Genomic DNA, 72089 nt, shown 5'->3' on the forward strand with positions numbered 1-72089 from the left:
ACACCTGTGCAATATAAATACAACTGCATATACATGTAAAATAAATTACATGTATGCAGCATGACAACCATATGCAACAAACATATCTCAAACAAGTGCAATAATCACAATCACATGCATCTAGTATCTACTATGCATATATGCAAATATATCTCCAAAGATGCATCATGCATCATATGCAAAAATACGTATGCATGCTCCATGGTCACCCCCGCCACCTCTCTAGACACCACGAACCTGTATGGCCGAGAGGCTTGGCTCTGTAATAAATCGTACTAGACTCCAGTACATGCACCACTATAGGCGGCCAAAGTGGACGGTCAACTAAGTAGTTATCTAACTACATAGCTAAGGGTCCCTGACCACTCACATCTCTAGCCCTCTGACTACTGTACCCTCAAGACTCACTACTCCAGAGTGGTTGAGGCTGACAGAACACTGAGTGGCTGAGTAAACGCGACAGGACTAGCTCCACTCCAACTACCACTCTCCATCAGTGGTCGAATGGATAGCTATCAATGACTGATGACTCTCTCAACCACAAGGGAGACAATAGTCGTCAGCAATGCAATGAATGATGAACATGATATATATATAATCATGATACGGACAACGTCATCATCCATGCAACCCCCAAATCCACATAAGTACCCCCATAACATGAATATAATCATAATGATATATCCACATATCCCACCAAACACATGTACACCACTACACATGTATAATCACCCAAAAATCTCCAATAATCCCTCTAGACACAAGTACATAGAACATTGGTACAATCAACGTGTATTCTCCAGCAAAAACACATCAATCACGTGTATATACAACAAAAATACAATCAACACAATTCCTCCAAAAGTACATAACCAACACGTGTGTACATACAACATGCAAATGTACGGTCAATATGATGACCCCTATAACACATACCAACCTATGTACAATCCACATCATATGCACAATCAGCATGGTAATACAAACAACCCGACAATCCCTACAATGCATACTCTACACGTGTGAATATAGCAGAGTAGATATCAAGAGTAGAGACTGTATATGATATAACTAGAAAACTCAAAGATCAAGCATAAGTATCAAGCAGAAAAGTAACAAAGGAACACGATATAAGGTATAACAGCCTAATCCATCGAATAATAACTATGCACTAAGCTCAAAGGCAAACTACATAAAGGCCAAGGAAGAAATATCCGCCTTTATTTGTCGATCGTGCTAAAATAAATCCCACGTCGTGATGATCGTCCCATATCAAAGTCCTGCATAAATCAATATATGTACATTTTATTTAGCTAAATTCATATGAATTAAATAGCTAAATAAAATCCCTAACCCAATTAGGATCACTCCAATCAACTCTGATCTCTGATTAATCCTCCAAATAATCTTTAATCACACAATCCAATTAGAATAGGCTAATCATGAATCCATCTTATAAAATTCATCCACCCAAATTAATCCAACTAGGATTAACTAAATCCACAAATGAATCCCAAATCCATAACCGATCATAAACTCCAACATCCCATTATTATCCACTACACATCATAAATCAAACATGCATAATCATCCTCATGATCCACCTCTAACCACCAAATCTGATAATAAATCTCATCATATCTAAAACCCTCCTTCACATTTCACATGCCCAAATGAAGTAACCCTTACATACAATTGCAAACCAATGATAAATATTGAAAGAACAGATTATCAACAAATGAAAAATCAAAGGCGAAGGCACTAAAGAAACTCACCCATGTTATTTGGACAGTGATTAAATACCACAACTTCTGCAATAGCTTCCTTCCGTTGTTGGCAAAAAACCTAGTTAGCCGACCCTTCTCCAATTTGGACCCCCAACAGCAGGAGATATGCCAAAGAGATCAACATTCACAACCCCACAAGACCTCTGTCGATCGCTGCCAAAGAAGCCCTACCCCAAATTCTTTTAGGAATCAGTCCATGAAGCAACTGTACAGCAATGAATTCACTAGAACTCTAACAAACAAGACCACACTTACCTCAATTGAACCTTAATTTCTTCAGTCGAGAGCCCAATCAACTGCAAGGAGGAAGAAGGTCAAGATCTGCTCAAGGGAGATCCATCACTAGGTTGATTTGAAGCTTTCCTCTAACTCAGATCAGAAAGAACCCAACAAAAGAAGCCAATTACACCAGAATCCTTGAATCCAAAGAATTCCCGGCATTGCCTTACCTTAATCAGTTGCCTCCAGATGGTGTCGCGTGATCCATTCCAACTGATGACGATGTGGAATATACTCCATTGAACAGATCGAGGAGGAGAACCGAAAGGGGCTCAATCGGCCGGAACCCCGCCATGCCCTAGCTCCGCCGAATTGTCGTCGATCACATGCAAGAAACTGTCGAGGAAGCGATCGGTCCACTGGAGAAGGCTTGGATAGCTTCAGCTCCTTCAAGATTTCAGTGACAGTCCTCAAGCGGCGCGAGGAGGCCGAGACCATCGGGAAGAGTTGTCCTCTGTCGACGTCGGGTCAACCGCAAGAGAGAGCAATCGGGAGAAAGGAAACCAAGAGGTGAGGAAGAAGAATCGACCACTTGTTTTCCCCTCAAAGCTCCGATGGTTGCCTGCGCAGGCGACGTCGACAGGGGAAGAGTAGGATCGCTAATCACTGGTGTGAGGGGAGGAGATGTGAAGAATAGAGAAGGGAGAAGAATCGGGATACGAACAGGGGAGGGAAAATTCGGGAATTTAGAGATTAGGTTTTTAATTAAATACTTAGGTTAGATTTAATTAAGCCCTAAATTAGTTTCTCAATCAACTTCCAACTTAATTGGGTATCCAAAACAAGCTTCCTTTGTACCCCGAATCCATCCCCTCAAAACGGGTCATACGGACCCCATTTAATTATCAAAAAATTTCTAAAAATTCCTGAAAAATCTAATAAGATTTTTCATTCAATAATATTTATTATTTAAATTTTACAATATCTTACACGTCCTCACAGTCACTCCCCTCTAGTGACTTACCTTCACTTACCTACCAGATATCCGGTCAGCCTTTCGACCTGTTTAGGCTTCGTGCCAGCTATCCGGTCAGCCCGTCGACCTAGCTGGACTTCGTGACAAATGTCCGGTCAGCCCGTCGACCCATTTGGACTTCGTGCCAGCTATCCAATCGGCCCGTCGACCTAGCTGGGCTTCGTGCGAGACATCAGGTCAGCCCATCTACCTATCTGGGTTTCTCCTGCACACTCGGTCAGAGTGTTAGATAACAACGAAACTAACTTAACTTATTTTGTCATTCATCAAAACTTGAGTTAGACCGTTAGTTCTAACCGCACCAACAATCTTCCCTTTTTGATGCAATGACAACCTGATTAAATTAGTGAAAAATATGCAAGTAAAAACAAGCATAGGGTTGTTAAGTTAGCTTTTAAATTTTGTTGTTTTTTGTTGGTTGTTTAACTAACTTAAACCACCTAACCCTCCCCCATTGACATTCATTAAAAAATTAACGTAGAACAATTTGTAATGTAAGGTAAAAGAAAATCTAGAAATGTAAGTCAGATTATCTTGGGGAAGTTTAAAAAAAAACATAGAAAGATAACTTAAGCTTTTAACTTTTATCTTTTCCAAAAAGTAGCTATATTTAACTTTAGAAAGATAATTGTAATTTTAACTTAATCTTTCAAAAAGATTTTTGCAATTTATAAACATAATTTGCAAAGATAGTGTTGGAACCCCCGAGGTGTTTTGATGTGATCAAACAAGTTAAGCTAGGTCCTGCGTAGTTTAACCCTTGTGTCTAAGTGTGCAGGAACTTAGGAACACAGGAAGTCGAGCGGAAGACGCGGCTAGCGAGAAGGACGGCACGGGAGAGAGCCGACGGGCTCGGTGCGTCCGAGGGACGAGGTGCTCCGGAAGAGTACACTGGTGGACGAGAAGAAGCGCAGTGTTTCGAGGGACGAGAAACCGGGAAGGAAGGTTGCTCGAGGAGAAGGCCGGAACATGGGTTCGGGTGAGCCCCATTCCGGATGGCCGAGATCACCCAAGCTAGTGGAGCCGGAACAGAAGACCCGGACCGAGACGAGCTGAACCGAAGCGGAGCGACCGGACGAAAAAAGTCAACCAGAGTTGACTTTTGGGGTCCGGGGCGCCCGGAATGTGGTTTTTGACCAGATCGAGTCAAACTCGATCTGAACGTTGGGGGATAAAGTTTTATCCCCCCAGGGCGCCCGGAACCCTTCCAGGCGCCCCGACCAAGGCTATAAATATAGCCTTGGTCCAGAAGCAAAGCAATTTATTAAGAGAAACTACTTGTAATCCAGTGCTTTCATTTGTTATTTCTTTCTGTGCTTTCAACGCTGTAAGAGGCTACTCCGCCCAGAGGAGAATCAATTAGTGCGCCTTCTTTGCCTTGGATTAGCAATCCTCTGATTGCAAACCAAGTAATTCCTCTGTGTCTATTTTCTGTTTTAATTAGTCTCTGCCCTTTTAATTACAAGTTCTTTTAAATTAGTTGAATATCCGAGAAAGATTTTTTTTTGTTTTATCTTGTAGGGCAATTCACCCCTCCCCTCTTGCCGGCCTCCAAAGGGACCAACAGATAGTATTTAAAAAAAATATTAGGGTTAAGTTCAATTTACAAGTCAAGTTTTTAAACTAAGCAAAATTTTTTGTAAAACTTAACTAAGTAAAATTTATTTTTAAATTTGAGTCTGTAACCTCCAATTTTCAAAATAAATTTTCAAAAATATGTTTTTAAACCTAAGTAGAATATAATTTTCAAAATGAAGAGTGCAATTTTCAAAACCAACTTTAAAAACTAAGTTTAGAAGGTATCATTTTCAAAATTAAATTTGAAAAGTTTAAAGTTTGAAAATAAAGCTAATTTTCAAAAATAATTTTAACTTTCAAAACTAATTTTGAAAAATCCAACGAAATTTTAAAACACTAAGTTTTGACTTGATTTAAAAAGAAGTATTTTTCAAAAGTTAAATTTAAAAATAAGTATATAAAAAAAATTAACCTCCCCCTGAACATGATATTACAAAATCTGTCTAACTAGTTAGATACTCACTGACTATTAGAGGATAGCAGCTTTCACTTAGTTAGTCAAGTTAAGTCTAGGCATCGGTTAGTGTTTGACTAAACTGAATGACTTAACTTGATTAATATTTGTTTGGTATTTAATGTCCAGACTTATGTCGATGCACTAAAATAAGCATCTTAAGTCAAGGCAATTTGTCTATGCATCTCACCCCTTTCTATGTTTGGCAATCACAAACAAGGAAATCCTAGGGTGTTGGTGAGATGCTCAAGTACTATCCCTAGGGGAACATGCTTTCTAAGGGATTATTCTAGTCTAAGGCTAAAACTCATTTAAAATTCTAGAAATGGAAGATTTTAAGAAAATATAAAGATTTTATCCTAGAATTTGAAAATATTATTTTTGAAAACAGTTTTTGTAATCCTAGTCTATCAGAATAAATCATTTTCAAAGTTGAGATATACCAAAGTCAGAGTAGCTCAGAATATCATAAGTCAATGTCAAGGTCAAAATACAATGATCATAATAGAATATACATAATGATCAGGAAGTCTATCGAGATGAGGAGGGGGTGGTTCGGATCCCAAGGAACGTAACATCTCGATCAGCTCAGTGTGACGGATCTGGGCATCCTCTTGGGAACTGGATAGATCACGTCGAAGGTCAGAGATATCTTGTCTCACGTCTCGTCTCAAGTCGGAGATCTCCTGATGGAGACTCGTCATGGATATCTCGAGTCCGACAACTCGATCGCCTAGAGTGCGAGGAGCGGGACGAGGTGCTCGACCTAGAGGTGGAGGTGGTACAGGGGCTGGAGTGTCCTCGTCGAATAATGTGACCATAAACTCATCTTGCTCTGCCTCCTCCTGGGCATCTGGGTTTGGCTGGTGTTGTGCCCCCCTCCGCCAAGATAGGGCACTCTCATCATCTATATGGACACCTCCTAAAGAGAAGCTCCTAGGTCCTAAGACGTCGAACTCAGTCATGGCTCGAACATCACCTCGGGTGACGTCAATATGTAGGTGGGGCAAAATATGTCGTCAAAATATGACAATATGGCATATGAACTCAAGCGCTGGTGGTGACTCCAGCTGAGTGGATAATGGTCTGAAAGATATGTAAACTAATATCTATGACAAAGGGCATACAAGAGAAAGGAATGAAATGAATGCATCATCGCTATGTCGCGAGTGGACAGTGGTAAGATGCAGAAAACTAAAACCCTATAGAGTACATAATCGTGAACTCGAAGGCCTATTGACCTAAACATAGTCACAGTGGGTACTCGCTCCCCTCCAAAAAAATATGAGTAAATCGTATCCAGAGTAACGTATGAGTGGGGATCACCAAATGGTAGATCCCTAGGAGGGTAACACTAAAAAGGGCACGTAGATGGTTGTAACTCTAAGAAGTCCTGAATAGTGGTAGGAGATAATGTGATATCCGTACCAGCTACCCTAGTTATATAAGTAAGATCATCTACCCTAACTAACTTATTATAAAATTCAGCACATAGATTTATGTTTACTGAACTGGTATAGTAAACAAGGTTTCATAAGTTATAGTGGTTAATGACCTCTACAGCTGAAACACAGGAACGTAAGAAAAACTCTCTATCTAAGCACTTATTCCTAATAGGCATATAGATGGTCGACTCAAACTTAATCCTAAGTTCGTCAGTAGGGAACCTAGGATCAATACTAGCAGTAGAGGGCTCAGCACCATATCTAGAACATTTTCTACATTGTATAAAAAGACTATACTAAGAAAAAAGAATCAGTGAAATATTTAAAAGGAAACTTAGGAGGGACAAAGAAATTTACCGAGGCATCGTGAATAAAATTTTAGAAATGACGACCTCGGTTGATTCGCAACAGTGTATAACCGCAGAATGAAATAAAATTTTAATTTTGAGCACTCTCGCGATAAAGCTCGAAAAGAGTCTTGACAAGAGTGAAGAAGATGTGGAGCAAAAGGAGAGGGCGCCCCTGCCCCCTACATATAGGGGGCTCCGGGCGCCAGGGATCAGCTGGGGTGGGGCGCCCGAAGTCCCTTCCGGGCGCCCTGGAAGGGAATACCAGGGGCGCCAGCCCCTGATTTTTGACTTTCTTTTTTAAGTTTTAAGAGACTTTTTAAAATAGTTTTTAAAATTTTGAACGAATTTTTTTTAAAATATTATTTTTTTAAGTTTTTAAAAGACTTTTTAAAATAATTTTTAAAGTTTTTGAAAATAAATTTTTAAGTTTTTTTAAAATAATTTTAAAAATAATTTTCTAAATCTTTAAAAAGTTTTTAAAAGAAAAAGAATTTTTAAAATGATTTTTAAAGTTTTTTAAAAGAGTTTTCAAAATGATTTTTAAAGTTTTTAAAAGAGTTTTTAACATGATTTTTAATGTTTTTTTAAAAGAGTTTTTAAAATGATTTTTAAAGTTTTTTTTAAAAGAGTTTTTAATAATTTTTTTAAAGTTTTTAAAAGAGTTTTTAAAATGTTTTTTAAAGTTTTTAAAGTAATTTTTAAAAGTTTTTAAAGAATTTTTCTAAAATAATTTTTAAAGTTTTTCAAATAATTTTTAAAAGTTTTTAAAGAATTTTTAAAATGATTTTTAAAGTTTTTAAAATAATTTTTAAAATTTTTAAAGAATTTTCAAAATAATTTTTAAAGTTTTTTTAAAATAAATTTTTAAAGTTTTTAAAGAATTTTTAAAATGATTTTTAAGTTTTTATTTTTATTTTTTTTAAAGAATTAAAATAATTTTAAAGTAAATTTAATTTAATTAGATTTTAATTTAATTTAATTTAATTTAATTTTAACTTAATTTTAATTTTAATTTTATATTAATTTAATTTGATTTGATTTAATTAATTTAATAATTAAATTTGATTTAATTGAGTCCTTAGTCATCTCAGCTGATCTACGTTTTCAATCAGGAAATCCTATAATTTTGTGACATAAATTTGGTTCAGTTTTAAGGTTTGGTTTAACTTTGTGTTAGATTCAGATTTAGTTTTGGGCTCAACAAATAGGCATTCTTTGGATAAACTTCTGAGTTATGGTGAGTCACTTAGACATCATTAGAGTAACCATACATTCAAGGTTTTCCAAATAGTCCTATCTACTAAACTTAATACAAAACCTTGGTCTAACTACTTAGGTCCATAAAGCGTAGCTTCAGTTAGTTCCACTTAGCCAAATGCACTAGGTCGAAGCAATATCTTCCTAGACATGCATAGACTAAGCTTCCCTAACATACTATCATCCAAAACTTCACTAGTACTATAAGTCAAGTTAAACTTAGTCTCTTTCTAATTAGTCTTAATTACCTTGCCGGGTAGCTTAGTTTGGGTTACCCTGTTAGGTAGGTTAGTTTCGGATGTGCCAGCTATTCTGGAGCCTCCCCCTGAATTATTGACCTTTATTTAATTTTTGCTTCTTGGTTTATGTCTGTTCTTTTTATAGTTATAATTGACTTGATGATATTCTAAGTCTTGGTGGGTTTTAAAATATTTAGATTTTGAATTTGTTGGTCTAGGTTTGTATTTTATTTTTTGATTTGATTTTATATAATATATTTTTTTCTTTAGGTATGTAGTATTGGTTAAGTCCTACTTGCGTGGTTAAACACGCTTTCGGAACCCAAGCTTTAATTGATTGTTTGTTTTGGGTTATTAATGATTTAAATGTTTTATTCGAACTTGACTTGTAGCCAAGTCCGATTTTGTTGTAGATTGCCTTTTGATTATTTAAAATTAGATCTAAATTCTTAGATCTTGTTGTAAATTTTTCTAAGAGATCTTTTAATTTATTAACTTCTATTTTTAAATTTTCCTCCTCAAGTGTTGGGTCTTCAGTTGGATTTGAATTTTGATTTGTTCCTTGAGGTTTTGATTTTTCTCAAGGAGCAATTTATTTTCTTTTTCTGATTTAATTAATTTACTATTCAGACATGCAATAATTTTAAAAGATTTTCTATTCAAGTTAAAGTTTACCTCTTTGGGACCTTCGGAAATGAGTACGAACTCGTGGCTCGATTCAGGTTCTGACCCGTCTTCCGATTCTTCGTCCGATTCTTCTTCGAGGGCCATCAGCGCGAGGTGGCTTTGGTGCTTCTGATCTTTAGCCTCCGATTCGTCCGAGGAAGAGTCGTCCCAAGTTGCTTTAAGAGCCTTCTTCTTGGATGTCTTTGTCTTGTCGCTCTTCAGTTTCAGGCACTCGTTCATGTAGTGGCCCTTCTTGTTGCATCCGAAACAAGTCACGTTCCTCGGTTCGTTTGGTGAGTTGATCTTTTGCAGGTCCTTTTTGTTGAAGCTTTTCTTTCTCCTGGTGAACATTTTCCTTACCAGGTTCACCAGGTATTTTTCATCTTCAGAGTCCTGGTCAGACTCATCCTCAACCTCAGGCTTGTTTTTCGTCCTTTCCTTGGATGAACTTGCAAACCAAGCTACACTTTTCTCGGTCTCGGCGTTAGTTTGCTCGTGCAATTATAATTCGCAAAATAGCTCATCTAATTTTAATTTTGATAAATTTTTAGAGATTTTGTAGGCATCCACGATAGATGCCCACAAATTATTGCATGGAAAAGCGTTTAAGGCATACCTTATTAAATCCCGGTTCTCCATATGATGTCCTATTACGTGGAGTCCGTTGAGGATATCCTTGATCCTTACGTGAAGCTGACTCGCTGTCTCTCCTTCCTGCATTTTAATGTTAAATAATCTATTTAATAAAAGATCACGCTTCGTTACCTTGGCATCGCTTGTCCTTTCGTGCAGTTCGATCAGTTTGTCCCACAATTCCTTTACGTTCTGGTGCGGTCCAACCCGGTTCAATTCTTCCTTCATCAGTTCGAATTGAAGCATGTTGAGTGCTTTGAAATCCGTTGACGCTTTCTTCTTCATGTCCAGAGTCCACTGTTCTGGTTCCAGTGGGATTCCGGAGTTGTCGACCGGTGCTTTGTAGCCTCTGGTGACGCTGAACCATTGGTCGAAATTTATCTTTAGATAAATCTCCATCCGCTTCTTCTAGTATGGAAAATCATCCCCATTGAACAGGGGAGGGCGTACTGTGCTGAAGCTTTCAATTTGAGACATCCTGCACACAAGTAAAAAAGATAGACAAAAAAGTCCCAAGACTAGGTCTTGGATTAGTAGTGCGGGATAAGATAGAAATAATTTAAGAACTGAAATAGTGTTGCACCGATTTAGATTGATTGTGATGAAAGAAAAGTTTCCAAAAAGGTAATAGTACTAGTTTGAAAAATTACAAAAATCTAAAAATCGAAGAAAAAAAGGGACACTAGTTTCACCCCCTGTCTGATTGGTGGTTACACGAAATCAGAGCGATACCTGCTCTGATACCACTTGTTGGATCGTAAATTCGATAGAGGGAAGTGAATATCGATTAAAAAAACTCTCGAGTAAGCAGCGGAATAATAAATGCGAAAAGAATGACACAAGTAGTTTTACTTAGTTCAAAGCCTGTGTCGACTCCTACTCCAAGGCCCGCATGCAAGGGTGCTTTCAATGGACAATTCACTAGAAATTTGAAATAATTATTTATAATTTAAAGTATAAGAATGCTAATAGAAAAAGACAATACTGACAAAAGGAAAGAAAAAATAGCAGCGCATTGTCAGAGTGTCTTTGCAGCGTCACAGGAGCACAAGAGAGCGAATCGTGAGTTGTTGTGTTGATTCCAGCCTTTACCCTCCTTATATAGGAGGTTTGGGACGCCTGGAACCTCCAGGGCACCCTGAATATGACGTAACAGAGCCAACCAGGGCGCTCCACATGGTGAAATGACGTTGCGGATGAAATTTCACCTCTGGGCACCCGGATCCCTCCCGGGCGCCTGGACCACTCTTCTCCAGAAAATCCTTCTCCTGCAAGAAAGAGTTAGTCCGAGACAAAATGTAAATAATATTATCCTGCAAAACAAAGTGTTAGCACAGTTCAAAATTAACAAACAGAGTATTAGCTAGATTTCGTCTCCTCGAGACTGGAATCTAGTCACGATCTCAACTTAGAGATCCGAAATGGGTCTAAGTTGGATCGACACCTAATGTTCTCTTCCCGCGAATGTATCCTCACAATCACTCCCCTCCAGTGACTTACCTTCACTTACCTGCCAGACGTCCGGTTAGCCCTTCGACCCGTTTAGACTTCGTGCCAGCTATTCGGTCAGCTCATCAACCTAGCTGGACTTCGTGCCAAATGTCTGATCAGCCCGTCGACCCATTTGGACTTCGTGCCAGCTATCTGGTCGACCCGTCGACCTAGTTGGGCTTCGTGCCAGACATCAGGTCAGCCCGTCGACCTGTCTGGGCTTCTCCTGCACACTCGGTCAGAGTGTTAGATAATAACGAAACTAACTTAACCTATTTTGTCATTCATCAAAACTTGAGTTAGACCGTTAGTGCTAACCGCACCAACAACATCCACACCTGACACACATGCACAAAAGATCGACACACATACCCCCACCACATAGGTATAATCAACATGATACTTCCAATATTACACCAAACACATATGATCACCAACACAGGTATTATTGACATGATATCTCCAATAGTTAAACCTGACACGTATGTAGACAACCACATAGATATAATCATCAAGAAACCTTCAATAATCACACTAGACACATGTACACACAACGTAGGTACAATCAACATGATTCCTACAAATAACACACATCAGACATGTGTACACACTAGGCATAGGTTCAATCAACATAAATCCTCCAATAGTAAATACCGGACATGTGTACACTCACAACATATAAATGGATAGTCAACCTGATAAACTCCTACAACACATATCAATTATGTGTACACTCAACATCATATACATAATCAGTATGTTTACTCAATTAACAAGACATCACCTACAATGCATACCCTACATGTGTATACAGAATAGAGTATAGACATTCAAAGTCGAGACTGTATATGAAATAACTAGATCATCTCTAAGGTCAAGCATGTAAGTATCAAGCAGGATAACAAATGAAACAGATTTAAGGTAAAGCAACATAATCCATCAATAAAAAATAACTGTGCACAAAGTTCAAAGAACTAAAGAGGCCAAGGAAGAAATATCTGCCTTTATTTGTCGATCGTACTAAGTAATCCCACTTCGAGACGCTCATTCCGAATCTAAGTCCTATGATCATCTAATGTATTTAGCTAATTACATATGAAGTAAATAACTAAATAACTCCCCCACCTAATTAGAGTAACTCTAATCAAACATGATTATGGATTAATCCCCCAATTAACCTTAATCATATTACAACCTAATTAGATTAGGTTTATACATGATTCATCAATTAACTAATCATTTAATCCATTTAGGTTAAACAATCTCAACCATTTCACCATCTAAATTTGGATTTAAATCTGTGAATAAAATCAATCCAAAACTCACCTAAGCTGAATGTGTCAGCCGATAACTCACTGCTAGAGAAGATCTTTGCCAAAATTAATGGCCAGAGCAAGTGAAACTGTTGTCCCTTCCAACTAAACCCCAATCCACAACTATTACCTTCATAATTGAGAATTAAACCCAAATCCTAATCCACAACTTTCAAATAAGAGGTCTTACCTTAAAGCGATCTACCACTACGTGATGGCAGAAATCTAGATGCAACTATAAGGATATAGAACATTGAACTTGGATCACAAGAAAAGCTCCCTCCTTCTACCCGGCTAGAGAATTAGGATTCAATCGGCAATGACCACGGGAAAGAGATGGATGAGTGAAAGAGCTTCATATTCAAACTCCCTACTACAGAATAATGTGATCTGATGAAGAGAACAAGGTGAAATCCAATGAAGTGATCGGGTCCCTCCTCCCGTCTCAAATCGATCGGGTGCTCCAATGCGCTGGATAATGGCAGTGTCACCAAGCTGAGCTCCAAGCAGGATGCTAATCGTGAGGAATGATGGATGAGAGGATACTAGGGCACAAAATAGAAGTGCGATGGAAAGACCCACTGCTCTCCCTCTCCTAGGGTGATGGCATCAAATGATGGAAGAGGGTGGCAGCGATGACAATGGCGAACCGCGACGGCTGGCACTGATGTCTCACAATTGGAGTGGTCATCTAGGGAGGAACGACTGGTCGAGGAGGTCAGCGAGAGTTCAACTATAAAATACGGCATGCGAATAATAATTAAATAATAAGTTTATTTGAAAAATAATCTTATTAAATTTTTCAGGAAGTTTTAAAAAATTTTCTGGATTTAAACGAAGTCTATATGAAACATTTAAGGGATAGAGTTATTGGACTTGAAGAAAGTCTGTTTGGAATACCCATTTAGTGAGAGTTATTGAGAAATTAACTTACAGTTTAATTAACTAAACCTAAGTTAATAAGCTATGCCCTAACTCCATTTATCTACATTCTGATCCCTACCGTCTTTCCCAATCTCTTCATCGCCGATTGCCATCGTCGACCTCGATGCCACCGATCGCTCAATGTCGCCTCTCTCTTGACTCTCTCCACCATCGGCCATGGGAGATCTATTGTTGTCGAGTCTCTCCCTCTCACACAATCATGTTGTGATGCCCCCGCTCAATCGCTGCTACTTGATCGTTGCTATTCCGTCGTCGCCACTTTGTGTGAGGCTAGCACTGTGACACTGACGCCATCGGTCGTTGCGAGAGGGTTGGTTTCTCTGTGTACCCTCGTTCCTTCTTCGGTGCCAAGTCCAGCCACCGTCGAACCCCTTCTTCCTCTCGATCTCTTCAGCAACGCCATCGCCCACACATCACCCTTGCTTTTGTCGGTGTGGTGTTGCGGCTACAGTCGCCAGTGAGCGATCGCGACCATATTTCAGCCGGCCATGATTGAGGAAGCAACACAGTTATCTTAAAGGTAATATGCTAAACCTAGTAGAAGATTTGGGGGTTGAATCTATACTGGATACTTATTGGGGTTTCTATTTTTGAAGGAAAATGGTTTCATTTGGTACCGGCCACCATCACTGGCAGTGGATTGCTCCGACCATGAGCCAACAAGCCAACAGTAGAGTGCAATGGATTTGGGTAAGCTGTACTCAGAATTAGGTTAAGTGTGGATTGATTCATTTTTGTATTAGATTTGTTAGCTAATTGATTTGGGTTGTTAGGCTAGCAACAGGAGGTGCGGGCAGTAGTAGACCACTGCTTTGGATGCCTTGGATTTGTTGGGCTATCAGAAATTGCTGCTGTGGAGAGAATAAGAAACAGTAAGGTATTGAGACTTGGTTTAGTGGAGTAATGTTTATTACTTCCGATTAGCATTGGTTAATTACATGGTTACTTAATAGCATTGGTTAATTACATGATTACTTAATAAAATGGAGATTTATGATGGGGTAGACTAAGAGAAGTAATAGAATCTGATTTGTATGTATTCGATTGATTAACAATTAGACTCTGTGAGTATGTTAGGTAATCCATTATTAATTGGATATGTTGGATGATATGATAAAACTTTGTTGGTGCAAGTTATACCAGAATCAAACCTAAGTTTTGATGTTGTCAAAAGTTCAAGTTAAGTCTTGTTGTGATCTAACAAATTGACTGAGTGTGTAGGCTGTTTACTCAATTGGAAAGACCTAGTTGGAGGCTAGGTAAGAAAAATCTTAGCAGATCGTGGAACCCAGGTGCAAGTCCAAGTGGGTCGAGGGGACCCGACGCTTGGTGGTGCGATCGAGAGGTATGGAGGACCGAAGATCAAGGAAAAAGTTCTGGCGAGCTGATCAAAGCTAAGTGAAAAGTCCAAACTAGATCTGGAGGATCTAAGTTTGGTAGGTAGGTTGAGGTAAACAACTGGAGGAGTGACAGTGAGGTCGGGTTCCCGTAAGGAACAACCTTATGTCGCTGATCCAACTGAAGAAACTGGGAAGGTTTCAAAAGTTGAGATCAAGACAGTTCTGCTGTCTTTTATATTACTCATGCATTATAATATTATTATTGTGCTAACATCTGTTTTGTAGGATTCTTTTCTGTTTAATACCGTGTTGTAGGTCCGGCTGGATCGGTCAACTGAACTGGAAGATCGGTCGACCGAACAAGAAGAGATCAAAGCAGTGCTCAGATCAGACCAGAATAGACCGAGTCCGATCAAGCCATGATCGGTCGACCGAACAGTAAGATCGGTCAACCGAACCCTGATAACTCACCACAGACAGTAATGATTAGGAGCAAAAGGAAACTACACTGATCAATTGAGCGAACCGGATGATCGGTCGACCGAATGATCAATATTAAATGCACAGTAAATGTGAATCTCAGCAAATTTCGACGAACAGGGAAGGAGCCTGTTCGGTCGACCGAACAAAGGGATCGATCGACCAAACCCTTAATGGACAGTTAATGTAGAAGATTGAATCAGCAATCGGATCTCAGCCAGGAATGAAGGGAGCTGGTTCGGTCGACCGAACATAGGGATCGGTCGACCGAACATCGATGATCTTATAAATTGAAGCTCGAGGTCTGAGGCTGATAAGGGAATCGATTGTGGTTCAATTATGTGCTAGTGCTGCTCGTGTGACTGCTCTACAATTCCTCTACACTCAAACAAGTGCCGACTAAACTTCAACTCCTACACACAGTCGGTATACTTTATTGTATTTGTATCGCACTTAATCTTATATAAGATAGTAGGTTGTTACTATCTTATATCATTGTATTTTGTACACATTACTTCTTTCCGAGGTTTTCGGGAAGAAGAATCTTAGTGGATTGCTCATCGGTGCGATCAAGGACCGCGGGCCTTCGAGTAGGAGTCGACCTAGACTCCGAGCGAAGTAAACAAACTTGTCTATTTACTTTCTGCTGTGCATGACTCTAATTTCAAAGGAAAAGAGAAGTTTTTAAAAAGGTACGATATTCACCCCCCTATCGCACCCATTCGATCTATCAATTAGTATCAGAGCCTCGTAAGCTCTGAAATAACTTAACCGTTTTTCAAAGCATTTTTTTAGAACTTTTTCTTTTCTTTTAGAATATTTTTTCTCATCTCAAATTTTCAAGCACTACTAATCCCAAGACGAAAGTCTTGGAAATATTTTTTCTTTAATTCTTTTCTTGCAAGGATGTCGAACTTGTATCAAGAAGGTTACAATACTGTCCGGCCTCCACTATTCAAAGGAGAAAATTTCAGTTATTAGTAGAATAAAATGGAGTGCTATTTGAAATCCGATATCGAGCTTTGGTTCACGATCTTGAAAAGCTACACTCCTCCAATGAAAGACGGAATACTATTAGAACCACAAGAATGGACTCCCCCAATGATCAAGAAGGCACAACTTGTAGGTGCAGCGGAGGTCGGCAAGAGGGGGTGAATTGCTGAAAATAAAAAATAAATTATACCCTCCTCGTGCTTTCAACTCAATTAGTGCAATAGTAAATAAACCAGTAAAGTAATAAAGCAGTAAACAGAAAGAAACATGAATTTCACCTAGTTACAACCAAGGAGGTTGTTAATCCAGGGCAATGAGAAGCGCACTAAAAAGAATCTCCTTTACTGAAGGTGGAGAAGTCTTTTACACTTTGGAAGCTTAGAACTATTGCTAGGAATGACTACACAATCGATTGCTTGAGTTATTATTGAATTCCTAGCTCCAGGGGCCTTTAAATAGCCTCTGGAAATCTGATCTCGAGGGTCCAAGGTGTCTCCAACAGGGGTCCAAGGCGCCTCCATCGAGTAGGTGGATAAAACTTTATCCGCAGCGCAAACGGTCACTTTTGACCTGTTGAAGGCGCCTTCAACAAGGCTAAAGGCGCCTTCAACAAGGCTGAAGGCGCCTTCAATCTGGAGGCGCCTCCAAGCCTAATGGAGGCACCTCCAAGCTGGTAGCTTGAATTCCAGCTTGCTCCTTTGCTTCGCTTTGACTTCCGACGCTTCGATCTTTTGGGTGATTGCGGCCAACCGGAATAGGGCTCACCCGAACCCAATTCCCGACCTTCTCCTCAAGTAGGCTTCTGTCCGGCTTCTCGTCCCTCGAACGCCGCGCACATTATTTTCGCTCCACCGGAGTACTCTTCCGCAGCTCTCTCGTCCTTCGGACGCACCAAGCCCGTCGGCTCCCTTCCCGTGCTATCCTTCTCGCTAGCTGCATCTTCCGCTCGACTTCCTGCGCTCCTAAGCTCCTGCATACTCAGACACATGGATCAAATAAAGCAGGACCTAACCAACTTGGTTGATCACATCAAAACACCTACGGGGACCAACAATCTCCCCCTTTTTGATGTGCATCAACCCAAGTTCAAGTTAGGGTAAAAATAGACAGAAACATAATTTTAAAAGAAAAATTACTAAACTCACATATTAAGCATTAGTTTGCAATAAATAAAATTGTAACTCCAAAAAGAATAATTTTAATTTTAAAAAAAAAATTCTCCCCCTAACTATGTACTTCTCTAAGCTTGTACCTTTCTCTCCCCCTTTGATCACAGTAAAAACGGGGTAATAACTCAAAAAATATTTTAGAAAAATTTTTAACTTTAGATAAAATTTCTATTTAATAAAAATGATATCTTAGAAAATTGAATTTTTTAAAAAAAATTCTAAATAAGAATGAGGTTTTTGAAAAAAATTTCTAAATCAAATAAATTTTTAAATTTTTTTAAAAAAATTAAGGCAAATGAAATTTTTAATTTTTCAAAAAATTTTAAAGGAAAAATTAATTTTTAAAAATAATACTTAGTAAAAATAACTCAGATTTAAAGAAAATTCTAAGAAAAAAATCTATGATTTTTCATAATAATTTCTAAGTCAAAATCGATTTTTTAGAATTTCTCAAAAATATTTGAAAAACTTTCAAAGCATTATTTAATTCTTGTTTAATGCTTTTTTAGAAAATTAATTAAACATTTTCTTTCAATATTTTAGCTTCCAGGTCGTGGCGAGGCACTAGGCCTTCTTGGTTATTGGAGCAACAACCACTTCCTTAGACAAAGCTTCCATAAAGAATTTGAATATTTAATTTTCTCACTGTAAGCTTTTAACTAAAAGAGAAATTTAAACTAGCAAAAATTTTGGAACCCAATAAAGGTTCCTTCCTACAGGGTTGGTCAAAAACTTAGGGGATACATGATTTGTGGGCACTTTTCTAAGTTGACCCTGGTGTTTGCTAATGTACCAATTTAATTTTTCATAAATTCTTAATTTTGATTTAGGAAATTTATTTAAGCATGCATCATGATATTTCAATTTCTCAATTTCTAATTTTAATTTATCATTTTCTGATTTTATGCTATCGTACATCTCAAATGGACATGCTTTTGCTAATTTCATTTTCAATTCTTTATTTTTTTTTTCTAAATCGAATAAGTCTTTAGAAAGCGATTTAATAAAGCGAAAAGACTGAGTCGGGGTTAGATTTCATACCTAACTTACCTGACTCGGTGAGGCTCCCCCTTCACTGCAGCTTTTCTCTTCTGATGTTTCTACCCCTTTATCGATACTCATCTCTGAGTTTGACTCTTCTTTCAGCTGATGGTTAGCTATTAGAACTATCCCCGAGAATTCTTTGACGTCTGATTCGGAGGATGAGTCTAACCAAGTGGCCTTTAGGTTCTTGTGTTTGGAGGAATCTGATTTCTTGTACTTGGTTTTTGCCTTCTCCTTTTGCTTGCTCTTCAATTTCGAGCAGTCATCCTTGATGTGTTCTTTTTCGTTGCAGTTGTAGCAACGAGTCGTTCTTCTTTTTCTCTCATGCCTCTGCGATCTAAATTTGTTAGATTTAAAACATTTATTGAAGCGTCTTACTAGTAGTGCCGCTTCGGATTCGTCGACTGAGGCTTCTGAGTCAGAACCGTTTATTTTTTGTCTTTAAGGCAATGTTCTGACTGGTCTTCTCCACTCCATTGGGTTCTGTAACTCGAGATTCGTGAAGTTCAAAAGTAGAAAACAATTGTTCTAAAGTACTTACCTCGAAGTCCTTAGAGATGTAGTACGCATCTACTAAGGAGGCCCAATCGGGAGTTCTCGGGAAAACGTTGAGCGCGTACCGGATCGAGTCCCGGTTCGTTACTTCTTCTCCAAGGTTGTTGAGTTAAGTTATCAGCTCTTTGATCATCGCTTGGAGTTGCGCTACCTTCTCACCTTGATTCATCTAGAGGTTTGTCAACTAGGTCCGGAGGATGTCGCGCCTCGCTAGCTTTGCTTCGGAGGTACCTTCGTGAAGCTCCAGGAATTTTTCCTAGAGATCTTTCACGGAGTCGTAGCTTCCGATCCGATTTACGTCCTAAGGCAGCAGAACACTGAGTAGGTGGAACTCAGCCTTTCCGTTGACGACGAAATCTGCTTGCTCCTTTTTCGTCCAGGTGTTTTCCTCCTTATCTTTCAGAACTGCATAGCCATATTCCATTATTAAAAGAATGTCAAATTCAGTTTTAAAAATACCTCAATTTTGCGCTTCCATGTGGCGAAATCTCCGTCGAACTTCGGGGGATGGATATTCGCTCCGGCCATCGTCTTGATCGTAGTGCTTCAGTTGGCGGTTAGTCCTTCTGAGGCGATCAGGCTCTGATACCAATTGTAGGTGCAGTAGAGGCCGGCAAGAGGGGGGTGAATTGCTGAAAACAAAAAATAAACTATACTCTTCTCGTGCTTTCAACTCAAATAGTGCAATAGTAAATAAAGCAGTAAAGTAATAAAGCATAAACAGAAAGAAATAGGAATTTAACCTGGTTACAACCAAGGAGGTTGTTAATCCAGGGCAATGAGAAGCGCACTAAAAAGAATCTCCTTTACTGAAGGCGGAGAAGCCTTTTACACTTTGGAAGCTTATAACTATTGCTAGGAATGACTACACAATCAATTGCTTGAGTTATTATTGAATTCCTAGCTCCAGGGGCCTTTAAATAGCCTCTCGAAATCTGATATTGAGGGTCCAAGGCGCCTCCAACAGGGGACAAGGTGCCTCCATCGAGTAGGCGGATAAAACTTTATCCGCAGTGCAAACGGTCACTTTTGACCTGTTGAATGCGCCTTCAACAAGGCTGAAGGCGCCTTCAATCTGGAGGCGCCTCCAAGCCTGATGGAGGCGCCTCCAAGCTGGCAGCTTGAATTCCAACTTGCTCCTTTGCTTCGCTTTGACTTCCGACGCTTCGATCTTTTGGGTGATTGCGGCCAACCGGAATAAGGCTCACCCGAACTCAATTCCCGACCTTCTCCTCGAGCAGGCTTCCGTCCGGCTTCTCGTCTCTCGAACGCCGTGCACGTTCTTTTCGCTCCACCGGAGTACTCTTCCGTAGCTCTCTCGTCCTTCGGACGCACCGAGTCCGTCTGCTCCCTTCCCGTGTCGTCCTTCTCGCTAGCTGCATCTTCCGCTCGACTTCCTGCGCTCCTAAGCTCCTGCACACTCAGACACAGGGATAAACAAAGCAGGACCTAACCAACTTGGTTGATCACATCAAAACACCCACGGGGACCAACACAACTGAACTATAAGGCGATCAATACCATTCAGTGCGGGCTCACAATGGAGGAGTTGAACCAAGTCGGTCCCTACAACAACGCTCAAGAACTATGGGACTCTCTAGTAAAACTACACGAAGGGATTGACGAATCTAAGGTAAATAAAAGAGATTTACTTTTAAATAACTTGTTTCCCGAATAGACGGTCTCGCAACTACACGCCTGACTGAAGGACATCCTAAATGGCCTACATCTGATCAGACACAACTTGGAAAATCGTGACACAATAAGGTATGTGTTGAACGCCTTTCTAAGGAATACTTTGTGGACATCAATTGTAGATGCTTACAAAGTTTCTAAGGATTTTTCAATTCTAAAGTTAGATGAATTATTTTGTGAATTGGAATATCACGAACAATCTAACGTAAGTCATATCGAGAAAGGAGTTGCTTTGTATGCAGGTTCAAGCAAGGAAACAGAATCAAAAACAAAGATCAAGTTAGAAAGTGAGTCAGACTCTGACTTGACAAATGAAGAAGAACTGGTCAACATGGTCCGGAGACTTATGACGAAGAAGAAATTCAGAAGAACTGGCAAAAAGACACCTCTCAACCAGACCCAAAACAAATCAGAAATGATTTGTTACAGATGCATGATTAAGGTCCAATTTTGTCGTGAATTGAGAATCAAACAATGAAGTACCAAACAATGTAGCATAGGAATGACTCGGGTCGTCCGCCAACGAAAGTAATGATAGGATGGTAAACTTAGGATCATATGTTATTTTTATTTTTTGGGGTTTTCAATACGGAAATGGAGGTTTGTGTTTTGATTCTAAATTCAACAAATAAAAAGCAAAGCAAGTAAGAAACTAATTTAATGCTGGAATGAAATCTAATTAAGTGCGAATAATTAATCCACAGCGCATTGTCACTCTACGCTATAGGTTAATCATCAACACGATTAAACTAAGGATTAAAATAGCGAAGCATCAAATGAAATCTAATCTAAATAGTGAAAGACAATGCAAGTAATAAAGCTAAATCTAACTTAACTACAATTGCAGAAAATAAAAGGGCAACATGAAGTAAAGCATAAAAAAACTAATATGTAACAAAACCTAAAGCATGAAACAAAACCTAAACTAATCTATACTAATTGCATTTAATCAAAACTAAAACTTAACGAAATTGAACGAACAAGACAAAGCAAGAATTAACCAAACTAAAATACATCAAAATAAACCTAACTACTGGTTGAAGCATTTCATCGAACATGTTGTGAGCATTAATCAAATTGAACATAGTACATGCAATTTAAACATGGAAGATCAAGTTAATACAAGCATTCAACCACAATTCAACACAAACATCAACAATGATAAAAGAAACGGAATTAAACCAAGAATTCTAACCACAATTCACCCTTCAACTTCAAATACCAATGACTATCCTCGTCGTCACACGAAGACCCGGCTCGGAACCCACAAAACCGGTGGACATAGCTCACTGCCAGTTGCTGCTAGCTGCGACAACGAAGATGATGCACAATCTTCCAACGAAGAACCCTCCGCTGGAAGTGGCTGGACGGTGATGGACTGTCGGAATGAACCGTCGTCGCTCCTCCTTGCTCCACCGCCTGAACCCCAAGAAGCGGAGCTGCCAGAAAGTAGCCAGACAGTGGAGATCACACCGGAGAACCCCTCCGGTGAGGTGAAGATGATCGAAGCTTGCTGCCCCCTGCCGAGTTTGCCTCTACCGTCGCCGATGGAATCTGAGAAGGAGAAGGAGTGATGGGCTATGGTTGGTCGGTCGACGGCAATGGAAGAGAAGAGAGCCGCCGACCGGTGGTGAGGAAGTAGAAGAGGCAGAAGAGAGGTGAGGTGCGGGAGGCGCAAGCCCTAGCTTGAGGAAGAGAGTCGCGCGGAAGGGGAATCGGGCCTGTTCATCCACGTGTGAGGGAAGAAGAGGTAAGGTTTTCTTAATGAGTTTCGGGTTTGAGGAGTTAGGTTTTGGGTTAAGGGAAAATCTGGATCCAATAAGAGATTGAAATTGGGTTTTTAGAATTAGGCTTAGAAGTGTGGGTTTTAGGAATGGGCTTAAGATTTGGGTTTTAAAAGTGGACTTTTGAATCAAATTTGAATTGGAGCTCTAAATGAACCTGGGATGACTTGAACTCTAAATCAACGGTCCAGATCGCTTTAAATCATGATAAAGGGTTGGATCACTTGATCTAACTGAAGGGCCAGGATCTCACTAGATCTTGATCAACGGTTTATATTAATTCAGCTTGATCTTCCTCATTTGGCCTCCAAATCGAGTCAGATTCGATCCGGTTCGACCCTAATCCATGGCTCTTTGAATTTCCTACAAAATCACATATAATATGAAATTAAATTCAATAATTCGTAAAAAAAATTACAATTAAGTCCAAAATATATTCAACTCACAAAATGTAATATAAACATAAAATTAGCATGTTAGAAGATAAAAATGCTAAGTAATAAGAGCCAAAATAATACACAAAATACATGTTATTAACTCCCCCACACTTATTCTTACTCGTCTCGAGCAAGTAAATAAAACAAGAAAGATAACTAAAATGTATTCTCATAACAATTCTCAATCATACATAGAAAATAGTGAGAAGAGAGTTACCTAGGATTGTCCAATTCAAATGATCAAAGCATTCGCGGATTCAATTCATACATCGACTAACAAACATGATAACTTCAATCCATAATAGATAAACTGAAAATGATAATAAAATAACCTTATAAGGAAAGTAATGGTGGCTCTCCTCTAATATATATGTAATAGTGGAGTTTACTCAAGCTACTCATGGAATATGCACTACTATATGCTTGCTCTTCTTCTATCTCCACCACTATATATATAAGAGTGTACAATAAAATAATGAAGGCATTATTTGAAATATAAGGGAAACATGAATCAAAGCAAACGATAGGATAAGAAAATACAATAAGAAAGATTAAGTAAGGTAATGATGGAAGACATGGATATAATGGAACGTTACATAGATGAGTACAAGAAAATAATGGCCAAAAAGTAGTACATCCAAACTCCCAAGCTAGCTTTCTTATCTCAATGATATACAATAATATCTCAATGTCGCTACAATAAAGATTATCACTCACAAAAAATTCTATCGCCTTTCACCAATACAATAAAAATATAAACAACTCCTACTCTAGCATTTCACACTAAAAATCTACACATGATATGCGATAATATCTCAATATCACTAAAGTAAAAATTACCTCTCATAAAAATTCTACCACAAATGAATAAAACTTGCATAACATGTCAAAAGCATTTTCCTTTTTCTATTTTTTTCTTTTTTTTCATTTCTATTTTTTTTCTTTATTTTTTTAACATGTTGTGCAGCATTATACAACATCATCAATAGCTCAAATACAAAGATAAATAGCATGGTTGACCTATGGTGATCAAGCATGGTTCACCTATGCTTCTCCTAAATTCCACTAAGCTATTTCTCTCCCCCACACTTAAATTTTTGTCCGTCTCGGGCAAAACATTCATTATGTAACATCCAAAAATATTCACATCCCAAGAAAGTAAGAGAGTGAAATAAATGAAAGAGAGAAACAAATGATATGATGGATGATATGCAATTTATTTAAGAAGCATGTGATAACAAAAGGAATAAATAAAAGACAAGTGGGAAAGCCTTCATATAAATCATGCAATCCAATAATAATGTGGTCTTGAAAGAATTAAGCAAGTTCTAGAGTAGCATTAACCACAAGTGCATCACACATCAATAGGAATAATAGGCTTAAAAAATATCCTCACTAAGTATATCAAAAATTATCATCTCAATCTACCAACATGAAATCCATCATCAAGTTGTAATCACATGCAATCCAAGAATCCAAGAATCCAATCATGACAATAAATCATCAAATTCAACAATCAAATTTAACTAACTTTCATAATTTCTAAGATGATAAAAAGAATGCATTGGGAATTTATTATGAAAGCTGACTAAACAAGTTAAAAATGAACTACCCAGCAAAAGAAAATAAAGCAAACAAAGTAAAGACATATATACAAGTAGAAAAGAAAAGAAAAAGTGAGATGGAACCAACTCCCTTGAATTTCTGGTGGTCGGAGTCGATTTAGTTCCAGAAGCTATTCTGGAAGTGGAATGAATGTAGGTGAAGCGAAGAGTGCTCCCTCCACCTTCGTCTCCTTAAAAATTTTCTCCGGTGGCTGAAGACAGTTCGGTTGGAGTGTCCACTCCAAAAGCTTCATTATTGCATATAAAGTTAGTGTTTTCTTTAATCGGTACAATGCATCTTTGCGTGATTGACTGCAAATAAAATATCTAAAAAATTCCTGTGAAATAAAAAGAGGATGCAAATCCTGCACGCATGCTGAGTAAGATGTATCAGAAACAATATCAAAAGTAACAGAGCATGAATCAAAAGATGTATCACATCCACTACAATCAAAATGAACTACCTTCATGGTATTTCCTAAAGATTCAGAAGAAATATCAACCTTACCATCCTGAAAGATACCTGGAGGCTCTAGAAAGTGAATGTGGCATCATCTTGATCATGTAAATGTTGGAGTGTATACTGAAAGCCTAAGCTTTGTAAACATTCATTATGAATAAAGAATCACATTTGGTCAAATTGTCTACATTTAGTTGTAGTTGTTCAATTAATTTATACTGTAGATAACATAGTATGTGGTGCCATATGCAGAAGATGATGTTATCAGTACCTTATAAATTATAAACAGTAGCTCACGATTAAAATGGAAAGGAACAAACCATTAGAAGGTCGTAGTGTAATTAGGTATCAGTTTATCTTGACTGTATAATTACACTAGTACACCATGTGTGTATTGAGTAGGATCGTTTCTTTTATATCGACTTTATAAAGGAACAAAGACCTCAATTATTGTGTGTTTTAATCCTAATATAATAACAAGCATATATTTGATATTTATTTCTTTAATTTATCAATGGGTGAGATTTAGTTCGATGAATCAATAAGCCCGATAAGTTGGGAAATGATATCACTTATAGTGTGTTGTTGATTATAGAAGGAAACCGTGTCCTAGAGATACTAGGTTGATAATGTCCTCAAGAGGAGCTCATAAGGATTGTCATGTTAAACCCTGCAGGTGGACTTAGTCCGACATGATGATAAGGTTGAGTGGTACTACTCTTGGACTAAGATATTAATTAAATGAGTTGTCAGTAATTCACTTAATTAATGGACATTCGATATCTTAAACACAGGAGACTAACACACTCATAATAAGAAGGAGCCCAAAATGTAATTGGGATCGTGTAGTTCAATAATAGTTCTCTAGTGAATGAATTATTATTGATAAAATTAAGTTGTGTGTTTGGGCGAACACGGGATGCTTAATTTTATCGGAGACCAAAATCAATTCCTCCTCTCATCCCTATCGTAGCCTCTTATTTATAGAGTACTATACCCACCTATACCCACCTTCTATACCCACATAAAGGGGGCCGGCCAAGCTAGCTTGGGAACCAAGCTAGGGCCGGCCTAGGTATAAATTGGGGTGGCCGGCCCTAGCTTGAACCCAAGCTAGTGGGGGCCGGCCAAATTAAATTAAAAAAGAATTTTAATTTTAATTTTTATTATGTGGAAGAAATAATTTATTAAAGAGAATTAAAATTAAAATATCTCTCTTGTAAAAGATTTACAAAAGATTAAAGAAAGAGATTAGATCTCTTTCCTTATTTGTAGATTGGTGAGATATTTTATTTTCTCTTTAAAATTATCCACATGTTGATAAAATTAAAATTATAGAAATTTCTTTTTATCAACCATGAAGAGATTTTTAAAGAGAAATTTTATTTTTAAAATTTCTGGAAACAAATTAGGAAGTTTTAATTGTTGATTAAAACTTGTCTAATTTATCTCTTTTGATGTGGCCGGCCATTAGAGATTAATTGGGAAAATTTTATTTTATTTTTCTCAATTAAATCATGTCAAGGGAATTAAGGAAATTTTATTGTAATTAAATTTCCTAATTTGCCTAGGCCAAAGAATATAAAAGAAGGGGTAAGAGTGTCTTCATGAGACACAACCTCTATTATTTTCTCTCCCTCTTTTATTCCTTGGAGTGGCCGACCATCTTCTTCCTCTCTTCCTCTTTGTGGTGGCCGAAACTCTCTCTCTCCCTTGGAGCTCTTGGAGAAGAAGAAGAAGAAGAAGGAGAGAAAGCTAGCATCTCTTGGAGCTTGGTTGGTGTTTTGTTCTTCATCCTTCGTAAAGCTTTTTGTGGCCGAACCTAGCTAGGAGGGGAAGAAGGTGGTTGGTGGTTTCTCATCTCGGAAGATCGTTGCCCACACAACGTCCGAGGTTAGAAGAGGCTTACGATTCTAGTATTTCGAATATGTTTTTCGATGTTGTGTTTTTTTGTTTTATTTTTCCTTGTGATTTGATTGTTCTTTTCGGTTAACCTAAAGTTATTTTAGGAAATTAAATATTAGCTTTCTATAAAAGGTTTTGTTTAGTCGGTGGTGGTTGCTCCCATATCCAAGAAGGCCATGTACCTCGCCACGTCAGTACTGGGAACCAATTATGAAAATTAATATTTAATGGAATTAATAACTTAAGGTGATTTGGGTCGAACGTGTTAAGTTCCGCAGGAGACCCAAGTCAAAACCTAAAAGAACGAATAGATTAAGTTTTGGATCAAACGTGTTAAGTTCCGCAGGCGATCCAAAATTTAATTTAAAAGAACACATGGTAGCTAGGAAAAGGTTCAGACATTTGTACAAAATTTTTGTACAGTGGAACCTCTAGGTTTTTCGAGTAGCAACCAACAGTAAAGGTACTGGCTCTGGATCAGGTTCAATCAATGGAAGTGATTCTTGAGTTGCCCCTACACTTCCATCGTCACATAGTACAACTGCAGGCTCAACTAGCTCAAATGATGATAGAATAGTCATTGGAAGCGATTCTTGGGTCTCCCCTACACTTCCATCATCATCTCCTATACCTGCAACATCAAGACTATCTAGAACAACTATATCATCGACAATAAAATTATCAGGATCAACTACAACATCACAATGTGAAAAAACTAGAAGAGTAATGTAGAGTAGCATAATCAAAGTCAAGGATATCACAAACTCTACAATCCATCTCCTCGGAAATTGATACAGTAGGATGATCTGAATGCAACTATAACTGTGTCGATGAATGTGTTCTTGGTTGAAACTGTGTTTCTTGATGTTGCAAAAAGTGTTGTGATTACTCCCTAAAATGCTGCTTAAGCTGATGGTGTTGAAAGTAAGGCTGATAATATTGGGACCATTTAGAAATCCCTTGTTGTGTATTCCCATACTTGAATCCTTCAATTAAATTATACCTATCCTGCTGATGAGTTTGATAATACTGAGGATCAGGCTGGTGATACTGGGTTCTGGTCGAGAGTACACTGGCAAAGGAATGAACATCTTTAGCAATCATCGGTTTAGTCCCATACTGCTGATAATTTGTAGCCATAATCTCGATAAGTTCCCTAGCCTGAGTAGATGTCTTGTTAACTAGAGCTCCTCCACTAGCTGCATCAACCATACTTCTGTCCATGGGAAGCAATCCCTTAAAGAAGTATATAATCAGAAGTTGATCACTTATCTGGTGCTGAGGGCAACTAGTAACAAGTCTTTTAAATCTATCCCAATATTCTTGAAGTGGTGCTTCTGTATATTGTTGGATTCCACAAATACTCCTCTGAATAGCTGCAATCCTAGAAGCAGGAAAAAACCTCGCCATAATAATTTCTTCATCTCGATCCAGATGGTGATAGAGTTGGGTGGGAGACAATACAACCAATCTTTTGCTGAATCTGCTATTGAAAATGGAAATGCTCTAAGTCTAACATATTCTTCTGATATGCCATGTGGGTTCCATGAAGAGCACACTATATCAAGTTCTTGCAAATGTCTGTTGGGATCCTCACCTAAAATTTCGGTAATAGATGAATAATTTTCCATAACTCGAAGTCTGCCTCCAAATCAGAATAATGAATGCAGAAAGAATCGACTGATAAATCTGGTGCCCAAAGCTCTCTAAGAGTCTTTTCAGTGTCCTTCTCCATTTTACTTGACAAATATGAGATTCTAATCACACTGAAACTCTGAAACTACAAATGATATAGAATCAATTTCTTGGTCTTACCTGAAACACTCATGCAAATATCATCAAAAGACAAAGGAAAATATATAAGATAGCACGCATGCATACAAGAGAAGAAATAATTAAGCCCCTAACAATGTTTTTGAATTTTTGCAACCACAAAAAATAGAAACAAGAAGAGAGAAAATAGAAAAATAATCCTAAGAATACCAAATACCGCTACTTTTCCCCAGCAACGGCACCAACTTGATTAAGGCCCAATTTTGTCGTGAATTGAGAATCAAACAATTAAGTACCAAACCCCTCCTACGCTAATGTAGCATAGGAATGACTCAGGTCGTCCGCCAACGAAAGTAATGATAGGATGATAAACTTAGGATCATATATTATTTTTATTTTTTGGGGTTTTCAATATGGAAATGGAGGTTTGGGTTTTGATTCTAAATTCAACAAATAAAAAGCAAAGCAAGTAAGAAACTAATTTAATGCTGGAATGAAATCTAACTAAGTGCGAATAATTAATCCACAACGTATTGTCACTCTACGCTATGTGTTAATCATCAACACGATTAAACTAAGGATTGAAATAGCGAAGCATCAAATGAAATCTAATCTAAATAATGAAAGACAATGCAAGTAATAAAGTTAAATCTAACTTAACTACAATTGTAGAAAATAAAAGGGCAACATGAAGTAAAGCATAAAAAAAACTAATATGTAACAAAACCTAAAGCATGAAACAAAACATAAACTAATCTATACTAATTGCATTCAATCAAAACTAAAACTTAACGAAATTGAACGAACAAGACAAAGCAAGAATTAACCAAACTAAAATACATCAAAATAAACCTAACTACTGGTTGAAGCATTTCATCGAACATGTTGTGAGCATTAATCAAATTGAACATAGTACATGCAATTTAAACATGGAAGATCAAGTTAATACAAGCATTCAACCACAATTCAACACAAACATCAACAATGATAAAAGAAACGGAATTAAACCAAGAATTCCAACCACAATTCACCCTTCAACTTCAAATACCAACGACTATCCTCGTCGTCACACGAAGACCCGGCTCGGAACCCACAAAACCGGTGGACATAGCTCACTGCCGGTTGCTGCTAGCTACGACAACGAAGATGATGCACAATCTTCCAACGAAGAACCCTCCGCTGGAAGTGGCTGGACTATGATGGACTGCTAGAATGAACCGTCGCCGCTCCTCCTTGCTCCACCGCCTAAACCCCAAGAAGCGGAGCTGCTAGAAAGTAGCCGGACAGTGGAGATCACACCGGAGAACCCCTCCGGTGATTGAAGCTTGCTGCCCCCTGCCGAGTTTGCCTCTGCCGTCGCCGATGGAATCTGAGAAGGAGAAGGAGTGATGGGCTGTGGTTGGCCGGCCAACGACAAGGGAAGAGAAGAGAGCCGCCGACTGGTGGTGAGGAAGTAGAAGAGGCAGAAGAGAGGTGAGGTGTGGGAGGCGCAAGCCCTAGCTCAAGGAAGAGAGTCGCGCGGAAGGGGAATCGGGCCTGTTCATCCGCGTGTCAGGGAAGAAGAGGTAAGGTTTTCTTAATGGGTTTCGGGTTTGAGGAGTTAGGTTTTGGGTTAAGGGAAAATCTGGATCCAATAAGAGATTGAAATTGGGTTTTTAGAATTAGGCTTAGAAGTGTGGGCTTTAGGAATGGGCTTAAGATTTGGTTTTTAAAAGTGGACTTTTGAATCAAATTTCAATTGGAGCTCTAAATGAACTTGGGATGACTTGAACTCTAAATCAATGGTCCAGATTGCTTTAAATCATGATAAAGGGTTGGATCACTTGATCTGACTGAAGGGGCAGGATCTCACTGGATCTTGATCAACGGTCCACATTAATTCAGCTGGATCTTCCTCATTTGGCCTCCAAATCGAGCCAAATTTGATCTGGTTCGATCCTAATCCATGACTCTTTAATTTTCTACAAAATCACATAAAATATGAAATTAAATTTCATAATTCATAAGAAATTTATAATTAAGTCCAAAATATATTCAACTCACAAAATGTATAAAGACAAAATTAGCATGTGAGAATCAAACCTAAGTTTTGATGTGTCAAAGGTTCAAGTTAAGTCTTGTTGTGATCTAAACAGTTGACTGAGTGTGTAGGTTGTTTACTCAATCAGAAAGACCTAGTTGGAGGCTAGGTAGGAGAAATCTTAGCAGATTGTGGAACATAGGTGCAAGTCCAAGTGGGTCGAGGGGACCCGACGCTTGGCGGTGCGATCGAGAGGTCTGGAAGACCGAAGATCAAGGAAAAAGTCCTGGCGAGCTGATCAAAGCTAAGTGAAAAGTCCAAAATCGATCTGCAGGATCTAAGTTTGGCAGGTAGGTTGAGGTAAACAACTGGAGGAGCGACAGTGAGGTCGGGTTCCCGTAGGGAACAATCTTAGGTCGCTGATCCAACTAAAGAAACCGGGAAGATTTCAAAAGTTGAGATCAAGACAGTTCTGCTGTCTTTTATATTACTCATGCATTATAATATTATTATTGTGCTAACATTTGTTTTGCAAGATTCTTTTCTGTCTAACACTGTGTTGTAGGTCCGGCTAGATCGATCGACCGAACCGGAGGATCGGTCGACCGAACCGGAGGATCGGTCGATCGAACAAGAAGAGTTCAAAGCAGTGTTCAGATCAGACTAGAACTGACCGAGTCCGATCAAGCCATGATCGGGCGACCGAACAGTAAGATCGGTCGACCGAACCCCGATGACTCAGCACAGACAGCAACGATCAAGAGCAGAAAGAAAGTACACTGATCGGTCGACCGAACCGGATGATCAGTTGACCGAATGATTAATATTAAATGCATTGTAAATGTGAATCTCGGTGAATCTTGACAAACAGGGAAGGAGCATGTTCGGTCAACCAAATAAAGGGATCGGTTTATCGAACCCTTAATGGACAATTAATGCAGAAAATTGAATTAGCAATCGGATCTCAGCTAGGAAGGAAGGAAGCTGGTTCAGTCGACCAAACACAGGGATCGGTCGACTAAACATCGATGATCTTATAAATTGAAGCTCAAGGTCTGAGGCTAATAAGGGAATCTGTTGTGGTTCAATTCTGTGCTAGTGCTGCTCGTGCGATTGCTCTATAATTCCTCTACACACAAACAAGTGTCAACCAAACTTCAACTCCTACACAAAGTCGGTATACTTTGTTATTTTTGTATTGCACTTAATCTTATATAAGATAGTAGGTTGTTACTATCTTATATCATTGTATTTTATACGCATTACTTCTTTCTGAGGTTTTCGGGAAGAAGAATTTTAGTGGATTACTCATCGGTGCGGTCAAGGACCGCGGGCCTTTGAGTAGGAGTCGACCTAGACTCCGAACGAAGTAAAAAAACTTGTCTATTTACTTTCCGCTGTGCACGACTCTGATTTCAAAGGAAAAGAGAAGTTTTTAAAAAGGCGCGATATTCACCCTCCCCCCCCTTATCGCACTCATTCGATCTATCAAACCTGATTTAATTAGGTTGTGGTAAGATTAAGGTTAATTAGGGATTACTCAAAGATCATGTTCATTTAGAGTTACCCTAATTAGATTTGGGATTTTATTTTGCTATTTGCTACATATATAATTAGTGTTGGTTGCTACTCGAAAAACCTAATGATTCCACTGTACAAAAATTTTGTACAAAGGTCTGAACCTTTTCCTAGCTACCATGTGTTCTTTTAAATTAAACTCGGATCGCCTGCGGAACTTAACACGTTTGATCCTAAGTTTAATTTATTTGTTCTTTTAGGTTTAGACTTGGATCCCCTGTGGAACTTAACACGTTCGATCCAAATCACCTAGGTTATTAATTCCATTAAATATTAATTTTCAAAATTAGCTTCCAGGACTGCATGGCGAGGCACATGACCTTTTTGGATATGGGAACAACCACCACCGCCTAGACAAAGCCTTTTAAGGAAAGCTAATATTTAATTTCCTTAAATAACTTTAGGTCAACCAAAAGGAACAATCAAATCACAAGGAAAAGAAAAATAAAAGAACACAACATCAAAAACTAATTCAAAATACTAGAATCGCATGCCTCTTGTATTTGATATTTTTACATGGAGATAAAACTAACATGATGCGGAAAACAATATTAGTTATACCTTACTTAGTAGATAATGACCTCTTGATCTTCTACCGTATTTCTCTTCTAATCTCGGACGTTGTGTGGGCAACGATCTTCTGAGACGAGGACCACCAAGGCACCGTTTTCTTCCTTCCTTTAAGTTTCGGCCAAGCATATCTTCTAAAGGATGAAGAACTTTTTTCACCAACCAAGCTCCAAGGGACGCAAGCTTTCTCTCCTTCTTCCTTAAGCTAGATCCGGCCACCTCCTCCAAGATCCAAGAGATAAAGGATTTCGGCCACACACGAGGAAGAGAGAAAAGGAGAAGGGTCGGCCACACCAAGGAAGAAAAGAGGGAGAAAATAGAATAGAGTCGTTCGTTATGAAGACACCTCTACCCTCTCTTTTATAATCCTTGGTCTTGGCAAATAAGGAAATTTAAATAAAAAACTTCCTTAAATCTTTTGCCATGAAAAGGAAAATTTATTTAATTAAAAATAATTTTCTCTTCTCCAATTTATTTGGCCGGTCATATTAAAGCTACAAACAAGGAGAGTTTTAATTAATTAAAACTTCCTAATTTGTCTTCGAAAATTTATAAAAAATTTCTCCAATAATTTTCATCCCTTCATGATTGGTTAATAAAAAGGAAATTTTATAAATTAAAATTTTTCTTTTAAACATGTGGATAAAAAGAAAGTTATCTTGTAAAAATTAAAATCTCTTTTAATTTACAAATAAGGAAATATATCAAATCTTTTCTTATTCTTTTGTAGAAACATATAAAAGAGAATATTTAATTTTTTAAACTCTCTTTTAAATCATGAACATGGTTAAAAAGGAAAATTTTCTTAAAATTTAAAATCCACCTTTTAATCAACAAATAAGGAAAGATTTTAAATTTTAAACTCTATTTTAAACATGTAGATAATTTACAAATAAAGAAAGTTTTTACCAAAAATTAAAACCATCCTTTTAATCTACAAATAAGGAAAAGATTAATCTCTTCTCTTAATCTTTTGTAGAAAGGTATAAAAGGAAATTTTTAATTTTTAAACTTTTTTTTTAAAACCTTGATATCCACATAAGAAATAATTTTAATAAAAATCCTTTTTAATATTCTAGTGGCCGGCCACCTAAGCTTGGGACCCAAGCTTTGGCCGGCCACCAGCTTGGCTCATCCACTTGGTCTTGGTCGGCCCTAGCTTGGGTTCCAAGCTAGCTTGGCGGTAAGAAGGTGGGTATGTGGTGGGTATAAATCTCTATATACAAGAAGCTACGATAGGGACCGAGAGGAGGAATTGGTTTTGTCTCCGCTTGAAATTCCCGTGTTCGCCTCGAACACACAATTTAATTTTATCAATAATAATTCATTCCACTAAAGAACTATTATTGAACTATCGACTAATCCCAAATTACATTTGGGCTCCTTCTTATTATGAGTGTGTCTCCCGTGTTTAAGATGTCGAATGTCCACTAATTAAGTGAGTTACTGACAACTCATTTAATTAATATCTTAGTCCAAGAGTATTACCACTCAACCTTATCGTCATGTCGGACTAAGTCCACCTGCAGGGTTTAACATGACAATCCTTATGAACTCCTCTTGGGGACATTATCAACCTAGATTACTAGGACACAGTTTCCTTCTATAATCAACAACACACACTATAAGTGATATCATTTCCCAACTTATCGGGCTTATTGATTTATCGAACTAAATCTCACCCATTGATAAATTAAAGAAATAAATATCAAATATATGTGCTTGTTATTATATTAAGATTAAGAGCACACACTGTTAGGATCGTCGTACTCGGCTAGAGAGAGGGGTGTGAATAGCCGACCCCAAATTGCTCGTTTCTTCCTACGATTAGGGTTAGCGCAGCGGAAATAAAAATAATAGAAACGAAAGCGGAGAAATCAAACCTCAACACGCGTCGATGTAACGAGGTTCGGAGATATACTCCTACTCCTCGGCGTGTCCGTAAGGTGGACGAAGCCTATCAATCCGCCGGTGGATGAGACCCCGGAAACCCGACTAATAATCACTCATTCTGGGTGGAGAAACCTCGCCACAATGTTTTACAAAAGCAATACAGGAGTAGAAAGAAGCAAGAAGCAAGAAGCAAAATACAATACAAATGTTTGAAACATCTTCGCTTACTTGCCTTCTCTTCGACTGGATGAAGCAGCAGCTTCTCGGATCCAACCACAACAGCAACAGCAACTGATCAGTTGGTCCCAGCCGAGTGGAAGCTCACAAAAAGCTTCAGGAACGAAGAGCTCAGCAAAGCTCGCAGAAGAACTTGCAGCAGCAAGAAGAAGAGGTAGGAACAAGAAGAAGCAGAAGCTTCGGAGAAGAAGAAGAAGAAGTAGAGGCTCGATCTCCTTTTTATAACCTCCGATATCCCGAGCCAACCCGCGAACTCCGCAAGCAAAAAGGCCGTAACACGGGTTCGAATAACCTAGCCGTTGAGTCACAACGGCTAGTCCCGGACCGATCAGCTCCACCGACGGTTCTTCTTCGACGGCCATGGAGACCGATCAGTTTATGCCGATCGGTCCCCGCATCGATCGAATGCTTTCACAGAGTTGCCCAACTCATGCAGACTCGACGGCCCGGGACCGATCAGCCTCGCCGACGGTCCCCGCACCGATCAAGAAGCTCACAGAGGCACACCGATCGCTCGATCGGTCTCGCACCGATCAGAAACCACAAGACGCGGATCGGTCACCGTACCGATCCAGTCTTGGTTTTGCCCAAACCAAGTCCAAACCAATATCCGGTCAACCTTGACCTCTTGGTACATCATGCTTAACATCCGATCACCCTCGACCGCTAAGACTCCCCACCAAGTGTCCCTCAACCTTTGACCCACTTGACTTTTCTCTTCGTGTCAAGCATCCGGTCACTCCCTCGACCTACTGACCTTCTCAACACCGGATGTCCGATCACCCTTGATCCATCTGGATTTTCCTTGCCCGGCTTCACCACTGGGACTTTCACCCAGCTTCACTCACTAGATTTTCCCGGCTTCACTCACCAGATTTCCAACCGCCCGCCCACTCACCGTGACTTTTCCAACCGCCTCGCTTCACTCACCAGACTTTTCCACCGCCTCGGCTTCACTCACTGTGACTTTCACCTAGCTTCACTCACTAGGGTTTTCACAACCGCCGCTTCACTCACTGGGACTTTCCCCCTGTTCACTCCTCAGAGACTTTCCTTACCTGCTCACTCACCGGACTTATCCATCCGCTCGGCTTCACTCACCAAGACTTTCCACATCCGTCCAGAGAACGAGCTACCGAGCCCTCTCTCGCCTAGTCCGGAGAACGAGCTACCGAGCCCTCTCCGACTTCCATCCGGTCCAGAGAACGAGCTCCCGAGCCCTCTCTGACCACAGTCCGGAGAACGAGCTACCGTGCCCTCTCCGACTTCCCATGTGCCAAGCTTCCATACTTGGACTTCTCCGTGCCAAGTCTCCATACTTGGACTTTTCTCGTGCCAAGCTCCCTGCTTGGACTTTTCACCATGCCAAACTCCCTGCTTGGACTTTTCACCATGCCAAACTCTCTGCTTGGACTTTTCCCATGCCAAGCTCCCTGCTTGGACTTTTCCGAGTCAGGTCAACTCACCTCGAGTCAACCAGGTCAACCTTGACCACGGGTTGCACCCACAATCTCCCAAGCTTGTATCCTTGTAAAACATCAAGATACAACTTTTCTGTTCACGTCAAATATTGTCAAACATAACTCGTCAAACATCAAAACACAACTCGAGTCAAGTCAACTCGAGTCTGGTCAACCAGGTCAACCTTGACCTAAGGTTGCACCAACAATCTCCCCATTTTTGATGTTTGACAAAACTCATAATCAAACTTAGGTTTTCTAATGTTCTTCCTTGAACATTCTCCCCAAACCTACACTCTCCCCCTTTTTGACACACATCAAAAAGAGTGAATCAAGGTCAAGAGTTTCTTTCTAATGAAGGTCCCATACCTTTCATTGAAACCCTTAATTTCCCCCTTGATACTAAGGTCAACAATTAATTTAGTGATAATCCCATATCACTCAAGTCTTTAGGAGTAAAACTCCCTAAAAGTCAACTCCCTTGACTAATAGGTAAAATTCCCCTAAACTCTCCCTTGACCATTGCACCAACAATATCTTGGAGAATTTCAAATCTTCAAAATACCATCCCGAGCTGAAATTTCGGACAACCAAATAATTTCAGCACCAGACGCCCGACGGCCACCGACCGATCAGCCTCCGGATCGGTCCAAATGACCGATCCACATGCACTGGACCGATCGAGAACCTCCGATAGGTCCACGACTTAATTTCGATTTCAATTTTCTTCTCTCGAAATTCGAAACCTCTAGAAAATCACGTAAAATTTCAAAATTGTAAAATTTGAGGATACATTCCTCATAACATATACTATCATGGAAAAATAGTTTTCTATGAAAATAGTTTCCATTTTTCAATCTTGATACAAAGTTCACAAGTCTTTGAAATAGCTCAAAGTTAACTCATCTTTGTATCACCTTGTTCAATGATGAATGCTATCACTAGAAAAGCTTCATCAAGGTTTTTCAAATCAATTTTAAAATGATTTTAAACCCTTTAATTTGGGACCACAATCTTAGGGTTAAATGTACATGACTTGTACGCAAGTTTTCCCTATGATCCTTCAATTTCGAATTAGGCTCATCTAGGTACAAGAACTATGCACCTTGATCCTAACTCATCATCCTAATATCTCACACACATCTAAGGTGTATCAAACACATTCAAGTCAATTTTGATGTGAGATATGGATTTAGGTTATCTTAACTAGGTTCTCATGCATTTTCTAAATAACAATTTGATCTCCATATCAAATTGTGTTTTAGTCCTTAAATCAATTTCATTGATTATAAATGCATGAGATGATGACATGACATAAAATAGTATCATAAATGGAACATGTGCCAATGTCATGATGTCATGACATAAAGTGTGAAACTATAACTAAGGCATGACATATAAATAACCTAAGTATTATCATGACATTTCAAATAATACTAAATTAAATATGATGTCATGACATGGCATATGGCAAATAATATATGACAAATAACATGTAAAGGTATAGAAGATACCTAATTCTAGTCTTAATTGCCATTTTTGATAGTTTTGATCATTTTGCCTTAAATTCTATATTCCTAAGTGTAATAGACCTAAAATCATATCCTCAAGACTTTTAGATCACTATGTGCCAACTAGATTGACTCTAGAAAAATTCCTCAAATGTGGTTGGCACATCCTAATTATCTTAGGAATAATTTTCACTTTCATTTTCAAGGCTTGATTAGACCTTGAAAATTCCTAAGGTGCCACCTTTTGCCATGATTAGGTTAACTACCTATTCAAGTAAGGTTGGCACACCCTAAACCATCTAGTGTGATGGAATCACGCTCCTAGGAACCCAATACCTATTGGAGCTCATTGGGTTCACTAAGTATTCACTAGGGATGACTTCCCTAGCAACCCTTCTAATGACCCTCCTAGGCTTTGAAGCCTTGGTCATTTGGGACTCATCAAGAACGACTCTAGGGGTGACTCCCCTTGTGACCTTGGTGATGGTCTTCCTTGCCCTAGATTTTGTTCCATAATCTAATTGAACATTGTGATAAATGGGCTTGACCACTTGGGACTTAGGTTTGTGACCCAAACCTTTCTTGTCCTTGGACTTGGGTTTTTGACCCCTAGACCCTAGAGTCAAATCCTTAAGAGCCTTTTCTAAAGAGTCAAGTCTTGACCTCAAGACTAGATTTTCTTTCTCTAATACCTCAAGCTTTAATTTATCCTTTTTCTTTGAGGTATTCCTAGGCATGTGTCTAGTTGATTTGGGATTTCTACCTAGGTTCTCCCTAACCTTAGATGAGTTAATCCTAGGATTGACATTTCTAGTGTTGTCCTTACCTAGGCTAACATGTTTAGCACCTAAGCACATATATTGGTTCCTAAAGTTAACATGCTTATCATTATTAACAATTGCAACAAAACTACTAGCATGTGTCTTATTGCAAGAATGAGACTTAAATGTTACCTTAGGGTTTGCCTTCGCTCCCCCTATTGACGTGCTCGGTCTTTTGTCCTTGTGAGGTTGCCTCCCCCTCGGACATTGACTCCTATAATGTCCCCTTCGCTTGCATTGGAAGCACACCACGTACTCCTTGCCCTTGCGTGTTGGGACTCCGGCTTTCTTGACCTTTGGCGCCGGTGGAGTCTTTCTAACTCTCTTTGGACATTTACTCTTGTAATGTCCAAATTCCCTACACTCAAAGTACATTATGTGTAATTTGCTAGAAACTAAATGGCTTGAGTTACCTATAGTTGAGGATGGATGAACGCTCTCTCCTTCATCCCTTCCGGAGGTAGAAGCTTCTTCTTCTTGCTCCGAACTTGAAGAAGAACTCTCCTCCTCTTCTTCTTTAGATGTTGAGTGGCCCTTAACTTCTAAATCCATTGCTCCATGAAGTGAGCTACTTGGCTCACTTGACTCCTCTTCATGACTTGAAGTGGAGTTCTCTTCATGGAACTTTGCCAAGTTGTTCCACAACTCCTTGGCATCGTTATATCCACCTATCCTACACAAAACATCATTAGGTAAAGAAAATTCAAAAATTTTCAATACCTCATCGTTGACTAGGGATTGGTGGACTTGTTCCTTGGTCCACTCCTTCTTCTCTAGGGTTTCTCCTTTCTTGTTCATCGGAGGCTTGAAATCTAATTGAACACAACTCCAATTTTCAAGGTTAGTCATAAGAAAGTACTTCATTCTTACATTCCAAAACGCGAAGTCATCGCGATCGTAGAAAGGTGGAATTGTGACGTCTTCTCCAAATAACTCCATTCTTTAGCTCGTGCTCCCCGGGTGTTGATCCAACGAAGAGCGACCTCGCTCTGATACCACTTGTTAGGATCGTCGTACTCGGCTAGAGAGGGGGGTGTGAATAGCCAAATTGCTCGTTTCTTCCTACGATTAGGGTTAGCGCAGCGGAAATAAAAATAATAGAAACGAAAGCGGAGAAATCAAACCTCAACACGCATCGATGTAACGAGGTTCGGAGATATACTCCTACTCCTCGGCGTGTCCGTAAGGTGGGCGAAGCCTATCAATCCGTCGGTGGATGAGACCCCGGAAACCCGGCTAATAATCACTCCTTCTGGGTGGAGAAACCTTGCCACAATATTTTGCAAAAGCAATACAGGAGTAGAAAGCAGCAAGAAGCAAAATACAATACAAATGTATGAAACACCTTCGCTTACTTGCCTTCTCTTCGACTGGATAAAGCAGCAGCTTCTCGGATCCAACCACAACAAAGAATAAAGAATCGATCACTTGGTCCCAGTGGAAGCTCACAAAAGCTTCAGAACGAAGAGCTCAAAGAAAGCTCGGTAAGAACTGCAGCAGAAGAAGAAGAGGCAGAACAAGAAGAAGCGTGCTTCGAGAAGAAGAAGAAGATAATCAGAAGCCCTCGATCTCCTTTTATAACCTCCGATATCCCGAGCCAACTCGCGAACCGCAAGCAAAAAGGCCGTAATACGAGGTTCGAATAACCTAGCCGCTGAGTCACAACGGCTGACCGATCAGCTCCACCGATCGGTCTAGTTCTTCCGACGGCCATGGAGACCGATCAGTTTATGCTGATCGGTCCCGCATCGATCGAATGCTTCACGAGAGTTGCCCAACTCTTCATGCAGACTCGATCGGTCCCGGGACCGATCAGCCTCGCCGACGGCCCTGCACCGATCAAGAAGCTCACGAGGCACATCGATCGCTTCGATCGGTCTCCACCGATCAGAAACCACAAGACGTGGATCGGTCACTGACCGATTCGTGTCTTGGTTTTGCCCAAACCAAGTCCAACCAATATCCGTCAACCTCGACCTCTTGGTATATCGCTTAGCATCCGGTCCACCCTCGACTTGCTAAGACTTCCCACCAAGTGTCCGGTCAATCCCTTTGATCCACTTGGACTTTTCTCTTCGTGTCAAGTATCCGGTCACTCCCTTGACCTACTTGACCTTCTCAACACCAGATGTCCGATCACCCTTGATCCATCTGGATTTTCCCTTGCCCGGCTTCACTCACGAGGACTTTCACCTAGCTTCACTCACTAGGATTTTCACCTGGCTTTACTCACCAGGATTTTCAATCTGCCCGGCTTCACTCACCAGGACTTTCCACCGCCGGCTTCACCACTGTGACTTTCCCACTGCCTGGCTTCACTCACCAGGACTTTCCCACTGCCTGGATTCACTCACCTGGACTTTCACCTAGCTTCACTCACTAGGGTTTTCACAACTGTCTGGTTTCACTCACCAGGACTTTCCCACTGCCTGGCTTCACTCACCAGGACTTTCCCACTGCCTGGCTTCACTCTCCAGGACTTATCCATCTGCCTGGCTTCACTCACCAGGACTTTCCACATCCGGTCCAGAGAACGAGCTACCGAGCCCTCTCTGGCCATAGTTCGGGGAACGAGCTACCGAGCCCTCTCCGACTTCCATCCGGTCCAGAGAACGAGCTCCCGAGCCCTCTCTGACCATAGTCCGGAGAACGAGCTACCGAGCCCTCTCCGACTTCCCATGTGCCAAGCTTCCATACTTGGACTTCTCCGTGCCAACTCTCCATACTTGGACTTTTCCTGTGCCAAGCTCCCTGCTTGGACTTTTCACCATGCCAAACTCCCTGCTTGGACTTTTCTCATGCCAAGCTCCCTGCTTGGACTTTTCCGAGTCAGGTTAACTCACCTCGGGTCAACCAGGTCAACCTTGACCACGGGTTGCACCCACAATCTCCCAAGCTTGTATCCTTGTAAAACATCAAGATACAACTTTTCTGTTCACGTCAAACATTGTCAAACATAACTCGTCAAACATCAAAACACAACTCGAGTCAAGTCAACTCGAGTCTGGTCAACCTTGACCTAAGGTTGCACCAACACACACTTCCATAATAACTGAGGTCTTTGTTTCTTTATAAAGTCAATATAAAAAGAAACGACCTCTAATGGTCCTACTCAATACACTCTAAGTGTACTAGTGTAATTATATAGTTAAGATAAACTAATACCTAATTACACTACAACCTTCCAATGGCTTGTTCCTTTCCATCTTGGTCGTGAGATACTGTTTATAATTTATAAGGTACTGATAACATGATCCTCTGTGTGTGACACCACACACCATGTTATCTACAATATAAATTAATTGAATAACTACATTTATCATAAATGTAGATATTTGACCAATGTGATTCTTATTTCTAGATAAATGTTTATACCAAAAGCTAGACTTTTAGTATACATCCTAACAATCATCCACTTATACTAAAAGACTAAGCTGCTATATCTGCTGCCATACATCTGATTCCCAACCCTTCAATATGCCCATCAAAAGCTCTTTCCTTAAGGGCCTTAGTGAAAAGATCTATAGGTCATCATCTGATGCAATCTAGGCAGCAACAACTTCTCCTCGTTTATACAATTTCTCGTATTGGGTGGTACTTGCGCTCTATTGTGTTTACTTGCCTTATAGACTCATGGTTTCTTCGAGTTTACTACTGTACCACTATTATTACAATAAATTGTAATAATCTTTGGACAAATCAAAAATCATATCTAAGTCTATCTTGAGGTTATTGAGTCATTCAGCTTTTATGACTACCTCAGAGGTTTACCATATACTCAGCTTCTATGGTGGAGTCCAGAAAAACACCTATGCTTATCACTCTTTCATAGTTATGACTTTACCTCCTAAAGTAAACACAAAACCCCGAGGTTGACTTACTATTGTCCCTATCCAACTGGAAGTCAAAATCCGTGCAACCCACAGGGACTAAATTAACTGCCTTGTAAGCTAGCATATAATCTCTAGTGTCTCTAAGGTACTTCAATATATGCTTTACTGCAGTCCAATGTCCTTGTCCAGGATTACTTTGATATCTGCTAATTATGCCCTTGGCAAAACAGATTTCTGATCTCGTGCATAGCATACATTAGGCTTCGACAGCCGAAGCATAAAGAACTGCCTTCATTTCCTCTATCTCCTTTGATGTCTACGGAGACATTTCTTTAGATAAAGTTACTCCATGCTAAAAAGGTAAGAAACCTTTCTTGGATTTTTGCATGCTTAAAACGAGCAAGGATTTTTTCGATATATGAAGCTTGGGATAAGTAAAATATTCTTTTCTTGCGATCCCTTATTACTTTGATCCCAAGAATATATACATTCTCCCAAGTTCTTTCTATCGAATTGTTTGGACAACCATACCCTTACTTCTGATAACACTTTGATATTGTTTCTAACTACCAAAAATGTTATCTACGTATAGTATAAGAGTACCACCATGTTTCCATCATATTTTTTGTATACACAAGACTTATCTGGTTACTAAATAAATCCATAGGTCTGGATTACTTTGATGAACCGGATGTTCCAAGACCTTGAAGTTTTGCCTCAGTCCATAGACTGATTGAGCTTGCACACAAGATGCTCTTTGCCCTTTGCAATGAACCCTTCTGGTTGCTTTATATGGATGCTTTCTTCAAGACTTCCATTAAGGAATGTTGTCTTGACATCCACTTGCCAAATAGATAAAAGAGTCTGGATAGACTTAAGCATGGCTACTGGTGAAAATGTTTCGTTTTTCAACAAGCCTTGCTTTGAAAGTTTCTACCTTCCTGTCTATCCCTCTTTTCCTATTATAGACCTTTTTACACCCAATGGCTTTTACACCATTTGGTGGTTCTACAAGCTTCCAGATTTTATTAGAATACATATATTCTAATTCTGTTATTCATTACTCTTTGTCAAGATGCTGCATCTTTATCTTGGAGTGCTTCATCATATGTCCGGGATCAGGGTCATGTTCATTTGGGATCAAGTCCAAAAGACTCTCCCAAAACATGAATCTTTTAGGTTGTTTGACAACCCTCCCACTACGATTAGGCACTGTCTATAATTGTGTATCAATTGTGATACGTGTTGCAGTTTCTTGTGATATTTCATCTTGTACAGTTGGTACTAGTTTAGATGTGTCCTTTATTAAGAACAAATTTACTTATGGGCTTGTGGTTCATTATATAGTCCTCTTCTAAAAATCAGTCATTGATGCTAACAATGACCTTCTGATTAGACGTGTCCTTTATTAAGAACAAATTTACTTATGGGCTTGTGGTTCATTATATAGTCCTCTTCTAAAAATCAGTCATTGATGCTAACAATAACCTTCTGATTTTTAAGACTATAAACTTACTTTCGTTTCTCTAGGATAACCCACAAACAAGTGAATTCCTATCCAACTTATCATTGTCTCTCTTCAGCAAATGTGCTGGACTACCCGAATCCGAATATGCTTCAAAATAGGCTTACGCCTATTCTATATGAGTAGAGAGTTCTAACTTTGGAAGGTACTATGTCACTTTCTTTTTCAGAGTATATCCTTAAAACGAACTTGGTAATTTTCTGAATAACTCATCATCAATCTAATTATTTCTATAAGAGTCATATACCTTCTTTCTACTACACCATTCTGTTGGGGTGTACTAGGTGCAGTTAGTTGGGATTGAATCCCTACTTTTGATAAGTAACTCCTAAATTGTCCCAAGAGGTACTTGCCACTACGATCTTACCATAGTGACTTGATACTTTTACTTTAACGTTTCTCCGCATCAACCTTGTACTCTTTGAACTAATCAAAGCACTTAGTCTTGCGGCACATTAAGTAAATGTATTTGTATCTTGAATAGTTGTCTATAAAATAGACGAAATATTCGATACTACCTCTTGTCTGGATAGTCATAGGATCACACAAATCAAAATGAACCAATTCCAACATATCTTTGGCTTCATACCCCTTAGACTTAAAAGCTTCTTGGTTATTTTTTCTTCCAAGTAAGACTCGCAGGTTGGAAAGATTTCCTCTACTAATGAACCCAAAAGTTCATCAGCTACCAATGAATCCTACTCAAGTTAATATAACCTAGTCTTAGATGTCAAAGATATAAATAGTTCATTTCCGAAGGTTGCTTTCTCTTAAAATTAGAAGATGTGTTACTAATTTCCATTTGTTGCATCGTGGGAGTTATTGGATTTATAAATTGTCAATCAACGTACCAGAATAGATAACTTCCCTCTTTTTCTTAATAACAACTTTAAAAGAGGCAGAATATCAAGTTCTTTGAATAGTTTAGAAACTGAAAACTAGTTCTTTCTAAACTTGGTACGTAAAGACAATTACTTAAAATCCATATTTTATTCTTTATCAAAGGATAAACATCTCCCACTGCAACAACTGCCACTTTTACAGCAATGTCCATGTAGACGGTGTTTTTATTTTCATTTAGTTGTCGGGTTTCCTGGAACCCTGCAATGAATTGCGGACATGATTAATGCCATCTGTATCTACACTCCAGGTTCTGGTAGATAACACCACTAAACATGTTTCAACTAATGAATTAAATACACCTATATTATTCTTAGTTCTAAGAAGACAGACTACCTTAATGTCCAAGTCCTATTTCCAATCATTACAATTGGAACTACTAAGTCTTTTCTATAGTATAACAACTAGGGAATTGACAAACATTTTAAATCCTAAGAATCATAAAAATATTTGGTCAAGATCAATACCTTAAAATCCCCATGAATTTTGTATGCCACGATAGTGTGGACGATACAAAATCAAAGAAGAGATTTTATCCATTAATTTTATTATCTCGTCAACTTTACTTTATGACGAATAAAATTAATAGTTGATTTTTCTTTGATCAAATATTTGGTCAAAACTTTTGAATTTAAAATAACATTGATTCCTCAAACAATATTATTTAAATTTACCAACACCTCAAACACCGTGAATTTTGCATGCCACGATAGTGTGGACGTATACAAAATTAAACATTTGTAAGAGGAGGGGTTTACCCATTAATTATCTTGTCGATAAATCTTTATGACAAATAAAATTACCTCAAACACCGTGAATTTTGTATACCACGATACTACAAAAAAATAAGGGTTTAGCAGCGGTTTTTCAAGGCCTATACCAGCGGTTTACGACCGCTGCTAACCCTATTGCACCGGTTACAAAACCGGTGCAGGTGTTGGCGACGCTAAATGCAACCAAAACGGTAATACTGATCGGTGGTTTAAACTTATAAACCGCTTCTAATGCTTACCAATAGCAGCGGTCTTAAGGTGGACCTTTAGGAGCTGTTGGTAACCGCGTATATAGATCAATATGGGTCGCCTTAAGGTGGACCTTTAGGAGCGGTTAGTAACCGATTCCGAAGGTCAACTTTTACAAACAGTTAAAACCGGTCTTATAACTTACTTTGCAATTTAAAAATGACTTTTTAGAAGTGGTCTAAAACCGACACAAAAGGATGATTTATTAGAGGCGGTTGTAAACCATTTTAGAAAATAGTCGTTTAGATGTGGTTGTAACCGATCCTATAAGTTTATTATACAACAGTGACACTATCTATAGGAGCGGTTTTAAACCACCTCTAAATATACAGAATTACCATATTTAAAAATGCTTTTATATCATATTGTACCTATAGATTTCCAAAATGAATGCTCAATTTAAATCAATTGATAATATTAATATTTCACTGCACAAATCTAATTTATATTCATAACACAATTTGGATTACCAAATAAACAAGTCATATTCATATTTAAGTTCAAAATATTCATAACATACATTTAACACCACACTATACCACTAATACAATCCTTTCTTTAATTCCCAAAATATATAGAAACTTCAATAACAAGTTTTCTCCATCAATAAAGCATCAAAAGGCATTTGCTTCAAGCGACAAAAGGCATTTGCTCCAACCTTCAATAGCAACCTTCAAAAAAATGCAAACTTCAAATAATGCAAAGACATATAGAAGGGAAAAAGACATAAAAGACTATATAGCTATAAAGAATGATGAATACCCTTGCGACTTTAGTGATCAAAGTAAGAATATAGTTTTTTGCTTCATAACATTAGCAATAGCCTTTTTAAAGATTCATAACATCATGCTAACCTAAAATGACTAGCATATGATCATTTTCGAGAAGAACAAGCAATCTATTCATATGTTTGGCCAATCCAACTATTTAGTAGTTGGAAAAAAATTACAATACAGGATGAAATAGAAAATTTAGACAAGATCAAGGCACAAAGCAGCTATACATGTTCTTCATAAACTACTTTAACTCGTTCAATGCTTATCTAGTCAAGGTTGTGAGATATGATATTGCAGATCTACAAGATTTCCATCATCAACAAAACTCAATATGAACCATGAAATATCCAAGTTAAATTCTATAAGGAATAAACAACTTTTTTAGATTTTTAGAGAGACTATGGTAAAGGATATCTCATTGTAGCACCTGTATAGAGGAAGTAGTCTGTAGTTTAATATCTCAAGGAGTAATATAGACATTCCAGGTTTGTTCAAAAAAGATAATGATCGTTGGGTCAAATTCTACAGATACAAAAAATAAAGTTACAAAAGAGCACATTGTTCTAGCATATTGCTAGCAAGCAAATAATGTAAATTTATCAATTAGGTAAGGTTTTTTTTTTCGGTTGAACAATTCAATTTCCTGAACCAGTACAGCAGAGGTCACTTCAGTGAGGTAAATTTTCACAGTTAACAGCTCCAATCAGAGCTATCATACATAGCATCTCAATTAAGTTGAGAGATGATCAAGATTGATGCAATAACCAAAGCAAGATTTGATCTTACTGCTTAAGAAGCCAGAAAAGACATCGCACTAAGCAATTAACATCAGCCAAAATCATACTTTGAGACTTTAATGAAGTCATACTTTACGACTTTAATGACTATATACTAACTTGATAAAATAGTAAACTTATAGAGTCACAAAATGGAGTTTGACCTTGAACCTAATTCAAAATTTAATTGTTTCTAGTTTAATTGTGATAAACAAGATGAGCTGCTAAAACTTCATCTTAACAAAAACATTTGTATTTAAAAATTTCTAACCTGTCTAGTTATTATCTGATTCTGGTGATGGGGAAGATCTACATCTATTTCCTTCCGCAATTGATGAAACTTGTTGTTGCATAATATTTGTAAGCATAGCTGCCATCTACAAAAATAAATAAATTTGCTATTATGTACTTAACTATACAAATAATTTTAAACAAATTCTTTTATTTTATTAATGTTATTACCTAGGCCGGTAATGATTCAGGTCCATGAGAACCTCCAGCACTACCCGACATCATACTGAGCATTACCCATGCAAAATTTTGGAATTGATCATTTTCTTTCATTTGTCTTTTCATCTGCTCTATTTCCATTTGTCGTTGTGCTTCTCGCAACTCCATATCTTTAATTTTCTCTCCCATTTCCTTAAATTTGTCCGTCATATCTGAATTAGAGTGATAGTCTTGCTAATACATTGAGCTACGTTTACATAGCTCTGGGAACACTTGACTAGACAGCGCACCAGCTCCTAAACATCGTACCCGACCAGAATGCTCGGGTCCAAAAACCTTACTATATATTGAATAAAATTAAAGTTGAACCATTTGCAACAGCTTTTACAAAAATGAAATGAAATTAAAAAAATATTATTACCGAAATGCCTCCTCATGGACTTCTATTGGTTGTGTTCCTTCAGGTTTATCTTGAAGGTGACGATCCACAGTCTCTTTAAGTAAATTCTAACAAGAAAATAAATTGTTAATAGAATAAAAAAATATTTAAAAGTCGACTTAAAAAGTGAAATATATTATTACCTCAATTCGTATTGCCTCGTCATCAATAGGGGCGCCTCCTTTCTTTCTACTTCTTCGACTCAATTGTTGTATTTGAATACGACTCGGTTTTCTTCCATTTTCTTGAGACTAACAAGATAACAAATCCACATTTAGCACCAAATATTAATAGCATAAATTCTTCTATTTGCATAACAACTTATACTTCTAATTTGCAAATTCCATCAAAAACTAACTATATACATTACATTGCTTGTAATCAATTTTTAGATCTCATAAAACCTTGGAATTTCAAGGATAAGAGCATTAAAGTGTAAAACAGTAAATAAGCCGTGTGAAACTAACTGTAAGAAAGAAAAGAAATAATTTTGATTCTTACAAATTTATATTCCAATGATGGAATATTAGTGCGTCCTTGTGCATGAGTCCCTTTCTTTTTGTTCGCATTTTCTCTATTGATTTTTGAAGTTTTCTGACACAAAAATTTATAAGGAAATTATAACATCCATAACCATATATAAAAACCTATTAATACTAGTTGTACCTCGGTAGACTTCCAATAGTTACATAAAATTTCCCATGTTTGAAGTGTCAACCCATGAGGAATGGGTTGTATTGCAACAAGCTCTTCTAGTGGAGTATTTGAATCATAAGATGTAGCTTTCACTTCAGTCCTCCACCGTCTCCACGCAGCCCCCATCATTTGCATTATAACTCTTCTATGGCAATTGGAGATGCAGAAACGTGCCTATAAACATAAAATAAAATATGTACATGCTTTAAATTCATAATTGAAATTATGATCTTGTAAACTTACAGTAACAAGTTTCCATGCATCATTCAAGCGATTTGTCGGCATTTTTCTCCAATCTAAAAAGCTCAGGTGCAACACAACTCCATTCCGTGCAATAGTCCCAATATAATTTGCAAGAGTCGGTTGTAGATCACCGTAAGGCTGTCCCCTTTCATTGAATTTCACTACCAGCATATGATCGGGATGTAATGCATGAATATCTCTCATAATAGTCTTTCCACGTTTTCTTTTCTGAGCTTGGGATGAAGACATGATCTCATTTTCATCTGAAAAATATAATTTTCACTTAGTGTTGCAAAAAATAATTTTCTATTCATATCCAAAAACGTTTTTCACCTTGCTCATTAACCTCCTCATTTTGTAGCTCTAATGGTGAATGGGATGTTATGTATTGTGATTCATTTTCATCATTAACTCCTCTGTTACTTGATTCTTCTCTCCTAGATCGTCTTTGGCTATTTTGGATTAGTTTTCGCATTCTTTTGTTTGCCATTTTCGAAAGTTACCTACAAAACATAATATAGAAATATGAATGAACTTTGAAGTGTAAACTCTAAAACTGGCATAGAGTGTACAAGCATAATAATCACATTTTATCCATCACTTTATGCTAAAAAAAGCAAATAAGAAAAAAATTTGTTAACGTGAATCTCTTCTTAACTAAAGCTGTCAATTAGTATATTTATCTAAAGATACATACGTACTTAACAAATGCATCTTCAAATAAATCCAAGACAATGTATGATGTAATAGTGAAAATGATGATTTCATGAAATAAGAAATAGAGTTACCTGTATATAGCAATGATTTAATTGTTCTAACCAATCGAGCTTTACAACTACTTGATCATCAGAGAATACATGGCTGTTTCTTTTTAAAATAGCTGCAATGCTATAGCCTAGTGCTATTAACCCACCAAGAAGACGCACACCAACTTAAAAAGTAATTCTCAGTGAAATGATGAAAGGGTTGTCTATGACCCATTCCTAAGCATTCACCCAGTTGAACAATAATTAAACTTTACAGATTTAATCAGAATTAATACATGTTTATAGGCAAGAAGATCCATGTTATAATAACAATTAGAGAGATAGGTAGACGTTCTGTAGAGTGCTTATTGAATGGTAAAAGTGACTGTTATTTATGGATCAATTCTTTCAGCTAAGTAAGTCATGATAGAACCTCTACCAAACAATACCTTGCTTAAATGGAATTACAAAACTCAAGAAAATAAAAAGTGAAGAACCAAAATTTTCCATAAATGAGCAAAAACAATATAACCAAAGCCTAAAAATGCAACAATCTACAAAAGATCAAGAATCTGAAATTTTAATATGATGCAAGAGGTTGAAAGTACACGCACAAGCATGGATTTTGCTACAAAGATGAATTAGTGACAAAAATAACTTAGTTATGATAAAATGTCACAAGTACCACTTGGAGCTTGTCAGGATTGCAATTGTAGATACTCTTAATAGCAGATTGGAATCGGAGGTTCTCCTGGTAACTGGAAGGAGGCGTAGGTCTGAGGTCTGAGGTCAGAGGTCAGGGGTGGAGGTCAAAGGAAGGAATCAGCGACGATAGCTAGGTCAAATAGCTTAAAGGAGGAGAGCTGCGTACATGCGAGAGGACGGAGGTTCTCCTAGATGTGTAACTGGAAGGAGGCGGAGCTAGGTCGGAGGTCTGAGGTGGAGGTCAGAGGAAGGAATCGGTGACGATAGCTAGGTCAAATAGCTTGAAGGAGGAGGAGGTTATGCTAGCTGCGTACCTGCGAGGGGACGGAGGTTCTCCTGGATGTGTAACTAGAAGGAGGCGGAGCTAGGTCGGAGGTCAGAGGTGGAGGTCGAAAGCGACGACTCAGAGCGCGGCGCGATGAAGCTTCCTCGCATTTGCTCGCAGAATCGAGAAATAGCGGCAGGGAAATATCGGGCGGAGCTAGGTCGGAGGTCGGAGGTCAGAGGTAGAGGGCGGAAGCGACGACACAGAGCGCAGTGCAATGAAGCTTCCTCGCACTTGCTCGCAGAATCGGGAAATAGCGGCAGGTAAATATCAGGCGGGCGTGCAAGGTAAAGGGAGAGGAGGGGAGGGAGTTGAATAGCGGGAATGCGAAATTTTGGGTGGAGTGTGAGGAAGGGAAATTAATATAAAAGTTCATTTGTATTATTAATGCTTAATTAATATTTTAAATAAAATTAAATAAAATAATGATAATTAAAATGGTTAATCGATTTTAGTTTTAAACTTAATGCGGTGCGGTAACACAATCTTCTTGACACTATTTTTTTTAAAATAAAAATATAATAATAACACTAATAATGTCTAATAATAAATAAATTGATAAAAATATGAATTATCATGAAAAATAAAAATTGTAATTATCAATTTTTGTTGTTGTTTGAGTGAGAGAAATTAGTACAAAGTCTTATTTTTATTATATTAAAAAAATATTTTATTCAATTAATATTTTAAATAAAATTAAACAAAAATAATAACAATTAAAATTGTTAATCGATTTTAGGTTAAAACTTGATACGGTACGACAACCACAATCTTCTTGACACTATTATTTTCTTTTTAAATAAAAATGTAATAATAGCACTAATAATGTCTAATAATAAATAAATTTATAAAAATGTGAATTATCATGAAAAATAAAAATTATATTTATCAATTTTAATAAAATTAAACAAAAAGAATAATAATAACAATAAAAAAATAGGGAATGTAAATAATTAAGGACACTCGCATGTAACTAAAAAAATAATCCAGACTTGTTTCCTATGATTTTAATATGAATTGTAACGAGGTTAGATTTGATATAATGCAACACATTTTTAATAACTAACGACAATCCAAATTACGAAGACATGTAATTAAGATTAAACCTTGTGCCCTGCTTATATTGTAAACAAAAAAAAATTAATGTAAACTAAGTGACATTTTATAAGATAACCATAATTAAATACCCCGTAACCATAAGGTTGCGTTTGGTTGGATGTTATCCTTGATAACTTTGGTTATCCATCCAAGGTTATTAATGAAAACTCGCTTTGATTTATGTAAGCGGTTAATTCCCAAGTAATGATTCATGTCCGACGCATGAGCAAAAGAGACATGCAACCCGAATTTGAAAAACCTCAAAAAAAAAGTAAGATTTTCTTTGATTCCGGGTAAACAAAATTTTTTTTTTTTGCCAAAATACCCCTAAAATTATTTATAACAAAAATTCCATTTTAAATTATAAAAATTAAATAAAAAGATAAAATATGTGATATTTTATTTAAAAAATAAAATTGTAAAAAAACGTAAAAAATTAAACAACTTAAATTAATTTTAAAAATATAAAAAATGTAAAAAAAAAAACTCTATGCAATTGCAGATGAAGTATAATGAAATTATAAAGAAATTTTATAAAGAAATTATAAAAAAAAAATTCTTGCAAGTATAAAGAAAATTGCTTCATTATGGCTAACGTGTTTCACCAAATGCAGATCAAAAAACTCTATGCAATTGCAGATGAACAAGTGAGCATATGCAAATGCTATGAGGATGTATTTCATAATATTTGAGAAATCAGAAACCTAATGTGAAAATATTAAAGTACTTTAAAACATCACAAATCTAGTTTCATTTCAGAAATTAGAAACCAGATTCAGAATTTAGATTTGGCACATAACCTCACTACTGCACGTTGCCAAATGCCAATTGTTAGGAAGGCATCCCACTAATTTCTGAAATGCATTATCTAATAAACTCACTAATTAGACAATGTGCTATGTTCTGAAACTGAATCATGGCTTCATCAGCACTTCATTAGAGTTCTTGTTATATTAACTCCTAGCTTGGCTAGCTGTAAACTCATAGTATCTTGAACTGCCACTAGAAACCTTTGTGAATCAAGTCCCTACATGTGCAGAATTAGTGGGAATGTACTAATCTCTTCTAATGGGTCTTAATGCAGTTAGTTGGATGACAAAAGTTTAGTGGGATGCATTAGCAGAATTATGTGCCAAATGCAGTTTCAGAAAAGGAATGCAGTTTCAGAAATCAAATATTTATCAACAGGAATCAGATTATGTGCCAAATGCAGATATGCAGGAATTTTTCAGGCTTGAGTCAGATTATGTTCTGTTGCTGAATTTATTTCTTAAGTTCAGATATGCAGGAATTTTTCAGGCTTGAGTCTGAATCTGCACTCTGTTTGAAGAAATGAATAGGTCAATGATATGGTCAATGAATGTATCCACAAGAACTAGCTGCTGGATTGCGCTATGAATTCTGTTTGCAGATTTTTAATTAGTAGATGTAAACTTAGCTGAAATCCTTATTTCCTTATTATCATCTGGTGTTCTGTTAAAAAAAGTGAAGGAAAAAGAATCATAGAATCTGTTGCTGAATTATGTGATCAAGGATGTTGTTGAAACCCTTCATGACTTAAACTGATATTTCCTTGAATTATCAGAATTCAAGTTCCAATTCTTTTTCTAACACAGATTCAGAAATCTTTGACTGAATTCATAGTTTACTGTTAGTTAATATATTTGTCAACTCTCTTAATTGACAGTACATGTATTTATTTAGATTTGTTTATGATCAATTACTTGTAACTAGCACATGGCACACAACCAAAGAGAGCTAACACATGAAGTGAAGATTCTTGTTCTTTTTTTAAGTAACAATTCCTGTTGATAGAGCTTTAGAATTCTAAAGATAGTTTCAACATAATGAACGACAATACAAAAATCAACTAAAGCTTTCATTATCTGTTTCATTGTTCACAACTGGAAGAACATCGACTATTGAGCCCTCTACATCAGTTCTAATTAATTCAACATCTACTCTATTTACATCACCTAAAATCGATTCCATATTAGAAAAATTATTATGAATAAAATGCATCATATCCATATCATCTTCATTGCCCATGTTGTATGTATCTCTTGGTGTGTGACGAATGGTACAATACCAATCCTCCTCCTTTGGATCACGAACATAATAAACCATTTGAGCTTGCGTAGCCAAAATAAAAGGTTCATGTTCCTCACGTTCTCCTGTATGTATCAAGCGTGAAAAATTTAGCATTGAAAATTCAAATGGATCAATTTTGAAACCTGTAGCAATGTTAACCCAATCGCATTGAAAGAGAACAATTCGTCCACAACCACCATAATCAAGTGAGATGATATCAGTTAGTCGACCATAATAGATTGACTCATGATCATCATTATCATGCATCGCCTGCACCATAACTCCGCTATTCTGCACCTTTTTGTTTTTTTCAGATTCCACCGTGCGAAATGCAAACCCATTTATGTTGAACCCATGATAACTAAATGCTATTGGATTTGGACCACGCGAAAGCACCCTAAGATCTAAGTCATCGATTCGTTCATTTACTCGATCAACCTGTAAGGTACACATATAATTTTTTACAGTAAAAAAATTAACAAGTATATTTATTAAAAATTTATAATATCAAATAAATCACATATATTATTTACTCGTCTTGCAAACCATTCTGGAAATTACATTCTAACCATGTCATCCAACTGAGAATTACTTGGGCGTTGGCCATATCTATGTCTTCTCTTTAATTCATTTTTTATTTCACTGTTCAATATCAACATTAATATATAATTAGAAAAAATGATTGATCATAAAATAATAAAACATTATGCAAAAAAAACAAAAAATAGTAATACTTACTCACGATATGGTTGCAACACTGTACAATTAGAGAGAATATATCTATAGCTTGAGTTAGAGTTTTGTCATCCAAGGTAACTACTTGAAGCCCTTTTGTTGGTCGCCCTATATGTGGAAACATCAATAGTGTGGGAAACTCATCATTTGGTGTCTCTTTATGTCGTGTTCCAGGATTGTTTAATGAGCTGTTACCATCTACATAACGAGAACAGAACACAACGCATTCATCTGCTAAATATGCCTTTGCAATGTTGACCTCTGGTCGTGCTTTATTTCTAACAAAATTTTTAAGTTTCCCTAGATATCTTTCTATTGGGTACATCCATCGATAATGTACAGGCCCAGCAATTCTTGCTTCATACGCTAAATGTACCACCAAATGAACCATTATTGTGAAAAAAGATGGTGGAAATATTTTCTCTAATTGACATAAAACCAAAATAACTCCTTCTTCAGCCTTCTGTAATTCTTCTTCTTGTAGGGTCTTTGCACACACTGTTCTAAAATATTCACATAAAAAGAATAAGTGGAGCAGTTACCTTTTTTGACAACACGCGACGAAGAGCAATTGGAAGGAATTGTTCCATCATAATATGACAATCATGGCTTTTCAAGCCCATAATCCTACAACGTCCAACATCCACACACTTTGAGATATCAGATGACATACCATCAGGAACACGAATATCTTTTAATACAGAACAAAATATTTTTTTTTTCATCTTTAGACATAGCGTAACATGCAGGTGGCAAATACTCTCTACCATCTGATTGTGCCCGAGGCCATAATTGTTTCATAATACCCAAATTCTTTAAATCTCTACGTGCTGCGTAATTATCTTTGCTCTTGTTGGCATCATCTAAAAGTGTTCCAACAATGTTGTCGCAAACATTTTTTTCAATATGCATAGGGTCCAAATTATGTCGGATCAAATTAAATTCCTAGTATGGAAGGCTAAAAAATATGCTTTGTTTTATCCACATTTGTTCAATTGATCCTGTTTTTATTCTCACATTTGGTTTTGATGTATTACTCTTACCAAAAATCACATTCTTGTTTAAGGTCATTCGTAGAACATTAGATCCCGACAATGGTGCCAAATCTAACTCACGTAGCTCTGGTTTGCCATAACTTGGCATTGTTCGCATTTCTGAATCTGGTGGTAGAAAACGACGATGCCCTCTGAATGACCACTTTTTGCCATGTTTTAGGTACACTGCATCTGTATTATCAGCACAAGTTGGGCATGCATTCTTGGCATATGTATTCCATCCAGACAAACAACCCAAACCAGGAAAATCACTAACTGTCCAAAGTAATGCAGCCCGCGGTTGAAACATTTTTTTGTCACAAGCATCAAATGTGGCAATTCCATTTTCCCATAAATCTTTCAATTCAGTCAATAGGGGGCGCAAATATACATCAATATCATTGCCAGGTGCTTTTGGACCTGGAATAAGGGTGGATAAAATAATAGAATAACGCTTCATGTATTCCCAAGGTGGCAAATTGTAAGGCATCAGGACAATAGGCTAAGTACTATGTGAAGTGCTTTGATTTTTAAATGGATTAAACCCATCAGCGGCGAGTCCCAAGCGTACGTTTCTAGGATCAGACGCAAATTCATAATGACGTTCATCAAATTCCTTCCATGCTCGAGAATCAGCTGGATGCCTTAGATTTCCATCTGAAACACGTTTTTTGAAATGTCACTGCATATTTTCAGATGTCTTAGATGACATGAATAACCGTTGCAATCTTGGTTTCAATGGAAAATACCAAAAGACTTTGGCTGGAATTTTAACCTCAAGACGTTTTTTTTCCACCTTTGTACGATCTCCTTGATGATTTCTGCAAATTTTTTCATCTTGGAAGGTTACACGCTTTGCAAGCCTGTTCATTCTCATTTTCCCCCCAATAAATCATGCAATCATTTGGACAAGCATGTATTTTTTTCATAATGAAGGCCTAAACTAGAAATTAATTTCTTTGCTTCATAAAACGACTTAGGCACTTGAGCTTCAGATGGAAGTACTTGACGAAGGAAGTCCAACAATGCTGTAAATGACTTATCACTCCATTTTCCATTCACTTTCAGTTGAAATAACTCAACAAGGAACGACAGTTTAGAAAACTCTGTGCATCCGGTATATAGCTGCTGTTTCCCTTCCTCAATTAGTCGATAGAAATCTTTAACATTAGACTCCATCGGTGTATGACTTGTTGATGCTCCAATGTCATTTTCATTACTTGTAGATCCTTCATGAATTCCAAATGCATCATGCAGCATTTCTTGTACCATCGGTTCATGGCTAGTTACTTCAGAAACTTGTTACACTGAATAATGAAGTTCTTTGTTATCATGATCTTGTACAATTAGTTTTTCTCCATGAAAATTCCAGATGCGATAATCTTGTAAGATACCATTTATCATCAGATGTTCGTGTACTGTCTCACGATCATGACTCAATGAATTTATGCATTTGCAACAAGGACATGGTCTCGTGACATCTGGAGCCGCATCACAAAATGCATAACGTAAAAAATATAGGATTCCCACCTGATACTCAAGACTGCCATGTGGCGCAGCCATCCATTGCTTCTGCATAATTTGATGCTGTTCAATAATTTATAAAAGTTAAAACATTGAAGCAAGATTTATCAAAATTAAAGAAACTTCGTAGATAAAATTTCCAAGAATTCAACAAACATATATATATATATACAATTCCTAAATATAAAAATGAAGTTTAGCATCATAGACACGTTGTAAGCAAACTACAATAATAAACTTGAAAAATAATACGGATAACTTGTAGAAAAAGACAAATCAAATTAAGGGGTTCGTTGGAAAAATTTACAAATCTACCGACCAACACAAATTAAACCCTAATCGATTATAATTTTTATCACCATTAACATATAAAAACATTGTCACCATACGAAAACTAAACCAAGAAATTACCTCGAGAAACAAAATCAAAGGCGATTTATGATGTGGATGTCGAAGGATGATGCTAGGGTGCAATTAATCTGATGTGTCGCTATAATAGAGAGGATCGCTGGAACATAGATGGTCGATAGAAAAGAGAAGGTCGCCGGAACAAAGAGGGTCGCCGAAATAGAATGGTTTGCTCGAATTGTAAAAATAATATGAGATGCGAGCATGTTTTTTTATTAATCTCGTATCTACCCTTTAGGAGCGGTCATATGTAACCTTTAGAAGCGGTTCTAAACCGCTTCTAAAAGGAACTTATAGGGGCGGTTCTAATAATCGGTTCTATATGTATCCATTAGAACCGCCCCTATAAGTTCCTTTTAGAACCGCCCCTATAAGTCCATTAATAAGATTGTGCCCCTTCCGATGGGGAAGATCACACGCTCTTAATTAACTTCCTAGAGTCATCCAAAATGGAAGTTTAATCTAGTGATCCGCAAACAAGTTCATCCGATATGGAGGAAGGCACTCAGAGCCAACGCGCAAGCTTGTTGCATCACTTATAAACCAGTAATGGAGATCGTGGAATTTATTTAAAAATAAATCTCTCTCCTACTTAGTTATTTAAAGTGAGGGATTTTGGCTATGCTAGCCTACTTAACATGCATACTAACAAGCACACACAGCACAGCATAAAAAGCAATAAATAGAAAAACTAATTTTCAACTATTATGGCTTTTATCTATTTTTGTCCTCCGTGTGTCGCCAACCCTAGCTGCTGCCATCTTTGGCCACCGCCACCGGGTCTAGTTGTCGCATCCATCTTGCTCCTTGTTCCGCTACGCCTCTGATCCTCAAAAGGTTCCATGCCTTGCAAGATTCGATCCGCGACATAAATAGAATTTTACATTTTTCGATCCTATATTCCTCGAAGGAATGTACATGTATCTAGATCAAAAAATAAAATCCTAATAAAACTAAATACAGCTCCTGCTGTATTTTATAATACAATCATGCACACACAATAAAATGCCCTTGACATGTCCAAGGGTCCAATCACACACACAATATCTATAAGCCATAATAGTTGGATCCTGCATCCACAAAGTTAGCACATCCTACTATTATCCTGCCTAAATTATGTATGACATGTGCATAACTAAAATAATACCAAATACACAGAGGCAAAACCCTAGCTCTGATACCAATTGTTGGTTACTACTCGGAAAATCTAATGGTTCCACTGTACAAAAATTTTGTACAAAGGTCTGAACCTTTTCCTAGCTACCATGTGTTCTTTTAAATTAAACTCGGATCGCCTGCGGAACTTAACACGTTTGATCCTAAGTTTAATTTATTTTTTCTTTTAGGTTTAGACTTGGATCTCCTGTGGAACTTAACACGTTCTATCCAAATCACCTAGGTTATTAATTCCATTAAATATTAATTTTCAAAATTGACTTCTAGGATTGCATGGTGAAGCACATGGCCTTCTTGGATATGGGAACAACCACCACCGCCTAGACAAAGCCTTTTAAAGAAAGTTAATATTTAATTTCCTTAAATAACTTTAGGTCAACCAAAAGGAACAATCAAATCACAAGGAAAAGAAAAATAAAAGAACACAACATCGAAAATTAATTCGAAATACTAGAATCGCATGCCTCTTGTATTTGGTATTTTTACATGGAGATAAAACTAACATGATACGGAAAACAATATTAGTTATACCTTACTTAGTAGATAATGACCTCTTGATCTTCTACCGTATTCCTCTTCTAATCTCGGACGTTGTGTGGGCAACGATCTTCTGAGACGAGGACCACCAAGGCACCTTCTTCTTCCTTCCTTCAAGTTTCGGCCAAGCATATCTTCTAAAGGATGAAGAACTTTTTTCACCAACCAAGCTCCAAGGGACGCAAGCTTTCTCTCCTTCTTCCTCAAGCTAGATCTGGCCACCTCCTCCAAGCTCCAAGAGATAAAGGATTTCTGTAACGCCCAAAAATTCTCAAATTATTTTTAGAAATATTCTATAATTTTTCTGGAATTTTTAGATATTTTTCCGGAATTTTCCGAGTAGCGGAAGCAGCAAAAATAATTAGAACCGTAAAATAGCTTAGGCGGGAATCGAACCCGAGACCTATGGCTTAGGGATAATGTTGGGAACCAGTTGAACCCAGCAGGGCCGTGCTGAAAGGAAAGGGAACCAATTATAATTATAATTGGGTTGGCCGAATTAGTTACTTAGTATAAATAGGAAGGTTAAGTTGGGGGTTGGTTTATTTTGAGAACTTGGTTCGGCAATATCAAATTTCACCGTGACCTATCCCTCTCCCAAAAACCTTCACCGCCGCCCACTCCTCTTCCTCCTCCTCTCTCGGCGCCCAAGCCCCAAGGGCTCTCGGATCACCTTCCGGCAACGACTCCAACACGAAAGAGGTTCTTCTCCGCGAGAGGAACGCAAAGACGGGAGCGGATCGTCGAGAAGGTCATCTCCACCGGAATTCTAGCGAATAGAATCGTAAGAAATTACGAACAAGAGGTAAGAAACCCCTCACCTGCAGTATAATAGCTCCGTTTGGTTTTCTACGCATTAGTTTTAGCTATATGCAGGTTTTTCGGCACATAGGGTGTGTTTAAACCCTCCTCGAGGATTAGGGATCTAGTTGAGCACCTCTAGACGGGCCGGACACGTTGGTCTCCTTTAGTTGGAGATTCTAGACGTTGTCGGGTGCCTAGAGGTGATCTCCCTATTAGAGGAGAGAGTTGGAGCACACCAAGTGTTCGGTAAAATGTTAGTGTAGCTAAATACCATCTCAGTTATGTTTAATAGCTCAGTTAAATGCATTAGGAGCATTTAAAATAGCACATTAGTTTAGTTCAGTTTATGGGACTACGGTCCAATGGGTGGGCTCCCACAGTCGCCTCTAGGTTCAGATAACCTAGCTCTAGGTTCAGATAACCTAGAAACAGCAAGTTAAAACAGTTAGCTATATTCAGTATTTTATTTTCAGTGGCACTGTACTGGATCAGATATCCATTGGGTTGGACTCCCACAGTCGTCCCTAGGTTTAGATAACCTAGTTAACCCTACTAAATTCGGGACTTGCAAACCCGGGTCTAGTTAGGGATGCGCGCACAGCAAGTACAGTTGCCGGGCCCAAACAGCATGATTACTATTTTCACTTATTATGATATTAGCTTTCAAACTCTTAATCTAATCCAGTGATTATAGTTTAAGATCAGTTTTAGCGCAGTTCAGTTTCAATTCAGTATCATGCTCCAGTTTAGTTTTTCCCTGTGAATATGCATGATAACTTTATGTGCAGTTGTTATACATGTTTTTATGTTCAGGTTTAGATATGCCATGATTGTATGCTTATATGACATGTCATGCTAGTTTATTCAGTATATCCAGCATATGTTTTAAACAGCATGATTTAAAATCATATTTGCATCGTTGCATGTTTTTGTGAGGTAGATGGTTTCTTACTAAGCTTTAAGCTTACAGATACTATTTTTCCTTATACTGCAGATAAAGGTAAAGGAAAGATGGACTAGCAGAGGGAGCTGGAGGACAATGCAAAGGATGGTGTGTGTGGCAGGAACTGGAATAAAGATCCTAGGGATCTAGTTTTATTTTACTACGCATTAGAACTTGAAACAAGTCTAGTATTTAAAGTCTTGTTCTCTTTTCTCTTATGCTTCGCATTCTATTATGGTTAATGGTATGAACTAGTGAACATGCATTATATTATGTCTTGAATGTTGCCCAATGCATGATAGAATAGTTATTAGCATTTGTAGAGCTGTTTCACTGATTTTGGCACGAAATCTGCTGAAATCAGAGTTTCAGCTCGAAATCAGAAACCTCTGATCGGTCAGCAGACCGATCAGGGAGTCTCTGATCGATCGGTAGACCGATCAGGGATCTGGTTTTTGCGAACAGAAACTTCTGTTCGTTCCCTGATCGATCCGTGGATCGATCAGGAGCTGGATCGCGGCTCACTGATCGGTCAGCAGACCGATCAATAAGCCACTGATCGGTCTCACTGACCGATCAGGGACCAGTTGGATCGGTCGGCAGACCGATCCAGCAGCGTACAGAATTATAGCCTAGTTATGGATCGGTCGGTTGAACGATCCGGAGGTTCCTACCGTACCAGTATCAGTAGATCGGTCTGTGGATCGATCCGAAGTTTATTATCAGTTGTAAACACCTCCCCTAGCATGTGTACAACTTCTAGGTACACCTAGAATACTAAGATCAGATTTTAAAGATAATAGTTTAGCAAAATTTTAATTAGCCCAGCTTTCCGCACAGTATAGTTTAGCATAATTGTAGCGACCGACCTTACAGCCAGTACCCAGAAGGTGGGTCGTTACAGAGTGGTATCAGAGCAGTGTTCCATACTTCCTACACACACATCAGCATTGTGCCTACAGCTTCCAAGTAAGAACATCTCTCACTCAGTTTTGTTTTCAGCTTTCATATCAGTTATATGTGCTTTCATATTTGCTCTCATGTTGGTAGTTAATTAATTCATGTTTACAGTAATAGTATTTAACATGTTACCAGTAGTTAACTATAACATGATAGCCTAGTTATATATATATGTATTTTCTATGTCTTTAGAAATGGCACGAGGACGCCCAGCTAGAAGGGCATTGGCTACTGAGCCCCAGCAAGAGGCAGGCAGTTCAGTGCCTCCTCCAGACCTTACAGCATTAGTGGCTCAGTTACAGCAGCAGCTAGCTGAACAGCAACAAGAAATAACCACCTTAAAGGCTAATCAGCAGAGTACCCCCACAGTCACCCCGGAACCTAATTTGACCACTCCGGTAGTCTTAGAGGTTCCACCAGCTCAGCCTACAGCACCAGCACCAGCACCAGCAGCCCCAGCAGCTGAGCCAAGAAAGGAAGCCTATCTGATCATACTCCAAGCGTCTCCATAAACGACCTAGTACCTGAAAAAGATAATATCCACGGGGGTGAGTTCAACAACTCAGCAGATACCTAGTTGACATGTATAGTAATCTATAACAAATAGTAATAACTATGGAGTACAGTCTCCTGAACAAAAGAAGGTAATGCATAATAGAAAAGGCTAAAGAGTACTGTACTCACTAGGGCCACCTATCCGAATAATCAGGTCGTCAGACCGGAAGTGTCATAAATCCTGCATGCATGTCAAACATATGTATCCATCCAAATGCAGCATATAAGTGCAGCAAACACAAGCAGTAATTGCATAAATGCGTATGATGTCAATGATGCGTCCTGGTCACCCCTGACGCCAGTCAATCATCTCACACGCAATGATGAGACCAAGTGGGTAGGGCTGTGACAACCGTGCACTCTGACATCACTGCTCCTGATGAGTGACCGAGTGGACGGGATGTTGTCGGAGTACTCCTGTCCTCTGACCCCAAATCATAAATGGGGGAGCTCAATGCTCTCATCTCCCGGTACACGATGACGGGGAGGTAACTCTGCCGGCTACCACGCTGAGTCACCTGACCAACGGAGCCAAACAGAGTCCACCGTCTGCCGGCTACCACGCTGCTACACTAAATGCCATCGGAGCCAAACAGAGCGGAACTGTCTGTCGGCTATCACGCTGAGTCACCTGACCAACGGAGCCAAACAGCAGAACCGCCACACACCTGCCTGATATACCACTAATTCATGAGTGGTGGTGTGTGCAGTACATATAACTGGCGATGTGCTCAACCATAGTGGAGCCGACAATCGCGCAGCATGCAATCATGATGCATGACACTAAGCATAGCAATAAACTGATCAGCATAACCATATCCATAAATATAGAATGAGTACTGTAATATCGATGGTCAAATATGAAGATCTAAAGTACACAGGTCAGATAGGATATCAAAAACCTAAGTCCTGAACATAACAAGCATGATATGTCACCACCTCACTGAGCATATATATAATCATATGGGTACTAGTATAAAAATGCATAACAGGTGAGCAAACAAGCATGTGATGAGTATCCGGTAGTGACGTACCGAAACAAGGACGAGCATAATTACTACTAAAGGTTATAACCTACTAGACATATCAACAAGACATATCAAAAAGATAAGTCAAGGTACCCGCCTCCGATAAGAGGATCGTCTCCGGTCCAATCCGATGTCAATATGCTCGTCTCAAACCAACTTCCCAAATTTGGATGCTCCTTTGTAGGCTCACACCCGAAGAAAACCTGCCATTGGTAAACAATGGCTGGAGCTAGGAGAAACTGCTACCAGAAAAACTGTAATAGGATCAACAATGGTCGGCCAAATAACTCCACAAACATCCCTAACGAAATAATAGAATTCAAATGACTATAAACCTTACCTAAATATGAATGTCTCAGCTGCTGAACCACTGCTAGAGAAAAAGACAATCCAGCTATCCGTCAAATCTAGCAGCCAAAAAGCCTTAACTGAGTCCACTGATTTCCCTCAGATGGAATCCAAATGCGCCTGCGGTGGTGAACTAGGGCAGAGGGCACTAGGCATCGGGAGGTGACTGCAGTAGGTAGTAGTGGATCGATCAGTGGAGCATTCGGCTGCTATAGACCCAATCCAGGGCACACCGGAGAGATCTAGTGGTCGACGTTGCTCTGTTCGACGGCGGCATCCTGGTGAGGGTGGTCGGCGATCGAGTAGCCCCCAATTGCAGGCACTGGAACCATATGCAAGAGCTGCGACAATGCTGACAACATCTAGGGCAGAGAAGCTTGGGTTGGTTGCACGGGAGAGAAGGGAAGATTGGCGAATCCAACTAGGGCAGGGGGAAGAGCTCAAACCCTCGGTGGCCGACGATCGGTTAGCGCCGAGGTATGCTTCGGGTGGTGGCGCAAAGAAGCGAAGAGGAAACCAGCGGCTGGCGACCGGTGTTGGCCGTAGCAACCGGGGCGGCGCGAGGGAAAGGGAAAGTCGGCGCTGCTCTGCCGGAAGAGAGGAAGAGACGCGGAAGCAGGCACTTGGCCGGCGTCGATCGGAGAGGAAGGGAAAAGAAGAACCGTCGCTTGTGGCGCCGGTTAAGCAAAGGAGGAGACGACGTCGCATGGGTTAGGGCACGGGAATAAGAGGAAAAGAAAAGGAATAAAAGAAAAGAAGAAATAAAACTTTTCCTCTTTAAAATAGGGTAGCCTAAACAGGCTTTTCTGGACCCCATTTTTATCCCCGTTAACTTGTCCATACGAGCTCCGAAAATTCCCTAAAAATTTCCAAAAATTGCAGAAAATTCCCTTATTATTATTCTCTATTTTCCGATATTTTACATGATCTCCAAAGATCGAAGCTCATCATTGTGAATGGTGGAGGCACCCTTGTGCCGAATCCAAGTCCGTCTTGGAATTCCATGTTGAAGTTGAGCTTGAAGAAATCTTTGACTTGATAGAATTTGCTCCAACTTCTACACCCTCTAGATTTGTTGCCCCTTCCGGTGATAATTCCGGTGAAGAGCAGCCTCGCTCTGATACCACTTGTTGGGACCAAATATGTAGCTAGAGGGGGTGAATAGTTTGGTGCGCTCATCGTGCTCTTCGTTGCTTGTTTCTTCAAAGATATGCAGTGGAAAATATAAAGAAAACAAATACAACGCTAGCACTAAGGATTTACTTGGTATCCACCTCAAGAAGAGGTGACTAATCCAAGGATCCACACACTCACACACCTTCCACTAATAAAAAACACTCATTTATGGTAACTACCAAAAGCGGAGAAGCTCTACAAGTTCACACTACAAGAAGATGTTGGACCCCGTGATAGTTTTGATGTGATCAACCAAGTTGGTTAGGTCCTGCGTTGTATTTGATCCCTGTGTCTGAGTGTGCAGGAGCTTAGGAGCACAGGAAGTCGAGCGGAAGACGCAGCTAGCGAGAAGGACGGCACGGGAAGGGAGCCGACGGGCTCGGTGCGTCCGAAGGACGAGAGAGCTGCGGAAGAGTACTCCGGTGGGCGTGAAGAGCGTGCGCGGTGTTCGAGGGACATTAAGCCGGGATGGAAGGCTACTCGAGGAAGGCCGAAAATTGGGTTCGGGTGAGCCCTATTTCGGTTGGCCACAATCACCCAAAAGATCGGAGCATCGGAAGTCGCAACAAGCTGGAAACGAAGTCAAAGGAGCTGAGCTGCTAGCTTGGAGGCGCCTCCAACCTGACTGGAGGCGCCTCCAGCTTGAAGGCGCCTTCAACCAGGTTGAAGGCGCCTTCAACCAGGTTGGAATCGCCTTCAGCCAGGTTGGAGGCGCCTTTAACCAGTCAAAGTGACCGTTCTGTGCGCAGATAAAGTTTTATCCGCTGACTCCCATGGAGGCACCTTGGACCCTCGTTGGAGGCGCCTTGGAGCCTCGGGATAGGATTTCCAGGACCTATATAAAGGCCCCTAGAGCTAGGAATTCAATATCAACTCAAGCATTCAATCTGTAGTGTTTCCTAGCAATAGTTCTGAGCTTTTGAAAGTGTAAAAGGCTTCTTCGCCTTCAGCAAAGGAGATTTTTTTTACTGCGCTTTTTCTACTGCCCTGGATTAACAACCTCCTTGGTTGTAACCAGGTTAATTCTCCTGTATCTTTATTTTACTGTTTTATTTAACTATTACACTAATTGAGTTGAAAGTACGAGGAGGGTATATTTATTTTTTCAGGAGCAATTCACCCCCCCCTCTTGCCGGCCTCCGCTGCACCAACAAGTGGTATCAGAGCCTGATCGCCTCAGAAGGACTAACCGCCAACTAAAGCACTACGATCAAGACGATGGCCGGAGCGAACATCCATCCCCCGAAGTTCGACGGAGACTTCGCCACATGGAAGCGCAAAATGGAGGTATTTTTTAAAACAGATTTTGATATTCTAATTACGATGAAATATGGTTTTGCAGCGTCGAAAGACAAAGAAGAAAACACATGGAGCAAGAAGGAGCAAGCCGATTTCGTCGCCAACGGAAAGGCAGAGTTCTACCTGCTCAGCGTTCTACCACCACAAGAAGTAAATCGGATCGGAAGCTACGACTCAGCGAAAGATCTCTGGGAAAAATTCCTGGAGCTACACGAAGGTACTTCCGAAGCAAAGCTAGCAAAGCGTGACATCCTCTGGAACCAGTTAACAAACCTCCGGATGAACCAAGGCGAGAAGGTAGGGCAACTCTAAGCGAGAATCAAGGAGCTGATAACGCAACTAACGAACCTTGGAGAAGAGGTAACCAACCGGGACTCTATCCGGTACGCGCTCAACGCCTTCCCTAGAACTCCAGAGTGGGCTTCCTTAGTAGATGCGTATTACATCTCTAAGGACCTCGAGGTAAGTACTTTAGAACAATTATTTTCCACTTTTTAACTTCACGAATCTCGAGTTTCAGAACCCAACGGAGAAGAGAAGACAAGTCAGAACATTGCCTTAAAGGCAAAGATGAACAATTCTGACTCTGAAGCCTCAGTCGACGAATCCGAAGCGGCACTACTGGTAAGACGCTTCAATAAGTTTTTTAGTACTAACAAATTTAAATCGTAGAGGCATCATCGAAAGAAGAGGACTGTTCGCTGTTACAACTGCAACGAAGAGGGGCACATCAAAGATGACTGCCCAAAGCTAAAGAGAAAGGAGAAAGAAAGGGAAAAGCCAAAATACCAGAAGCCAGAACCCTCCAAACACAAGAACCTAAAGGCAACGTGGGATGATTCGTCATCCTCCGAATTGGAAGTCGAAGAATTCTCGAGACTAGCACTGATGGCCAACCATCAGCAAGAAGAAACGTCTAGCTCAGAGATGAGCATCGACGAAGGGGGAGGAACGTCAGAAGAAAGTAGCATTGAAGGGGGAGCGTCACCTGATCAGGTAAGTAAGGTACGAAATCTAACCCCATCTCAGTCATTTCAATTTATTAAATCGTTTTCTAAAGATTTATTTGAATTAGAAAAAGAAAATAAAGAATTAAAAATAAAATTAGCAAAAGCATGTCCACTTGAAATGTACGATAGTATGAAATCAGAAAATGAAAATTTAAAATTAGAAATTGGAAAATTGAAAAATGATGCATGCTTAAAGAAATTTTCAAAGTCAAAAATTAGAATTTATAGTAAATTAAATTGGTATATAAGGAAGCATCAAGGACAACTTAGGAAAATACCAAGAAACTATGTACCCCTAGATTTTTGAATAATCCTGTAGGAAGGAACCTCTATTGGGTTCCAAAATCTGTACTTAATTAATCTATCAAAAATTAAAAGCTTACAGTGAGAAAATTAAACATTGAAATTCTTTATGGAAGCTTTGTTTAAGGAAGTGGTTGTTGCTCCAATAACCAAGAAGGCCTAATGCCTCGCCACGACCTGGAAGCTAAAATATTGAAAGAAAATGTTTAATTAACTTTCTGAAAAAGCATTAAACTAGAATTAAATAATGCTTTAAAAGTTTTTAAATCTTTTTAAAATTCTAAAAAGTCAGTTTGTGAAAATTAAAAAATTTAAATTTGACGTAGAAATTTTTTTTGGGAAAAATTCATTTTGACTTAGAAATTTTTTGAAAAATACATATTTACGTAGAAATTTTTTTCTGAAAATTCAAAAATTTGACTTAAAATTTCTTTTTTCATTTTTAACTTAGAATTTTTTTTAAAATTCTATACATTTTACTTAACTTAAGTTATTTTTTTCATATTTTCTTAACCCCATTTTTGCTGTAATCAAAGGGGGAGAGAAAGGTACAAGTTCAAGGGGGAGTTAAACAAGGGGGAGATAAAATTTTAAATGTTTACTTATTGCAAATTTTTTTTAAAAGGTGTTGCAATTTTATTTATTGCAAAATTGTACTTAAACCTGTTAGTCTAGTAATTTACCTTTAAAATTACTATTTATGTCTATGTTGTCCCTAACTTGAACTTGGGCTGATGCACATCAAAAAGGGAGAGATTGTTGGACCCCGTGATAGTTTTGATGTGATCAACCAAGTTGGTTAGGTCCTGCGTTGTATTTGATCCCTGTGTCTGAGTGTGCAGGAGCTTAGGAGCACAGGAAGTCGAGCGGAAGACGCAGCTAGCGAGAAGGACGGCACGGGAAGGGAGCCGACGGGCTTGGTGCGTCCGAAGGACGAGAGAGCTGCGGAAGAGTACTCCGGTGGGCGTGAAGAGCGTGCGCGGCGTTCGAGGGACGTTAAGCTGGGATGGAAGGCTGCTCGAGGAATGCCGGAAATTAGGTTCGGGTGAGCCCTATTTCGGTTGGTCACAATCACCCAAAAGATCGAAGCATCGGAAGTCGCAACAAGCTGGAAACGAAGTCAAAGGAGCTGAGCTGCCAGCTTGGAGGCACCTCCAACCTGACTGGAGGCGCCTCCAGCTTGAAGGCGCCTTCAACCAGGTTGGAGGCACCTTCAACCAGGTTGGAGGCGCCTTCAACCAGTCAAAGTGACCGTTCTGCGCGCGGATAAAGTTTTATACGCTGACTCCCATGGAGGCGCCTTGGACCCTCGTTGGAGGCGCCTTGGACCCTCGGGATAGGATTTCCAGGACCTATATAAAGGCCCCTAGAGTTAGGAATTCAATATCAACTCAAGCATTCAATCTGTAATGTTTCCTAGCAATAGTTCTGAGCTTTTGAAAGTGTAAAAGGCTTCTCCGCCTTCAGCAAAGGAGATTTTTTTTACTGCGCTTTTTCTACTGCCCTGGATTAACAACCTCCTTGGTTGTAACTAGGTTAATTCTCCTGTGTCTTTATTTTACTGTTTTATTTAACTATTGCACTAATTGAGTTGAAAGTATGAGGAGGGTATATTTATTTTTTCAGGAGCAATTCACCCCCCTCTTTCCGGCCTCCGCTGCACCAACAGAAGAAAGGGAAAGGGAGCAAAATACAAGCAAAATCTTACAAGTTTGCACAGGAAAAACCCTAACCCTAGCTTTCTTCTTCGCCTCTTGACTTGGACGTGCCTCCAAGATCCTTCAAGAACTGGCGGTGAGAACTTTGTGGAGATGCTATGGAAGCGCTGAGATGATCTAAGATGAACAGTGCGAGCCTTAGAAGTTTTCTATGTGGAAATCGCACGCCACCAGCTAAATACGACGCCAACGGTCGAATCTCGATCGATTGGATTGCTCCCAATCGATCGGGGAGGCTTTGGATTGATCGGCTGATTGATCCAGAGTGCCTCTGTGCTCTCAGAAATTGCCTGAATCGATCGACCAATCGATCCAGGGCTTATCGCACAAAATCATGACTCCCAATCGATCGGCTGATCGATTGGGGGCTCTGGATCGATCGGCCAATCGATCCAGAGCTGTTCTGTGCGATCGCTACTCTCCCAATCGATCAACCGATCGATTGGGCATGAGTCAATCGATCGGTTGATCGATCCAGCCCATGTGGACTTGCCCAATCAAGTCTAAAGTCCCCTGCACCAACATCCAGTCAACCATGACCTGTTCGTACATCATGCCTAGCATCCGGTCACCCTTGACCTGCTAGAACTCGCTCACCAAGTGTCCAGTCAATCCCTTTGACCCACTTGGACTTTTCTTCGTGCCAAGTATCCGGTCAAACCCTTTGACCTACTTGGACTTTCACCACCAGGTGTCCGATCAACCTTGATCCACCTGGATTTCCTCGTGCCAAGTATCCGGTCAAAACTTTGACCTACTTGGACTTTTCTTAATTGCCTAGCTTCACTTACCAGGACTTCCACTCTGCCTGGCTTCACTCACCAGGACTTTCCTCCTACCTAGCTTCACTCATTAGGACTTTCATCTGGCTTCACTCACCAGGATTTCCCTTCTGCCTAGCTTTACTCACCAGGACTTCCACTCTGTCTGGCTTCACTCACCAGGACTTTCCTCCTCGTGCCAAGTATCCGGTCAATCCCTTTGACCTACTTAGACTTTCCTCCTCGTGCCAAGTATCCAGTCAATCCTTTTGACCTATTTGGACTTTCCCACACCAGATGTCCGATCAGCCTTGATCCATCTGGATTTCCTCGTGCCTGGCTTCACTCACCAAGACTTTCCCAATTGCCTGGCTTCACTCACCGGGACTTTCACCTAGCTTCACTCACTAGGGTTTTTCCTTCTGCCTGACTTCACTCACCAAGACTTTCAGTCTGCCTAACCTCCCAGTTAGGACTTTCACCTGGCTTCACTCACCAGGATTTTCCAGTCAAGTATCCAGTTAACCTTAACCTACTTGACTCTCCTTCACAATCTCACCACATGAACAATTGCACCTGCAATCTCCATGTGCTGTTTACATGTATTGTCAAACATCGAAACCCAAACATCGAAATCCAAACATCAAGACTCGAGCTTGACTCAGTCCAAGCTCAGCCAACTTGGTCAACCTTGACCTGGGGAATATTGCACCAACAATGCTCATATATCATATGTCTATATGCTCTCGTATGTTTTGGTCAGGTGTTTCTAGTAGATCTAATGCTAATCTCTGGTGAGTTTACTGATCTTTGCACCATGTGTAATAGATCGATATTGGTATATGTGCATTTTATGACATATATGATTATGATCCTATGTGTTAGATCCAAATTTGGTATGTTCATTTATTGTGACATTTATGTTCATGATCTTATGCGTCATATCCATATTGGGTATGTGTATTCATTATGTAATTATGTTTAAATGCATTGATTATGTCAGTATGATCATGTTTTTATTTTCCTGATGAAACTGTATACTTTGATCTATATGTTTTTATATAGACCATGCACTATCTTGTCTATTATCCGTTGAGTAACCCACACTCACCACCGTATTTGTGTATTGTATTTTTCCTCAGGGAGCAGGTAGATGATTGTGGAGTCGCTTGGAGTATTTTATCTGTCGATCTCACGTCACATCCGAGGATGATTTTTTGATTTAGTTTCCTGCGTTTCTTGTATTACATATTTGTAGTCTTGGCATTGTACACTTTGATTTTATTTAGAGTTTTGCTATGTTGGTATCTTGTATTTGTTTTGTTGTGGTTGTGTAAAGCCTAGCCGGCTAGCATGTCTGTCATTTTTAGTTTATGGGTTTTCCTGTTCATTTTTTGTTGTAT

The 72089-nt window shown here is 38.8% G+C and overlaps 2 long non-coding RNA genes across 3 annotated transcripts; one reads left to right on the forward strand and one right to left on the reverse strand.

Annotated features, from left to right (window-relative positions):
• Positions 1–13442: 13442 nt before the first annotated feature.
• LOC121969630 lies at positions 13443–53746 on the forward strand. Its single transcript, XR_006108587.1, has 4 exons — positions 13443–13933; positions 14010–14103; positions 14187–14290; positions 53361–53746. It is a non-coding gene; the product is annotated as an uncharacterized LOC121969630 (long non-coding RNA).
• LOC121969631 lies at positions 49201–51653 on the reverse strand. Of its 2 annotated transcripts, none has more exons than XR_006108589.1 (3): positions 51168–51653; positions 50834–51069; positions 49201–49905 (listed from the first exon to the last, which is right to left on the reverse strand). It is a non-coding gene; the product is annotated as an uncharacterized LOC121969631 (long non-coding RNA). The 2 variants fall into 2 exon arrangements; XR_006108588.1 differs by having other exon boundaries at positions 49201–49333; positions 49403–49905; positions 50834–51653.
• Positions 53747–72089: the final 18343 nt, after the last annotated feature.

Source organism: Zingiber officinale, chromosome 4A (assembly GCF_018446385.1).
Source record: "Zingiber officinale cultivar Zhangliang chromosome 4A, Zo_v1.1, whole genome shotgun sequence".
Classification (NCBI taxonomy): Eukaryota; Viridiplantae; Streptophyta; class Magnoliopsida; order Zingiberales; family Zingiberaceae; genus Zingiber; species Zingiber officinale.